General features: G+C 53.6%; 3 protein-coding genes across 8 annotated transcripts; 2 read left to right on the forward strand and 1 right to left on the reverse strand.

Moving 5' to 3' along the window:
* Positions 1–2,286: 2,286 nt before the first annotated feature.
* Positions 2,287–18,837, forward strand: BPI (bactericidal permeability increasing protein). Of its 2 annotated transcripts, XM_038369336.2 has the most exons (15): positions 2,287–2,554; positions 4,137–4,251; positions 5,078–5,206; positions 6,165–6,320; positions 6,930–6,993; positions 9,544–9,607; positions 10,159–10,250; positions 10,816–10,992; positions 11,870–11,929; positions 12,245–12,412; positions 12,900–12,967; positions 13,877–13,919; positions 15,010–15,073; positions 15,608–15,684; positions 17,512–18,837. In XM_038369336.2, exons 1-15 carry the CDS (start codon positions 2,440–2,442, stop codon positions 17,548–17,550), a joined length of 1,431 nt encoding a protein of 476 aa, XP_038225264.1. In that variant the 5' UTR covers positions 2,287–2,439; the 3' UTR covers positions 17,551–18,837. The 2 variants fall into 2 exon arrangements, with proteins under 2 accessions (XP_038225264.1, XP_043351743.1); XM_043495808.1 differs by lacking the exon at positions 6,165–6,320 and having other exon boundaries at positions 2,319–2,554.
* A 2,567-nt stretch (positions 18,838–21,404) lies between these two features.
* On the forward strand, positions 21,405–33,489 carry CDK5RAP1 (CDK5 regulatory subunit associated protein 1). 5 transcript variants are annotated; one of them, XM_038370206.2, is made up of 14 exons: positions 21,405–21,627; positions 22,422–22,706; positions 24,050–24,153; positions 24,686–24,720; positions 26,477–26,577; positions 26,775–26,985; positions 27,718–27,838; positions 28,670–28,900; positions 29,160–29,257; positions 29,977–30,032; positions 30,454–30,584; positions 31,361–31,510; positions 32,174–32,314; positions 32,827–33,489. In XM_038370206.2, exons 2-14 carry the CDS (start codon positions 22,451–22,453, stop codon positions 32,905–32,907), a joined length of 1,716 nt encoding a protein of 571 aa, XP_038226134.1. In that variant the 5' UTR covers positions 21,405–21,627; positions 22,422–22,450; the 3' UTR covers positions 32,908–33,489. The 5 variants fall into 5 exon arrangements, with proteins under 5 accessions (XP_038226134.1, XP_038226133.1, XP_043351731.1 ...); XM_038370205.2 differs by lacking the exon at positions 21,405–21,627 and adding an exon at positions 21,652–21,813; XM_038370204.2 differs by lacking the exon at positions 21,405–21,627 and having other exon boundaries at positions 22,131–22,706.
* An 8,226-nt stretch (positions 33,490–41,715) lies between these two features.
* Positions 41,716–52,019, reverse strand: BPIFA1 (BPI fold containing family A member 1). The gene is made up of 13 exons (XM_043496084.1): positions 51,930–52,019; positions 51,474–51,578; positions 51,318–51,395; positions 50,760–51,122; positions 50,019–50,096; positions 49,485–49,784; positions 48,389–49,367; positions 46,622–46,726; positions 44,784–44,924; positions 44,323–44,407; positions 43,091–43,154; positions 42,636–42,721; positions 41,716–41,742 (listed from the first exon to the last, which is right to left on the reverse strand). Exons 4-13 carry the CDS (start codon positions 50,956–50,958, stop codon positions 41,716–41,718), a joined length of 2,064 nt encoding a protein of 687 aa, XP_043352019.1. The 5' UTR covers positions 50,959–51,122; positions 51,318–51,395; positions 51,474–51,578; positions 51,930–52,019.
* Between the last annotated feature and the right edge of the window lie 17,011 nt (positions 52,020–69,030).

Consider the following 69,030-nt stretch of genomic DNA (forward strand, 5'->3'; position numbering starts at 1 on the left):
TCAGTTTCTCTGGTCACTCGATTACAGACCTAAAAGTCGCAATATTACAACAACAAAACTTCAAAAACAGACTCCAACGAGAGACTGCTGAATTGGAATTAATTTGCAAACTGGATACAATTAACTTAGGCTTGAATAGAGACTGGGAATGGATGAGTCATTACACAAAGTAAAACTATTTCCCCATGTTATTTCTCCCCCCCCACTGTTCCTCAGATGTTCTTGATAACTGTTGGAAATACCCTACCTTGCTTGTGGCACCTTAGAGACTAACAAATTTATTAGAGCATAAGCTTTCGTGAGCTACAGCTCACTTCACCTTGCTTGTCACCATGAAAGGTTTTCCTCTCTCCCCCACTGCTGCTGGTGATGGCTCATCTTAAGTGATCACTCTCCTTACAGTGTGTATGATAAAACCCATTGTTTCATGTTCTCTGTTGTGTATATCAATCTCCCCTCTGTATTTTCCACCAAATGCATCCAATGAAGTGAGCTGTAGCTCACGAAAGCTTATGCTCTAATAAATTTGTTAGTCTCTAAGGTGCTACAAGTACTCCTTTTCTTTGTATGAAGAAAGCAGCTCTGTTTTCACACGGGAGGGGGGGCTCTGAATTAGGAGGGACCTCAGAAGGCAGGAGTGGGGGGAGGAACATCCCCGGGAGCAGAAATGGGAAAGGGGCAGTGCTCTCTGCATTTAGAAAGCAGCCTCCCCGGGAGTGGATAATACACCTCTCCCAGGGCAAGGGCAGGCAGGATGTGGAGCCAGACAGAGGACTCCATCCCTTGGAGGCAGGGAGCAGGAAGTGACATATTTTAATGAGCTCTTGTTACCCAGGCTATTGGCCCATTCCCACGGAACCATTCAGCTTCTCCCGGGACCTCCGCTTGGAAGATTTATGCAGGAAACTTTGGGACAGAAAAGCACAAGGCAGGGCGACACTTGCAGGGACTGCTAGATGCGGGCTCACCGGGCTGGGGCACCCATGCAGCTAGCTCCAGCGCAAGAAGCTAATGCAAGTCTGTGGTGAAGATGGACCTTAACAGCCTGGCTTCAGAATGGCACTGAAGGCCTGGCATCCCGTGCCCCGACCCAGCTTCCTGCACAGATGCGTGCAGTGAATGTGGCTGCTCGCTGGCCTAGCCAGGGTGCAGAGGGGGTAAAAAAGTGACAGACTTAATTCCCTGGACTGGCCCATGCCATCTACCAGTGCTCACTCTGTGCTGACTGGGCCACGTCACAGAACTCTTACTGGCCACTGCTGGTTGGTGAGGCCATTGGCTACTGGGAGCTGGGGCCAGGAGGAGCTTGCTGAGACCGTGAAAAGGAGAAAGCTGCAGGAGGAGAGAAATAATTGGGAAAAGCTGCTCCCAGCCAGGGGACTTGACAAGATGTAAAATGCTCCTCACAAGCGAGAAAATGCTCAGAGAAACCTCTAGTGAAAGAAAAGGAGTACTTGTGGCACCTTAGAGACTAATAAATTTATGACAGGTTTCAGAGTAGCAGCCGTGTTAGTCTGTATTCGCAAAAAGAAAAGGAGTACTTGTGGCATCTTAGAGACTAACAAATTTATTAGAGCATAAGCTTTCGTGAGCTACAGCTCTAATAAATTTGTTAGTCTCTAAGGTGCCACAAGTACTCCTTTTCTTTTAATAAATTTATTTGAGCATAAGCTTTCGGGAGCTACATCTCACTTCATCGGATGCATGTGAAAGCATGTGAAAGCCGCACCTAGCAGGTCCCTCCTGAGATATAAACTCCTCCATCCTGCTCCCTGACCTCTGTCAATGGAACAAAAGTGGAATGGGCAAAATACAGTGCAAGAAAGCAATCAGATCCAAGCCTCGGCTGAATCCCGGAGCCTGCTCCAGGAGCCAGCAAGGAGCTTGTTCTAGTTGCCAGGGCAGTGAGGAGGCATTTGAGGTTGGCATGGCGCTGAAGGCAAAGTCCTTGCCTCTCCTTTCCCCCCCCCCCTCCCCCGACCCACCCTGGTATCCATGGAGACCCTTCCAGCTGCATTCCTGTGGTTTGCAGGGCTGCTGTCAGCGGGTGTCTGTTAGTGGAGCCGGGCGTCACCCCCACTGCAAGAGCCCAGCAGCAGCTCTCAAAGTGAGGAGTGAGCGAGCCCCGGGCCAGGGAGCAGAAAGCACAAGTGCCCCGAGCAGCCCTGTCCCCTTACACCCCAGGGGCTCAGCCACTGCCCCAGCCCCAGCCCCGGAGGCGGAACCTATAGCAGGACATGGCTCAGAATTGTGCAAGTGGGGACGGCCCCCAGAGGAATGTGAAAGCAAGTTCCTGCTTCCTTGGCACCCATTCTCAGTTCCCTTTTCCACCCTGCTATAAACACTCCAGTTATAGCAGCAGGATTGGAGGGTAGCATCGGCCAGCAGCCAGCTCAGCACATCTTGGTGGCTGGACGGTACCTCCGCACTCCTGTAAGGATGGCAACGTGTCACGTGGCCCTGGCAGCCTCGGTGCTGGCCATCTGCATGGTGCTCACCAGGGCTACTAACCCCGGCTTTGTGGCCAGAATCACTGTTAAAGGCTTGGACTACGGTAGGTTCCCAGTCTAATTTGTGTCTGTCTCACACCAAGCCTGGCGAGGGGGGCCAGGTGGGCAGCTACCCAAAATGCATTGTAAGGGGGGTACAATAGGAACCAGTCGGCCAGTGGGATGGACATGACATGAGAACCCAGAAATGCAGGTGCTAGTCACGCCTGTGAGGATGGGTCCCAGGACCGTGTGGAGTAGCCTGTTCCCATTCTGGGGCAGTCTCTGGAATGGGCCTTTTCATGGCAATGTCTCCCTGTGAAGGCGGGGAAGGAACCCTGGCAACCCCATTAGGGCACTCGGAACTTGCATCTCTCCGGGCGTCTTCTCTGTGAGGTGCGTGGTGGTTACATGGGCAGCATCCTCCCTGCGTTCTTTCTGCTTCTGGCGAGAAGTGAGTGCGCTCTGCAACCCGGCTTGGAGGGATCTTTGGGGCTGGGGACCCCTCCCTGTCTCCCTTTGGCCCCCAGCTCTTGCCCCGTGTACTTCCCAACGTGGCAGCGCATGGGGCTGGTTAGCTGGCGAGGTATCTCACTCCTTCAGTGCACGACACCAGCTCCTGAAGAGCAGAGAGACTCACCCAAGTCAATGAGCTTCCAGGCTGAGATGAGTCCGTCACTGAAGTGAAATCACAGAACAAGCTCTTATGCAGCCCTGTTATGGATTGAACGAGATGCAGTTCCTCCCTCCCCACCCCACAAGAGCTATCTGGAGTGCGGGAAGTGCCTTTCGCTCTCAGCTAGAGCCAGGGCTGTCTACACTGCAGTCAGAGGTGTGATTGCAGCTCACACTAGTTTTAGTTTAGGTCACGTGACTAGAAATAGCACACACTGGCACGGAGCCTGGTGCAGGCTGTACAAGCCCACCGGGAAGTTTGGGTACATGCTCATGTTGCTAACCCATGCCAGGGCCATGATGCCGCACCTTCGCTGCTGTTTTTAGCCTCACTAGCTAAATTCAAGCTAGAGCAAGCAGCAGTCCCACCTCCGATTGCAGTGGACACACACCTGTGCTGATCTGAGGAGAACCCTGGGCCCATCCTACCCGGCTCGGCTGTGTCTTGTGCAGTGCCCTGCACTATCAAAGTGAGTGCAGTGTGCGAGCACTCAGATCTGGGGCCTCTTTGACACCAGCGTTCCCCCTGCTTTGCACTGGTGGATGACTGCCCAGAGTACAGGGCCGTAAAGAATGAGGCTCACTAGCATCCATTAGGAGCTGGAATTCATGCACATTTTGACATGCAGCCCACTTCCTGGATTCCCTTCCCCTTGGCAGCCGTGCAACCTGCCCTGTGCCAATTGTCCACCTTGCTGCTGCCTTCCCCCATGGGCCCAGGTTAATCAATGTCACTTAGTGCAGCCCGTAGCTCAGGCTGTAATGTTAGGGTTATTTCTCGCAATCTGAGGCTTCGCACTAATAATCACACATGGGATGGAAACCAGCTCCCTTCACTTACTGAATCAGCAGGTAAGTTACTAACTGGTTTTTCCTTTTAGCACTTTCCTAGTGTGATGGCAAATATGCCAGGGCTGTATCCAGCTGGCTCGCAAAGGGCCAGCCTGTGACGTGCGCTTTGTGTCCCTGCAGCTCGTCAGGAGGGCATCGCTGCCCTGCAGAAGGAATTAGCCAAGCTGAAGCTGCCAGACTTCTCGGGGTCCTTTAAAGTCAAGGTCTTAGGGAAGGTGCACTACACATTCTACAGGTGAGACCTTGAGGCTTCCGTGTGCAGCCGTCCCCCACCCCCAGTACGAGCTCCGAATGCAAGCTGTGGGGCAGAGTCCTTCCCAGGGTGGGGCATGTCTCTGACGACCTTTCGTCTCCCACCAGAGAGCCAGGTGCAAGGGGGGTCCAATAAGGTGGAGCAAGAGCTCCCAATGGAAAGTGAATTGCCGTGGTTCTGCCAAACCTGCTTATCCAAACCTCCCAGCCGGAGCTGGGTAATATGTGACTTGGAGCCGAGGCACTTAAGGTTGGGATGGTGTTTGAGCAAAATCGGACCAATGGGTTCTGCCAAAAAGAAGACCTACCCCCAGCCCAGTTTGTCCCTGTCTGATTCCAGAGCTAGCCCTTCCCCGAGGAGCAGAGCCCACCGACTAGAGCTCCCAACGCTGCTGGGATGACCTCTCCTTTCAGGAGACCACGAATAAGCCCACCCCCACCCCCAGCCCGTCTGACACAGGCAGCTTCCTGTGATGGCAAAAGCACTTTGTGGCTCTCTCCCAGGAGTGAGGTCACCTCGCTACGCTGAGAGAACGGCGGGTGACTGGCAGAGCGTTGTGTTCACAGAAGGGGGCATAGCCCCAGGGGTACAGCCCCTTCTTGTGCCTCAGTTTGTCTGGGAGGGGTCACTTGTAAGGGAGGAAAGGAATTTTTCACCCTGACCTGCTCGGTCCTTGGCCCCGTGCGACCAGCCGTGCTGGTGGCTTTGGGGACACAGAGGCCTGTGCTCAGGGAGTGGCTGTGAGCCACCTGCCGGGTTTCCCGGAGAAGCTCTGGTTTCCTGCCGATAGAATTTCTCTCTCTTGCAGTCTGAACCTCCGCAGTTTCCAGTTGCCAAGTTCGCAGATTGCCCCGATCCCCAACGTGGGCCTGAAGGTCTCCATTGACAAAGCCTTTGCCCAGCTGACGGGGAAGTGGAGGGTGAAGAAGAGATTTCTGTAAGCGCTGTCCAGCTCTGTGCACCCTTTGTGTCCCAAAATGGCCCCGTCTCTTTTATCTCCCATCCCCCACCCCCTACACACACACACACACACACACACACACACACACACACACACACACTTGTTTTTCCTTGTCATTTCCTGCCTCACTAACTTGTTTCCCACGTGTACGGGGCTGATTCTCCTCTCATACTAGTTTTACACCGGTGTTGCCTCATTGACATCAGTGGGGTTACTCCTGATTTACACTAGCGTAAGCGAGAGAAGGATCAGGCCCATCATCCACCCATGGGTGGGGGTCACCCATAGGGCCTGTCTCCCTGGCGTGAGCATTCACAGGGATGATTGGAGGGCAGTACCCAAGCCCAGCTTCTCATTTCCGGAGGGTAGCATTCTTGCAGCCCTGGGCAGGGGGCTGTGTTCTTCTCTGGATCTCCTCCAGAGTCACTTTTACAGCCCTCGTAGGCTCTGGCCTCTGACACAGCCTGGCCTTTGCACTTCAGCCCTGGGTGATCTGTCGAGGGGCTCGGTCGCATGGCTCTGGGGGAAGAGCCATGGGGTTGAGTGTGGAGAGAATTTCTTGCTGTGTTCTCCCCCCTGCCTCTTTAGAAATAGCTAGTAGGTGACATGGGGCAGCCCCGAGCTGATGCTCTGAGCTGGTTAGACGGAAGCACTGGAGAATATCCTGCAGTGAGTCTCCATCCTGGGCATGGAACCAGTGGCCTTATAGGTTATTTTCCACTCTCTAATTCCTGCTATAATGATGGACAAAGGAAACCGCAAGGTGACTGCGTATCCCGAATATTGCTCCAGCCTCAGGGATGTTCCTTGTGAATAATCAGTGCTCCAGGGATTAACATACAAGCCCTTTCCACCAGCATATGGTGTGTGCAGGGGTTTTAGGAGAGCCCCTGGCTGCAAATGCAATCTCTTCTCCTTCTTCCTTTCGCATTAGCAGGGACAGTGGTTCATTTGACCTGAAGATCGAGGGTCTCTCTATCTCTATTGGTCTGAAGCTGGGCAGCGACGCCTCTGGGAGACCCACCATTACTACCTCGGAGTGTGGAACCCACATCTCCAACATTCGGGTGCACATTTCGGGCAGGTTTGGGTATGTAACTGCCCTCAATTGTCATGGCTTGGGGGTCATGTTGATTAGCCCATCTTTTACAAGGGCCTCCAGGGATATAGGTTACCTTCAGACCATCTCTGCTTCGCCCACTGGTCTGTAAGCATCACTGCCAGCCCTTCCAATTCTGCCTTCCTTCACAAAATGCTAGTGGGGTAAATTGAGTCCTAGAGTAATTGGCCCAGAGGCCCTGTAGCTGCACAGAGAGGCTAATTAAGGAAAAACTCTGATACTGCCTAGGAGATTGGTTGGTCAAAGACGAATTTAATAAATAAACATACAGAACCAAATCATGAGCTAATGAATTATCTTGCGCCATCTCTGAATTTGGCCCACGGTGTTGTCCCTTTAGGAGACATGTTTTCAGCCCATCTCTAAATTTGGGTGCACCCATTTTACAAGCTTATCTGCAAATGCAGCCATTGTATTCAAACAAAGCAAAGCAGCCAAACTTTGAATCCAAACCATCCTGGGACAACATGCCCCGCGGTCACACACCTCTCTAGTGTCGCCCCTTTCCAAGGAAAGGCTCCTCCGATATCCTCCCATTGGCAGGAGCATGACTTGATCACACTGTGTTTTTCTCCATAGCTGGCTGTACAATCTCTTTCACAAGAAGATTGAGTCCAGCTTCAGGAGGACCATGGAAGGCAAGGTATGATATGCTAGGAGCACAGAATACCAACTGTTGATAGTGACCCCTCTTCCACTGTCCAGCTCTCCTGCGGCACTGACACGATTTCCAAATGGCCCGTGTCCACACGCTCTTGCTCTCAGGCGAGAGCTCGGGGCGCGGGGGTGTCTTGGAGCTCGAGTTCTTGGGGAGAGGTATATGGTACAGAGATCAGTGCTGCAAAGTATCGTGAAAAAACACATAAACTGCAGTCACCTTGGCAGTGCACAGTTCTTACGGAATTCTAAACTTGCAACGTTTGCCAGTGCCTAATATCATTGGTCTCAATTAACAAAGACTTTTCTTTTCCTGGGGTCTGTTAATTAGATTGCATGCCTCAGCCAAGCTCATATCAAAAGAGAGAGACGACTTAGAGCGAGGCTTTGAACGGCCTGTCACTCGTAGAGATTTTTAGGAGCTTTGGGGTAGAAATTCTCATTGCTGGATTTACAGACATTTACCGGCTTGTTTTAATGGGACACAGTAGCAACGCCCGGGTACCTACAGCACAGTAGAATAGCCTACCCTCAGGAAACCTGCACCAAGACATGGAAACAAGCTGTTAGAAATAATTGCTACATGGCTAACTGGCACGACTTGCTACAGCTCTGGATGTGAACCTCATTCAGGAAGGAGGCAGTTGGAGAACAGTGAAAAGTCCATTTATATAATAGATTTAAAATACTGGACTGATTGTATTGAGCTACTTTTAGTGCCATCTATTGGCTTTTTAAGGGCCATCTGGAAGCTGTTGGAGCAGATGGTCTAGCATTAGAAGCAAAGCCCGGGCCTTTCAGAGAGGTGCTTCTGTTTAAGGCTTTTGTCTCCTGTCTCTCTGGAGGGGACATTGCTGGGGAACATTGGAGACGGGGTGAGAATCTCTCTCAGTAACTCCCTTTCTGTTCCTCTTGCAGCACATCAGGGTCCCCGTCACCACATGCCAGAAACTTCCTGTAGGCAGAGGCCTAGCCCCCCCCTCCCCCCCCGCTCTATAGCACCGGTTCCAATGTTCCCTGGTTAATCCGCTCATTCCTGTCCCAAGGAAGTCACGGAGATGCTTTGTTTCCCCTCCTTAGAACAGGGGGTGCATCCCGTCTCTCACCCTAACTCCCCGCACCCCCCAGCTCCCTGTCTGTCTCAGGGACTTGCCCACACCCTGCAGAGCTGAACCTCCGCTGCTTTACCTTTCTCCCTTTCCCACACGCCGCTGGGCTGGTTCCCCCTTGACACACTGTGCACTAGGAGGGTGTGTGCATGCACAAGGGCTGTTATATGACTCAGCCCACAACAAACCTTTCCCATTTCCCCATCAGTCTCAGGCCAGGTTTTGGTGCTCCAGGGCCCTGCGTGGATGTGTCCTGTCTCTGCACAGCAGGGTGGAAGGAACACACTTTCCCATTCACAAGCTGTACAGCAGAGAGGAGGGAAAAGAACTGGTTTGACAACTAACAGGCGTGAACGTGAGCTGACTGCATGATGGATAACGGGGACCCATGGACTAGAATAGTAACTGGGCAGCTCCTGCCTCCTACCTCTTGAGGGAATTCCCCCCTTGTGCTCAGCTCTTTGTTTTCTGGTTACCATTCCCCTGTCTTCTGAAGCACTGGCTATTGCTCTTGGCCACTGCTGCAGGCCAGAGGCCAGACTGGAAAGACCAATGGTCCGATCCAGTGCGGCAGTTTCTGGGTCCTTACGGGAAACGGGACTGGAGAAGATCTCCGGCAGGTATTCTAGAGCACTGGCAGGGTTATTCCCTGGAGTCATTTCCAACCATGCTGTAAACGCTGGTTCAATCTCCCAGTAACACTGAAGTGGCATTTCTACTGAGCCCCTGGAGCTGGGTGAGGAGAGTCAATAGCGTGCTGTCGCTGAGAGCACAGAGCCGTTTGGGTTTTATCATCACACTCCATCGAGCTATTTCTCTCCCCCTCCCCAGACAAGGCTGAATTAGCCCTTTCTGGTTGCCTGGGTAGACTAAAAACTTGGCTACCCAGCCTGGCTTACCCAGGAGCAGTAAGTTAAAGACACCCCCCGCCCCCCATGTGCTGCCTGGGGCATGAGTGCTGCATTTGGTGAACAGCCAAACTTCCAGTCTGCATGGTGGAGCTTTGGACATAGAGGTCAAGTGGTCAGAGCTCATCCAGAGCAGGTTGGATTCCACGTACATATTCTCCAACATGTCCTGTCTAGGACATAAAACTGGGACTTGGGTCACAAGTGAGACCCTTTTCAAAGGAGCTCAACTCAGCCACTCGGCTGTGCTTGGAGTTGTTTGCAAGAGCAAATATTTGCACACACAGCCCGCCCCCCCCACACACACACACGATGCATGCATGTTGGGCAGTCAGCCAGACCGTTGCCTCATTTGCATGCAGAAATGTCACTTGCACGTGCAAACGGAGGCTTTTGCATAAGTAAAAAAGTTGTGCAACATTGCAGAAACTGAGAGGCGGTTTGAGGACTTGCCACTCGGTGTGTGACTCAGACAGAGCTGCTGGCCAGTCACCAAGGGGTCACCTCTATTTTCCACAGGTCTGCGGAGCAGTGACCAGCTCTGTTACCACCAAGCTGCAGCCCTATCTCCAGACTCTGCCAGGTACAACTCGATGATGGCTTTGGATTTTTACAAGTCTTTCTCCCAGGCCAGGCACATGCCATGGGACACTGTTTTTCGCCCCGCATTTAGCCTCTGGCCCACACTGAGGGCCATGGGGCACCACATCACCCCAAAGGGACCGTGTGAGCTGCTTGGTGGAGGCTGTCCCCCTCTGTACGTAGTCAGCTGCTCTCAGGACGGGAGGGTGCAAAGCCCTGCCTCCTCCCTGCAGCCTCTGGGAAGCATGGCGGGACCAGGCCCAGGGCTCCCCAGGGGTTGGGACTGCAGGTGTCCTTAGCAGAAAGGACCCAGCTTGACTCTCTGGGCTGAGGGCTAGTTCCCAGAGCTGGTAGCTACAGAAAAACCCTGTCTCTTTGCTCTGACCTGAGCTGAGGGAGAATAAACCTGGCTCCCTAACTCCCCATGCCACTGGTAACTCCTCACTGGCTTGCTGCTCTGTGAGTCCCAGCTAGAGAGCGGGAACGGCTCGCCCCCCAGTGATTTCCGCTGGCATCTCAGCCCATCGGGTTTGTGTCTCTCCTGTTCTGTAGTAACAGCAAGGATAGACAAGGTGGCTGGGATTGATTACTCCCTGGCTGCACCTCCTGTGGCAACAGCCCAATCTCTGGACGTGAATCTGAAGGTGAGATGGGAACTGAGGGACACACACAACCCTGGGGGGGGATCTGTGAAGAATATTTGTACGTTCCATTAGCATTTCTGCCTAGCGAGGGTCTGGAGCATCAACTACCAGGTGCCAGAGCATCCTAGGAGCTAGGGGCTGAAACTCAGGACTCATTGATTCTGTTCCCACATCTGCCACTGACTCTCAGTGTGGAATTGTGGTCATTGGCAAGTCACTTAACCTCTCTGTGCTCCAGTGACTTAGCTGCAGCTAAAAATGGGTAAAATGAGTAAAATGCAATCCATCCCTCTCTGGTGTCATGTACAGGGCACTTGAGCTCCTTCCCGTGACAAGCTCCAGGCCATTCCAAAGCATTAGCCTTCTTTATATTGATCCAGTCCCGGGTTATTTTTAGCATGCTCTGGTGCGAGTGCAGGGTGGGAAGAGCGGTGGGTAGACCCGGTTTTTATTCTCTTCCTCTGAACGCTTTGCTCCCAAGCTGGGTCAGTGAAAACCAAGTGAATTCCAGCTCCCCCTGTTCTCCTCTCCCCCAGGCATCACTCTTCCTTTCCTTCCTCATTAGGGTGAATTTTTTTCCCTGGCCCATCGCTCTGCTGTCCCCTTTGTTCCTCCCACACTGGCCTTCCCCGTGGATCATGACCGCATGGTTTACTTCGCAGCCTCCAGTTATTTCTTCAACACAGGTGGCTTTGTGTACCACACGGCTGGGGTCCTGCTCTTTGAGATCACTGATGCCATGGTAAGGGGTTGTGGGACTCAGGAGACCTGGGTTCTATTACCAGCTCAACCACATGCTTCCTTGGGCATGTTGCTGAGTCTCTCCAGCCCGTCTGTGAAATGGTTGAATGACCCTACTGCATGAAGGGAGGGTGAGGTCAATCCATTGAGGACTGCATGGCGCTCAGACACTGGTGGTCAGGGCCATATGAGTACAGGATGGGTAGGGGCAGGGGTGCTGGGGTAAGTGAGTGGGGGATGTTTTCTCTCTCATCGGGCACCATATGTAGTGTTTGCGGTCATCCCCTGACAGGGTAAAAGGCAAGATCTCACGTGGACCCGCCCTTAGAGGCAGATCCCACCTTGCTGCTGGCAGACAAGGGGTTGAGAGCTTGTCTCACCGCTCAGGGAGGGTCCCACAAACCCATGGCAGCTGGGGAAGGAGGTGGGGTGGTTAGTCACAGTTCCTGGGCTAATGGCACCTCTGAGCCCGTCCGCTTTCAGGTCGTGGGCTGTGACCACCCTCAGGATGGACGCAGGGGATTCTTTCACCCTCAGACTGGGCCCTGGGCATCAGCTGTGGTCACCTCTGCAGGTCTTAATCCCAGCATGACAGGCCTATCATGGACATGCCACTCCCAGTAGAGTTAGATCGTACAGGAAAGTCTAATAACCCACTGCAGTTGTAGCGTCACTTTCCCTGACTGACCAGGTCACGTACCAGGTTCATACCGGGCCCGGCTTTACACAGCAGTACGCTTAGGTTATTGAGGATGGCGGAGGTGGGTTTGGTGGCTGGTGGGTTTTTGCCTCCGGCTCTTCCGCTTGTCATTCCATACGGCAGGTCATTGCTCCGGTGAATTGACCCTCAGGCACCATTTGTGTTTCTCCTGATACAGATTCCTAAGGAGTTTAAATTCCATTTGAACACCTCCACTTTTTCAGCCTTCATTCCCCAGGTAAGTGTCCTGCTCCCCTGAGAGAGCGTCGGTGCTGAGCCAGCTACCTGTCTGCCACACACAAACGACTGGGCACTGTGGTTTGCTGGGGTGGCCTCAGGAAAGGGGTGTTTAGGAAAGACATGTTTGGAAATGGTGAGGTGGGCACGCTGCTTGCTGGGACAATGGTCACAGGAAGAACATGATGTGTTGTTAGATTAAAGGCTGCATCCGATTCCATTTCTCAGGGATTTTGCTTTATCACGGTACCGAGCTTGTGCAAATCTGTCGTCACCTTCCCCGGTGCTGACTGGCTCTCCTCTGCTCCGTCCCCAGCTGGAAAAGATGTACCCAGACAAGCTAATGAAGCTCAGGATTAAAACCTCTTCTGCTCCATTCCTGACCATCGCACCTGGGAACTTGTCGCTTACGCCTGTTTTCGATATCCAAGCATACGTTATCCTACCCAACTCCTCCCTTGTCCCCGTCTTCCTCCTCAGCGTGGTATGTCTGGGCATGGCTTATGGAGATTGGCCCTGGGTGGAGAGACCTTAGTGCAGTTGCCCTACTGATGATAGAGGAGGGATCTGGCATATGGACCTGGAATAGCTGCTAGCTCTCCTAAGCGCATATCCCTGTGTCCACCCCCTCTAGCGAGTTGACTCCTGCTGGTATCAGCTGGGACTGGATTTGCCATGAGCTGGGCCCCATCCCTTTGCCAAGTGCAGCAACTCTACTGCATTCCTCCAGCAGGAGAGGAGGGGGACCCCTCTCATAACCTGCCTGTCTGCCTTTCCCAGCACAGCCACTCTGGCCTCCTCCCCAGGCCAGCGTGGCTCCAAGTGCTGTCAGCAAGGTGACAATGCAGGCTGTGCCCAGCCCTTCCCCTGCAGGAGCCAGATCTCTCTCCTGGTTCCCCTATCCCAGGGAAGGGCCTTTGCATTCACAGTGCCAGTCTCACGGGAACTGATGTCACTTCTCCTATTCCTAGACCAGCAGCGTTTCAGCCAAGATTATGGTGACCTCTGCCCGGATAGGTGGGACCCTGGAGCTTGGCAGGTAGGAGCCACAGCGAGGGTCGGGGGTGGGGGTGGGGGTGGGGGGGGGTTCAACCTTTGTCCTTCCCTGCTAAGCCGCTGTCAGGTCATAAGATGCTCGTAAAGGCTTGATAGAGAGCAGGGCATCTCTGAGAGCAGCATGGATCCTGGGGAATGGCGCTGTCAGAGGATACAGCTAAACTTTCTGCAGGGCCCAGGAGGTGTCAGAGTTTCCATTCTGGGGGTGAGGACAGGGAGAGGGTGAGAAGGAGGCTGAGAAGCATCCCAGAGCTGCCAGACTGCCTGCTGGCTAGTGGGCTAGCCGTGGCCATGGCCTTATTGGTGGGGTAAATGCAACCCTTGTGTAAGCTACGTTGGCATCAGGTGAGTTGCACTGGCTTACATCTGAGCTGAATTTGGTCCTGTAATCTGCCGGTGAAGGCCAGGGGTCGCAGAGGGAGGGGGCGTGACGAAGCTGGGGTGAAAGCTGTGGGATTCAAATTCCCAGCTCCCCTGGTATGTGACCTTCACTCCTCCCAGCATGCCTGGGCGTTACAGCACACACAACACTGAGTATCACAGTGCACTGCCAGCCCCGCCGCACCACAGTACCCGAGTATCACCACAGTACTGGAGTATCACTGCCCAGGGCCTGCTCCCGGCCGCACCACAGTACCCCAGTACCACACCCTGCACCCGACCCAGCCATGCCCCTCACTGCCCAGGGCCTGCTCCTGGCCACACTCCAGTGCCTGCTGCTATCACAGAGGGATGGCAATGCTCTGCTTGGCAGCCATTCCACTCTCTTTAAAGGCTGGGCTGGCTGCGGGTGGGGTTCAGACGTGAGCCCCCTCCTGGGGCCGAGCCCTGACAGTAGAGCTCGCTACGCGAGGGCGCAACGGACGTGCCAAGTCTCTGTGTTTTTCTGCAGGCTGCAGCTGTCACTGAAGCACTCAGACGTCGGCCCTTTCTCTGTGAGTTCTCCTTGAAGGGACTTCACACCAGAAGTCACCCAGGCTCTGCTTGGAGGAGCTGCTGGGCTTGATTCACACCTCTTGGTGGGCCCCAAGGGAGGGCTCCCGGGGGAGGGGAGATGGCGCCCCACTACCTCCATTCTGTGGGGGTGCCGCTGACCTAGGGCAGCTGTAAGTTCCAGCCAGGGCTCAAGAGGAGCTGCACCACTGGGGCTCTTCTCATCTCCCAGGACTCTCTGGACTCCATTGTCGCTTCAGAGGTCCCCCTGCCCTGCCCCAGGGAAGTAGGGTGCCAGTGGCTGGTGCATTGCGACTCCCTTCCAGCCACTGGGCGTCACAAGCTGGGCTCGCCAGCAGGAAGACTCTAGCCGGATCTAAAGAGGTGAGGTGATGTCCACCCTACACCCCTCCTCTGTCTGCTGTGTCAGCGCTTCTGGGAAACTTCCACAGGCCCATCCCTTCCTTCTCTCTTGAACACCAGGAATGCGTGCGTGTGTCTACACTGCACACTAAGCCCAGGCTGGGACTCAGGTTTCAGCCCCCCTTCCATCAGCAAGCACTCAGGACCTGGGTCCTAGGACCCTGCTAGGGGACTGGGTCCCCTTCTGGGACCCCTCGGGGGCTCAGGTCAAAGCCCTGTCATTTTGCAATGTGGATGGAGGTCAAGCTGCAGGCCGGAGTCAGATGGTCTGCGTAGTGCACTGTGGATGCATTAGCCCAGCTGGGAGCCCAGGTGCAGTAATTACAAGCCCAGGTTTACAGTGCAGTGTGGTTGCTCAACATAGGCTTGGAAACACTGAGTCCACCAGTCCAGTCAGGCTTAGTGTGCAGTATAGACATGCTGCCTGAAACCCAGAAGCCTGTGCACCCCCACCATGCCTGCCTGTGGGCCCTGGGACGATGCTCCCCTAGCCCAGGGTGTTGAGTCTGTTGGACTCGGTTAGTTTCCAGGACGGCCCCTGTGTTTCGTCTCCTGGGTTCAAGTAGATTCTTACCTGAGTTCCTGGCCCCCTAATGTACAGCCACCCCCTCTCCCAGTGCGTCCTCTGCTGCCAGCTGCAGATGGTTACACTCTTTATTGCATCTCCAGGTGCAACTGCTGCAGGCACTCATGAACTTCTATGGCTCCAGCATCCTGATCCCACACATTAACGGTGAGAGGCTGGCGGGTCCAAGGGTCTGTATCAGACCAGAGCCCTGACACCTTACTTATCAACAGTGGGCAGTGGGCAGAAGCTGCTGTGGGCAGAGGAGACCTAGATCCCGGAGCTTCCACCAGCATCATGGGCTTGCTGCACACACAGGATGGGGGGCTGGATGGAGTCCATCTTGGAGCAGTGACACGCAGAGAAGAGAACACAATGGAAAGAATGTGGACGGTGCACGCCGTAATGCCTTCCAGATCCCGTCTCCCTAACATGCTACTTCTCGTTCTGCAGCTTGCAGGGCCAGAGCACTGGGACTGGCTCCTGTGTGTGTGTGCAGGGGCAGAGCGGCATGCAAGAAGTCTCCCCGCTTAGGCAGCTGCTGGGGGGGGGCTCCCAGCTCCTTCCCCCAGGGAGCAGGGTGCTAACAAGGGGGCAGGGCTGGGTAGGTGTGAGTCGATGGTGCCCGGTTCGCTGCACAATCCCACAGCGACTCTGATTGTTCTGCCCCACCATTGCTCTCATGAGTGTTTTATTTTGCAGCGAGACTCAGGGAGGGCTTCCCTCTCCCACTGCCGGCTCGTGTCCAGCTCTCCAACCTCGTCATACAGCCCCGCCAGGTCAGTGAACACAATCCTCTGTGCTGGGCAAAGGGGCACCTGGGCAATAATCTGGGGCAACAACTAATGTCAACGGCGGGACGGATCAGAGTGAGGAGCAGCCTCCTGAGCAGGGTGTGAGCCATGTCTGGAACAACCATCACTGGATACCTTAGTATAGGGCCAGGGAAGGGCAGGGGAAGGCGAGGTGGCCTAATAAACCCTTTTCATCACTAGTGAAGCGCTTGCGGGGGGCGAATAGGGTGGGAGAGGGAAGGAAGGGGTCTCTGAGCTGACACCCCAGGTTGGTGGAAGCGCTGTGAGGAGGAGCAGTGCCGTTCACAGGCAGGGGAACAGGCAGGAATCACCCTGATTAGTCGGTGCTCGCTGGCAGGGAGAAGCTGGTCTGTACTAAGGGAGGAGAAGTTCCCAGACAGGATAGATCATGAGCCCAAGTGTCGGTGGTCCAGCAACACACAGACTCCATGGGAGCCAAGGTTCTATAAAGCCCTCTGTATACGCGAGGTACATCCCTGGATTTCCTTGGGATTTACTGGGAGTGGGCGGATGGGGGTAGGAAGTGTCTCTCAGGCAAGAACTTAGGAACTGAGCTGGTCTCAGCCCTGAGCGTCAGGGTCCAGATTTTCACAATTGCACAAGTACAGTTGCACACCAATCCCAGAACTGAACGTTCAGAGTCAGCATGCAAATGTACATGTGGTTTTGTGTTTTCTGAAAATCTGGTCTTAAATTTCACACAGCTCTCAACCATAGAATAGAATATCAGGGTTGGAAGGGACCTCGGGAGGTATCTAGTCCAACCCCCTGCTCAAAGCAAGACAAATCCCCAACTAAATCATCCCAGCCAGGGCTTTGTCAAGCCTGACCTTAAAAACGAGACGCTGAAAGAAGTGACTGATACGAAAAGACAACGTTCCTCTTTCCCCTTAGCAGCACCTGGCCTTGTGAATGGATAACAGGCTCCCACCTTTCCTCTTTGCCTGCACCGCACCCATCCTCATGCCCAGGGAGAGGGCTCCAGATTCTCTCCTTCCCCCTGCAATTCACTGCTACCAAGGCTGTTTGTCCAGGAGTAAATAACATGTGATTTGTCTCCAAAGAAATTTATAAAGAGCAGAGATTTGCTGTGATTTTTGGCCCTAAATTCCCACCATCTCCACCACCACTAACACACAGTCTTGCGATGTGCTATGTGTGGGTTTTCTATTGGGATGCATCCTTCCCTGTCCCCACCCCCATGTTAGCAGTGGCTGCATTCTGGTGGCTTTGTATGCACATACAGGGCTCAAGCCAACGCACACTGAAATCAGTGCAAGGAGTCCTGTTAATTTCAACGGGGCTTGGATCGAGCCCAGACCTTGTGAAGTAGTTGGGATCCCTCAGCATGAGAGGAACTAAGAAAATGTAACATGTTAAGGAACTGAGTCCATTGGGTGTTGGCCAGGCACGTTTGTAAAGCCCTTCCAAAGCAAAGCAGCATGAGACTGTCGGTGCCTGTGACTATTGCAGCACGTCCAGCCTAGGGCGAAGGAGTAAAGTGCCAATGACAGAAACAGAGAAACAGCTGCTCACACAATGCTGAATAAATATAAACTTGGGAACAATAGCTGGGGAGAAACATGGATTTCCCTCTGATGTGAAGCCAACTCACACTCTTCATGCCCTGTGGCGTGCACAATACACACATGCTTACCGGCTTGCTGCTCTAATTAGAGTACATATTCCCTGATTAAAGAGAGCCCGGCATTTACCGCCGAATGCAGGTGGGCTCTGCTGTTCTGTGACCAAAGGAAAGGCCAGTGGCTTACATCATGATCTCTCTCCTAGAACTTCCTGCTGTTTGGAGCAGATGTTCGTTACATGTAGAGACGCTGAGGACGAGACGCTGAAAGAAACGACTGATACGAAAAGACAACGTTCCTCTTTCCCCTGAGCAGCACCTGGCCTTGTGAATGGATAACAGGCTCCCACCTTTCCTCTTTGCCTGCACCGCACCCATCCTCATGCCCAGGGAGGGCTCCAGATTCTCGCCTTCCCCCTGCAATTCACTGCTACCAAAGCTGTTTGTCCAGGAGTAAGTAACGTGATTTGTCTCCAAAGAAATTCCTCCCCTGCCTGCTCGCTCTGGATCACTGGGCACTGGATAGACAGAGGAGCAGCATGAGCATTTGAACAAAAAGAAAAACCAAGCCAACGAGCTTCCCTTCCACAGGCTTTGATACTAGGAAACCGTTCTGGTGTGTGCTGCTCTCCAGCACGCAGGAACTGATCCAGCTCCCAGGAAAGATGCCCATTGGCTGCACTGGGAGTTGGCCCATGCCCTGAACCAGTCAATTGATTTATTAACGCACTTGGGGAGAAGTTCTAATCCGCGTTAATGAGCAGCTTAATAATAATCTGCGTGGCAGACTGGTTGTGCCAGGTGGAGTATGGCACAGGGAGACGCTCACAATAGAAGCTGAGAATGGGTGGTCAGAGGGAATGTGTCCATTGATTGTGCAGAGCAATTCACAGTGTTGCAGAAGAGACCAGAAATGAACAAAGGCCAGGGGTGAGGCCTGATAAGCAGGGAGCTGGGAGTCACACGCACCAGACCCTGGCTGTCAGTCGTCATCTGAGCTCTGACCCTAGTTTTGTTAAGTGTTGCGTGCAGCTGAAAATACCCACACACCCTACTGGAACGATAGCATCTAAGCTGGGGGTTCCTCCACCTTTCCCCCAGTAGGCAGACATTGTCTCATGGCCCATTGCCCCTCGCACTCGCAATGCGGAGTCGTCTCTGTGGTAGCTATGGCAATTGCTTTCATGGATAAGTAACACATGGAAGCATTTACTGTATCTGTTGCTGTCTCTTTAATGCAATGTAGCAGCTAGCAATGACGGGGGGGCGGGGGAAGAAGAACCAGCACCATCTGACCTGCCAGCTCGATGCAGATTTTGTAATGATGAGAAAACCCTGGGAAAAGGGAGTATTGGAATTGTGGGTTCCCCAGAACAGGTCTCCCAGCCCCGCATCTCCCCCAGTCCACTTTTCGCTCCGACCAGCTGTAACCTATTTATTCACGGTCCAACGTGCTCCAGTCGAAAGTATGTTAGAAAGAGGAATACACGTTTTATTGTGTTGCTGGAAAATAAAACACTCTGATAAAGGCAGAGGTTGCGGAAGGGTTTTGTCATCTATTTCCGTGGCCCTCAGTAGAATTTTTACTCGGAGGAAGTACCTGACATAACAATAATACTTTACACTTACATGCCTCTCATATACACCACGCCAGCGTTTGCGTGTAACACACTAGCCAACTGGGAAATTTTCCGCTGCCTTCAGTGGGCTTCGCGTTAGATCCCGAATGGCTCTCATCCAAGCATTTGAAAGCTCCATTACACACAGTAATGAAACAGAGCTGACTGAAAACATTCTGTCAAAAAACATTTTTTTCCAATGAAAAACAATGTTTTGATATCCTGGAAATTTGGGGGGGGGAAACTGTGAAATCCAACAAATTTTCTGTTTTCAGTAACGAAAAACCAAGTGCATTTATTAATTCATTTATTGTTTAAAATGAAAATTTTTGATGATCAGGTTTTCAACAAAAACTAAAAAAAATTAAGACTTTTTATCAGAAGAAAAACAACAAAAATCATTTTCTTCAGAATTCGTCAAGGGAGGGGTGAATCATTGTCCAAGCAGCACGACTGATTCAGAAGGTCTGGGGGGTAGGCAGCCACCTTACAGGTGAGTAAACTGAGGCACGGAGAGGTTAAGTCACATGTTCGGTTTTAGAGCAAAGCCAAAAATCAAATGCAGGAGTCCTGACTCTCAGATCCCTTCCCTACCTGCCAGGCGACACACAAATCTGTAGGAAATACTAACCCCATATTCAGTGGATATTTTTTCTTTAGTAGTTTGAATGCAGATTAACCTTCCCACCCACTGCTGAACTCTAATGTTACGTGGGTCGCTCAGACAGTCCCGAGAGTCTCTTGAGTCTGCCTGAGAGTCTCTTGAGGAGGGTAGGGACTAATTTCCCCAGCCCTGTTCTGTAATTCTCAGAGAGGATGGGGTTCAGGGAGCTGTTGGTGTAGGCAATGCTGGAGACCAAGGCCCTGTCTTCCTGCAAAGCAGCCCACACAGACCCCCCACTGCCAGAAGCATGCCGGGGAGGAAGAAGGATGCCCCTGCGGCCAGGCTGGTCCTGCAGGGCTTGAGGGAGGTTTACCTGGCAGGCAGTGATGAAGGTGGGCACGGCCGAGGTGTCAGAGGCATGAAAAAGCTGACAGCAGGACGAGCAGAACTTGCATTGGAACGTCAGGCCCACGTGACAGGCAGTGAGATGGTTTCCAATGCGGCTGTCCAGGCTGCAGCCAGTGCTTAGAGGCAGGTTCCAGAGGCCCAGTTTGCTGGCAGTGGGATTTAGACCATGGGGCCTGGAGGCAGGTGCTGTGGAGCTGAGATGGGTGAGGCGTGGAGGTCTGTGTCTGAATCACGGCAACGGCCCCCGCTGGCCCCACACTCCGATTCTCTGGCCCAGCTGCTGCGTGCTCTGGCGCACACAGACATTTGGAAGCAACGGAGAGTCCATGGGGGCAGGCTCGGCCTTTCTGGGAAAAGGCACCGAGAACACAGGGGCCTGGCACATCAACAAAGGGGAGCTGAGGAGAGTGGGAACTAGCCACAGCAGGAGGCAGGCCGGCCGCTGGTTCTGGTCCCACCTCAGCTTCTGTACTGCCCCAGCCCAGTCCAAGGGGATGGCTGTGAGCAGCAACGTGTGGATGTACAAGAGAGAGACAAAGGCAAAGCTGTGCACTCGGTGGAACGCTCTGCCAAACGGCCACTAGCCTGGGCAGAAAGCTGCGGGGTAGGGGGCAAACACAGCAATTGGCAACTGCCAGGGTCAGGAACCAAATGGTGCCGTCCCCCTGCCCCCGGCTGCTTTCACCTCAACTCCAGTGATCCAGAATAGTCCTGTTTCCAGCCTAGGGAGGTGACTCTCTGGGTACCAAGATGGTGATGCCATGAGCAGAGCCGGTAGGAGAGGGATGGTGGAGCTACAAAGCGGGGAGGTGCCTGGTTCTTAGTTAGAACTGGGATCCCAGGAAGCAGGCGAGGCTAGGGTGACCAAATGTCCCGATTTTCAGGGGGCAGTCCTGATATTTGGGGCTTTTTCTTATATAGGTGCCTATTACTCCCCAACCCGTCCTGATTTTTCACCCTTGCTATCCGGTCACCCTAGGCGAGGCCCGCGTCACTGACAGCCCCCTCCCTTTCAACAGAGCCCCTGGGCCAGTGCTGGCCGATGAGCCTTGAATTAAGGATCATTTTAAAACTCAACAGCGGGAACCCTGCCTGTGCTGAGGGCCCTGGCGTGCTGGGTGCTTGCTCCGCACTCTCTCCTGCTGGGGTGGTTTCTGGGGGTGGATGTTCACTCTGGAGGGCGGTGCTGGGCAGGGGAAGCTCCAGTCTAGGGACCCGGGGGGGGTGCACTTTCTTGTAAGCAAGTGTCACAACTGCCAACCCCAAGAGTTCAAAAATCCTGTGTCAGGCACCCCCAATCAGGAGAGTTTTTTGTTTCTCACAAAGAAAAGGAGGACTTGGGGCACCTTAGAGACTAACCCATTTATTTGAGCACAAGCTTTCGTGAGCTGTAGCTCACGAAAGCTTGTGCTCAAATAAATGGGTTAGTCTCTAAGGTGCCCCAAGTCCTCCTTTCCTTTTTGCGACTACAGACTCACACGGCTGCTCCTCTGACACCATTTTTTGTTCCTGTGAACGACTGACCGGCCGGCGGCACGGGGGGGGCACGGCCCCACGTTGGCCCCGTAACCAGGGGAGCTAGACGCCGGCTGGCTTTGGAGAACCGAGGCCAGGGAAGATCCTGAGCCCGGCGTTGAGAGCCGCCTGCACGAGCGCCGGTTCCAGCCCCCGACAATGTGCTCGGCTCTCAGGTGCCACAAGGAGGCCCCCTCGCCGGGGCTCGGAGGAAGCGCGCAGGCAGGAACTGCGCTCGCCCGGCCGCTTGCACGGGGAGCCCTTTGTGCAGTCGCTGGCCGGGGCCGGGGACGCGCGGGCGGGCGGCCGGGCTGGGCAGCGCCGGGGCCGGCAGCTGGGGCACGGGGCCGCCGCTCGCCCGGGTACAGGCTGCGCCGCCGGGGTGGGGAGCTCGGGGGCCAGCCCGGCGCGGCCCGTGCACCGGGGCGGCGCAGCCCCAATAACCCTGCCGGGGGGTGCCCCCAGGCTCGCTGCAGCCTTCCCGCCCCGGGCGCGGAGGGGGCGTCTCTTGCGCCTCCGCCCTGGGCTCCCGGCCTTGGCTTTGCCGGGGCCCGGCAGCTCGCCCTGGCCCCCGGGCGCCCGCCCCGGGAGAAGAGGCTCCTGCCCTGGGCCAGCTGCCACACGGGACCTGACTTGCAATGAGGCCTCCCCAGCACCCCCCCCCGCCCCCCTTTCAGCCCCCTCTCCCTTTGCACCCCAGCGGGGCGCGGCCCCGCCCCGGGGAACCGCCTCTCTGCATCCCTGGGAAGGATGTCAGGCCCCGATTCTGCAGCGTGCTCCACCTGGGCAGGTGCCAGCGCTGGCCTGCAGCCCCACGGGCGTCCCTAGCCCTTCCGCGCCCAGATGCGGGGGCAGGAGCGTAGCCCCTGTTCTGAAAGCCGCAGGCCGGGGATTGTGCCCAGGTCATCGCAGGTGGCTGTCAGCGAAGTGGGGCTGGCTAGTGAGCGCCCTGTTCTCTGGTCTCTCGCAGGGAGTCTGGTCTCTCGCCCGTCGGCCGCGATGTTCCAGTCCTTAAAACACGTGTTGGGAGCGGCTGGGATGTTCCCCAGGAGGCCGTTGTCCTGGGCCGCGCGTTCCCAGTGCAGAGCTCGCCTGTCCACCCGGGGCTTGGAGGACTTCAGCGCCCGGCTGGCAGCGGGGCCAACGCTGCGGCACTTCTTAAGAAACGCGTCCCCAGCTCAGGAAACTCACCAGGAGCTGGAGGAGCCAGCGCCCTATCTCACCTCCAGCATCCTGGAGGAAGCCAGGAGGAAAGGTCAGTGTTACTGCCCTGTCTGCGCCCCTTCTCGGCCCCACTCACCCCTTTCCTCAGGACTGCCTCACACCTGTTCACTGCACCAGCTTTCTAGTTCTGCCGTGCGCCTGTCCCCACATCCTGGGCGTTGTGACAGGCCGCGGTCGTGCCAGAGTCCAGCCGTCAGTGACCTAGAACTAGGCTGTCATCGGGGGGCTAGCGAATCTCGCCCAGCGACCTGCGAACCAGTGACCGATGGGCTAGTGTAACCAGTCCCAGGGCTAGGCAGCACTGAGACTTGCTGGGAAGTGCCCAGCCAGGGGCTGTTCGTGCTCATTTCTTTTTCTGAAATTAGGAAAATGTAACTGCTCTTTCCCCTGTGTCTTGGGGTGGGGCCGAGGAGCGGGGGATTCTTCACAGTGCCCATCTCTTCCTGTTGGCTGGTCATTACGGTGGTGACCAGGCACCGCACACAGCTCCCGCTAGGAAAGTGGGAGTGTTTGTGCACGTTTCATAGCACGTTCATACTGGGCCCCTATTTGCTACAGAGGGGCATCACCGGTTACCAGAAGACGCCATCCGAAGAGTGTCGCTATTAGGATCCCAACAGTGCCGCGTGGTTAGGGAGCTGCAGAGTCTGGGCCCACGGCATGGGGCTGAGACGCTGTGGGGCCTGAGGCTGCCCAGTGCCAGTGGTGGGGAATCGCTGGCAGCCCTGGCGTGTTATTGGAAGTAGTCAGTGTCAGTGGAAGGAGCAAGCTTGGAGGGTGAGGCAATTCGTGTGCTGCCTGCGTGACTCTGAGCCCAGGTGGGAGAACAGCAGGTTGGCTGTGAGAGGCACAAGACAGAGCCAAATGTGACAGACAGGCTGAGTGATGTGATCCCGTCTCCCTCGAGCATCTGGCCCCAGAAACTGCTACCTCTGTGCAGCCAGCCGCTTTACTCCTGTCGGTCAGGTGGAAGGGGCTCGTGTGTTCAGGGCTGCAGGTCCAGGCCCAGTCCAGGCCCAGTTTGTTACATCCTGGCCTCCTCGCCATTCCAGCAGGATTTCCATCCTCACTAAGCCGCTGTCATTAGGCTGACGTTGGCTCTCTGGGTTCATGCAGCGCGCCTGGGTTAGGGTACAACTTGTCTGAATCTTTCAGCAGACCACTGAGCTGGTTTGCCCAGTGGGTGAGTCTCCAAACGCCCCCTGCAATCAGCAGAGACAGATGCAGCCTTGCTTTGCCTGCTCTGCGGGGTCAGGATTTGGAGAGCTTATCCAGGGGGCTGAATGGCTACAGAAGTTTGGAAAAGGAAACTGGAGATGAACCCTCCCCTATCTGCCCAGTCATGCCCGGGAGCTGTCTTCTGTTTAATTGCAGTGTATCTGGAGACCTATGGCTGCCAAATGAACGTTAATGACACCGAGATTGCCTGGGCCATCCTACAGAAGAGTGGTTACCTGAGGACACACCAGCTGGAGGAGGTATGGCACCGTGCTAGCTATCTTGACACACAGGATCTGCACAAGGACTTGCTGTGGTACTGCACCATGAATCCCTGGGGCCATGTCTCCCAGCATGGGTCGAGAAACACTTTACATGAAGGGTCTGATCCTGCAAGATGCTGAGATACCCTCAGTGGGATCTCCTCTGCAGAGCACCCTGCCAGTTCAAGTGCTAACTCTGTGGGAAGCCCTGCTCGGCAGCGGGAATGGAACGATGTGCTGGGCACAATAATAAAGCTTGATTTGTATTTTTTACTGTTGCGTCTGTCCTGGCTGCGAAGGGGATTGGGCCCAGTGTGAAGCAGGTGGCCGGGCTATAACTCATCCATTCAGTGGAGCACGCTGCCTGTTTTCTGTTATGCTTTTTCTCCGCTCTGTTTCCTGGATCCCTGGGTGGAGTCGTAGCAATCGCTGACCTACCTGGTAGCTGGGATGCTGGCGGTGCCTGGGTTCCAGCTTGTGTGGAGACCTGATCTTTCTTCTCTCATTTCTTCCGTCTTCTCCACTGTAGGCGGACGTGATTCTGCTGGTCACCTGCTCTGTCAGGTAAGAAACTTCGCTTTCTTAGAAAGGGTTATTTGGAAATCGTGGAGAGTGAACGTCCCCGAGTGTCAGAGATCAGAGCCGGGAGCTTGGAGACCTGGAACTGCCCAGTAGACACCTAAAGAGCTGGACTGACCTTATTATGGTGCTAGCCTTGCGGCACGTCAGCATTTCACATCGTGGTCACCCTGGTCTCTGCTGTCACGCAGGCCCGAAGTGAACATGAAATGGCAGGAGAGAGATCACTTGATCATTGCCTGTTAGGTTCGCTCCCTCTGGGGCACCTGGCATTGGCCACTGCAGGCAGACATGATACTGGGCTGGGTGGACCCTTGGTCTGACCCAGTCTGGCCGCTCTTATGTTCTTAACGTAACGGGTGTTCCTGTGACGGCTGCCATCCTGGCTGACACGCTGGCGACTGAACCAAGGAGCTCCCGAGCTAGAAGTCGAGTTGCTACAGTCTGAGCTAAAGAGAGAAGGTTCTGTAGGTGGGACCTGGGACAGCTCTTTTCCTCTGCCACTCAGTAATGAGAGGGCCCCACAACGCACACTCACCAGTGGGAGACACTTAAAGCAGCCTTCTACAGAAGGAACCCACTTTTTTTTACTACTTAATCTGCATCTGTTTTTGCTTCTCTGCTTCTCGCCTCTTTTCTACATCTCCTCCTCTCCTAATAATAGCACATGGGATGTAATTCAGTGCTTGTGGTAAAATTGCATGCGGTTTCTGAATGCATCGCAGAATGCTCATTGTCAGCTGGGATGCAGTTTGTGTCACCAGTAAAGTCCGATTCTTCCTCTGAAAGACCTCAGTCTCGCTGATTAAGAAGAATTTCCGCAGTGTCACTGCGGCCTACTGGTGATACCTGTGCAAGCAAACAAAACAGCACTTGGTGATGCGGTGCCGAAATAATGCAATCTGTGTGCTGTAAACAGTGCGCACCCTATGCAACGGGCCCAGGCCATGGTACACTGTAACTACAGATATCCTCCTTAATTTTCATGGGGTCAAGATGGGGAAAAATTGGAAAGGGTTCTGGAAAGAACAACAAGAACAGTCTGAGGTCTGGAAAACGGGCCTTCTAATGAGTGATTTAAGAAGCTCAGTCTATTTATTGTACCCAAGAGAGGGTACGGGGTGGTTTCATCGTGGTATGTCCCATGTAACCCGCATGGAGAAGCGGTTTCTGATAGCAGATGGCTCTCTAATCTAGCAAAACAAAACCTCATGAGTTTCAATGGTAGGAAGATGAAGCTGGACACATTCGGCCTAGAGATATGGTGCAGGCTTTTACCAGGGGTGCGGGATTAACCATCAGAACAACTGACCTGGGTGTGTGCTGGGGTCTCGGTCTCTTCCATGCTCTAAATCAGGACTGGATATTTGCCCAATAGATCTGTTCTAGCTCAGCGCATGCTGCAGGCTGGATGCCAAGGGCACAGGTGAGGTTCTCTGGCCCATGTGACAGGCCAGCTAATCAAAAGGGTCCCTCTGGCCTAATCTAGGGCTGAGGGGTTTGATTACAGTGGATGAGGTTCAGGGCCCAGGCTGCGGAGATGGGGGCTGGGCTCTTTCCCTGGCCGTGTCACACATGTGGGTGTGTCACTCGGCAGCCAGGTGCCTTGTCTGTGAAAGGAGGCTGATAACCTTCCCTGCCTCTAGTTCCCAGTGTTCAACCAGTGCCTGGGGCCGTTGGCTGGACGGGGCATAGGAAGAGCCGTAGGCGTCACTGACTGCCGTTTCTCATGGCTCCCTAGGGAGAAGGCTGAGCAGGTGATCTGGAACCGCCTGCGGCACCTCACGGCTCTGAAATCCAAGCGGCTGCGGTCCCAGGCACCTCTCCGCATCGGGATTCTAGGTACGTGGCCATATGTACAGCGTTCCCGCGTGGCCATGGCAAGGGGTGGGTGGAGGTTACATCCACTGTCGAGGGGATGAAAAGCTACATCCCAGGACACTGGCTTCATGGGGGCACTGAGCCTTCTCTGACGGGGAAGAATCGGCTGTTGGGGAGGGGTGAGGGGCCTCTTGACACTGACCGTTCTCTGGCCGCAGGCTGCATGGCCGAGAGGCTGAGGGAGGAGATCCTGCACAGGGAGAAGCTGGTGGATATCGTGGCAGGCCCTGATGCTTACCGTGACCTGCCCCGGCTGCTGGCTGTGGCCGAATCGGGCCAGCAGGCTGCCAACGTCCTGCTCTCCTTAGATGAGACGTATGCAGATGTCCTGCCTGTCCAGACCAGCCCGGATGCCACCTCTGCGTTTGTGTAAGAGCCGAGGAGCCTCTCTCTCCCATCTGCCCTGCTCTGCAGGGCTCTGATTTCGGAGGATCGTGGGGAAATAGACGTGAGAGCTGGCAGAGACTTGCCAGCTAGTGTCTGTACCGTGCTCGTCCCCGGCGACGTGGATCCAGGCCATCACCCAGCTGATGCAAGCCTGTCGCCTGTTATACATTCGCTCCTGCTTTATCCCCAGTGATCGGACTCCCACCCGCCCTGGCGAGGCTGCCCGACTGTCAGGCTGACTGTCAGGGAGTTTTTCCAAATAGCCGGCCTTGGTTTCCCTTCCAATGCTTCGTCCCACTACCCCAGCACCACTCCAGGCGATTCCCCTGCCTCTGATATTTGCACTTCTCCCAGGTGGGCGGCTGCCTCACCCTCCCTGCCCAATGCTGGGCACCCAAGTTGTGCATATTTTATCCTGCCTTGTACATTGCTCCTTCCAGGGCAGCACCCCCGGCCCTCCGTTGCTTTTCTTCCCTTTGGTGTGTTCCTTTCAATACGGAGCCGCCCAGCTGTGAAGCCACATCCTAGGTGTGGATGTGCCATAGGGGTACAGACAGGGGTCGTTACCACCCTGCCCTGGGAGGGAGGAAGAAGTGGGCACCTTCCACGTGGGGCAGGTTCGCCCAGAGGCAGTGGGTCCGTGTGGTGAGCGTGCTCAGCCAGTGGCTTTCCTAGCGTGACCAGCACCCGTTCTTTGGCGTGTCCCCTCCGCAGATCGATCATGCGCGGCTGTGACAACATGTGCAGCTACTGCATCGTCCCCTTCACCCGCGGCCGCGAGAGGAGCCGGCCCATGGCCTCCATATTGCGGGAAGTGCAGATGCTGTCTGATCAGGTGCGCTGTCCTTTGCACCCCGCCTGGCCCAGCCCTGGGGCAGTGGGAGCTCTTGGGTCAGGCTGCTTGGCAGCGCTGATCTTTGCGCCAGCAGCCCCAAGCGCCGCACTGAGCCAAGCCCCCGGACGCGTGTGGTGATCAGCCCCGCCCGGGGATCAGTGGGGAGTGCTCGCTGGGGCTGATTCTTTAGATAAACATAGAACCATGGCTCTCCCTATGGGACAGCCCAGATGGGAGTGACTGAAGGCTGTTCCCTGTCCAACCCCATTCCCCCCTACAGGGCGGGGCCCTTGGGCCCGGGCAATGAGAGGGGGGCTGGCTGCAGAGCAGAGAATCTGTGACCAGCTGGCTCGGGGAATTGTGCTGTGATGGGGTATGGAGACAGTCACCTCTTCAAATCCAGCCCAGGCCGGTGGTGCCCCCGAATCCTTCCCATCTATTCGATGGCCCGTGGGAGCAGGTTTGATGGTCCCAGGCTTGTTCCGGGTGCAGAGGTGTCCAAGTCACAAAACCTCCCTCCCGGTCTGTGCTCCTGTAGGCTGGACAGTCTCGGCCGCGAGGCCAATGCTTGATGAGGCCGTAGAGAGGGAGCTGCCCCTGGGCCCTCGAGGGCATCACACCGGCAGGGCGGTAAGCTTGTCCTGCTGCTCCCAGGGCTCTGGCGGGTCTGTGCGTGAAGTGCAGGCGTCGGCCCCCACCCCTTCCCACCAGTGCACCGAACCTGCCCCCTTGGTGATGGCTTTGCAAAGCCAGGGTTTTTCCGGAGGCTTGTCTTGGTTTGCTGGCTAGGCTTATATTTCCCTTTGTGACTTGTCTTGTCCGGCTCCACAGGGGGTGAAAGAAGTGACTCTGCTGGGTCAAAACGTCAATAGCTTCCGAGACACCTCCGAGGTCCAGTTCCGCTCGGCAGCCGCGCCTGGTCTGAGCCGCGGCTTTAGCACCATCTACAAGGCTAAAGAGGGGGGCTTGCGCTTCACACATCTGCTGGATCAGGCCTCCAGAGTCGACCCGGAAATGCGGATCCGCTTCACCTCCCCGCACCCCAAGGACTTTCCTGATGAGGTGCGTGTGAAGGGACTGCCCGGATCCCTCCCTGTGGAGCACACAGCTGCGGGATTTCACCTCCTGGCCATGGGAGCTGCAACTCCCCTCAAAGGGAGCCAGGCTGAGATCATTCCCAGCGGCTGATGCCGAGCGGGAGCTGTGTCTTTGCAATTGCTGTTTGCTCCCCTTCGCTTAGGGAGGTTGTTCCCTTTATCTGGGCCAGAGCAGTGCGCAGCTGGGCAGCTTTGTGACCGCCCGTCCGCTCTCCTCTCGGCAGGTCCTGCAGCTCATCCAGGAGAGGCGCAACATCTGCAAACAGCTCCACCTCCCGGCCCAGAGCGGGAGCTCACGAATCCTGGAGGCCATGAGGCGAGGGTGAGTCTGACTGAGGGGACGTGTTCCCCTCCTGGCTGCTCTGCAGCCTGCCCCTCGGCTCGGAGATGGGGGAGCGGGAGCCTTCTGGAGCCGCTGTCTCTGCCAGACAGGGAGCTCGAGAAAGCTGCATGCTCTTCAGACATGGCTGTTTGCGTGTGTAATGACTCTGCATTGGCCAGGCTGGCGTGGGATGGCAGCAAAGGCTAGTTCAGAGGCCGGGGGGAACATTTTGCCTGTCAGTTTAACACCCCCCCCCCCGACGTTTTGGTGGGGGGGGATTCTGGCAGCGCCTTTCCAGCTCTGTCTGAGTCTCAGTCCTGACGAGGCGATCATGCCTTGCAGTCACGCTCAGCGCGCCTCTCCAAGCAGTGTTCACTTCCGTCGGCCAAATTTCGTTCCATGCGCTTTTGGTTCTGCCTCAGCACCTCCCCTTGCGGTGTTTGCAAAGGCAGGTGCCCCCCTCTGTGTGGCCCCCAAGCGATTGCAGGGCTGTGGTAGTGTCGCCTTGAGCTTTGTCATGGCCTGTCGCCCACCTGGCCCAGTGCGGCAGGGAGGGAAATGAGGAGACGCACTTACCCACTCCCCTCCTCTTGAGCTTCGGGTCCAGCCAGAGGAATCCCCGGGTTTGGGGGAGACCCTGCAGTTGCTGCTTTTGTTTCCTGTCTCCCTGATGACATCAGAGCTTCATAACCAACCCGTCCTTGTGCATTTCCTGACAGCTACACGAGAGAAGCGTATTTAGAGCTCGTACAGCATGTGCGGGATTCCATACCAGGTAGGGGTTTCCTTTCGCCTGGACCTGACCTCTCTGTGGCTCAGTTCCCCTGTTAGAATCCCTCGCTCATCCTCACACGTACACACACGCACGGGCAGCGATGCTGGGACTGGCTAGATCAGGGTTTGGGCTTTGCATCTGAAGGGGCCCACGGGAAGAACCAGGATGTTCCTCCAAATGAAATGAGATCAGCGGGGTGGCCTGCCCGACCCTCACCCTCTGCTCATAGCAATGACTGTGCACCCAAAGCCAGCCCCTGGCCTTGCTCTGTCCTTATGCATGCTGGGAAAGGGTCCTGTCAGGGAGGGCTAATGGAGAATAAAGCTGCTCACAGCTGCCCTGGGTATTCCCCTCTTGTCTGTGCTTTGTGGGGCGAAGGGTCCGCTCCCTGGCTGTGTAACTGTTTGCCTTTCGGTGCCAGGAGTGAGTCTGAGCAGTGATTTCATCGCTGGCTTTTGCGGAGAGACCGAGGGCGATCACCAGCAGACGGTGTCCTTGCTCAGGCAAGTCCGCTACAACGTGGGTTTCCTCTTTGCCTACAGCATGAGGCAGGTGAGTGCGGGGCCTGGGGGAGAAGCCTCCGTTGTCCCTCGCGTGGTCACCGTGGTCCGTGTCAGCTCTTGCCTGTTTCCCCCTCCCTCCCCCCAAGCGAATGCCAGTGACGGTGTTACTGAGCCCCAGTCTCTTGGACAGCACCGTGCACGTGAATGGCTTGTGTTCAGTCGCACTGTCAGCATCTGTGGAGCTGTGCTGCCCAAGTGAGGATGTTCCCAGCCCAGGGGTTTATGGCCGTGGAGCATGAGCTGATACAGTCCAGCTCAGCAAAGCAGCTCGTGGGGCAGCCTTTCCCGGCAACAATTCGTGCCCTTGCTCAGCGCTGTCCACGTGCGAAACGCCATGTGAGCATCCAGGCTGCCAGCTGGGGGAGCTGGTTTCTCAGCACAGTTTGCACCCCAGTATGAAGTGTGGCCCCCGAGCTGAGCCTCGGGGGCTGATCGCAGCACATTTGGCTTTGCTGGAGGGGAATTTTGCAGATGCAGTGCGTAGCCAGGTATCAGCCCGCTGCAGGTGGAACCGGTCGGCTTTTGGCAGAAGAGGCAGGAGGTCTCTTGGCGGCTGTGCCAGGTGGTGGGAAAGAAGGCGGGAGGTTGGCAGTGGCTGAAGGAGACAAAGGAAGATAAAGATCCTCCTTGGGGTGGGAGTTAACTGGCCACCTGTACAAAGTTTGTCCTCATTTGAGTGGTATCCGAGCCCCGCTGGCTCAGACAGGACAGGGCTCCTACCCCTGGCGACCTGGCCAAGAAAGGGCTTTTAATCTGTTGTTTCAGAAAACCCGGGCCTATCACCGGCTGCAGGACGACGTGCCGGTGGAGGTGAAGCGTAGGCGGCTGGAGGAACTCATCTCCGTCTTCCGGGCAGAGGCCACCAGGGCGAACGGGGCCATGGTGGGCCGCTCGCAGCTCGTGCTGGTGGAGGGGGTGAGTGGAACTTTAACACCACGCTGGGTCTGCTTCCCACCCCCGGCCCAAGAGGCTCTGAAGCCATTCGACCTCCCCAGCACATAGGCCCTCGAGTCCAGGGCCAGTGATACGTACCTAAAGAAGTGCCTTGCTCTTCAGAAGGGCAGAGCAAAGTACTTAGAAGCACCCCTTAAAAATCAGGTCACTTTTCTGTAGTTCTGCATAACTCCATGCACTTGGTTTGGAAAATCTTGGCTTTGGGGAGGTCGTGAAATAGGAGTTTTGGCAGGCTGCAGAAGAATTCTTTCAGGGTGTGGCTGCAGGGGATGCTTGTCAGATGACAAGAGCCCAGACCGGAGGAGTTGGTATAATATGTCTGTCCGTTGGATGCGTTACAGACAGATGTGAAGACAGGGTCCCTGCCTTGAAGAGTTGACAGTCCTGCTGGGGGTGGGGTTTAGACATGTCTCAAGTTGGGCACCCACAATTAGTGGAGGCTTTTTGGCTGCCTTGTCCTCGGTGTCCCTCACCCAGCACAGCTGCTGCAGCAAGAGCTCTTTGCTTAACGACACGGAAGGTGTATTTTAATACTGGACGCAGCGCTCAACCCCCTGGGCAGTAGAGTCCAGCCGTGAGTCGAGGTTGATGCTGTGCAGATAACGCTCCCTGTCCCCCTCCCAGCCCAGCAAGCGCTCTGCCGTCCAGCTGTGCGGCAGGAACGACGGAAACATCAGAGTGGTCTTCCCCGACACGGAGATGGAGGACGGCACTGGCTCAGGGGCTCTGGTCAGAGCCCAGCCAGGGGACTATGTGCTCGTGAAGGTGAGGCTCGTGTGGCTCTCGTTTCCAGGAGGGAGCCAGTGTTCAGGGGGGTGGTTTTCAAAGGGCTGGGGCCAGCTCTCCCTTTTTGCATGTGCTTTTTTGTGCTTGCAAACCAATAGTGAGCACAAATCTGAACAGACGAGCTGCACTGGTGCCTGCCTGCCTGGTGCTGGGGGGTGCTAAGAGTTCCCTCTCCCAGGGATTCTGGCATGGCTGGGAGCGCCCGCCACTGCGAGTGCTGCTACCCGGCTCCCTGTGGTGCCTTGTGGGGTGAGGCTGGGAGTTCACACGCCGCCCTTGCACTGTTCATTCCTGCCAGCTCCGGGGCTGGGACTCCAGCAGGCATCCTCCTTCAGCATTCCCTGTCATAAATCTGTCTCAGACCAGCAGAGCTGGGCCGTTGCCCTGCCCCACACAGCCAGCTCTCCTGACCTGCTCCCTACTGCAAGGGGGGGCCGTCCCTCCCCTGCTCCTAGCTCGTCTAATGACCATCCCATGGCGCTGCCTTTCAGATTACCTCCGCCAGCTCCCAGACGCTGAAGGGAGTTCTGCTTCGCCGCACCACCCTCAGAGAATCGGCAGTGCACCGCTGACGCCGCACAAGGGACAAGCAACTCTTCCCCGGGGAGGAACGGGGAGCGCTGGCCAGATGGGGGTGGAGATGGGCGTGGTGTTTACTTCCAGAGATGCCCTCTCAGCTGGAGCCGTGCAAACTCCTGAGCAAAAGGCGATGGACACATGTGCACGCGCCGGCCCTGGGCAGAGCTGCTTGGAGTCCTTCGAAAATCGCCACAGCCAGGAAGTGTTTTGTTCCTGCTTTTCATTTGCTATCTTGGCTGCGCGTCCCTGGGCTTGGAGGCAGCTCACACACCCCACCCCACTCCACCATACCATCCTACTGGGCAATTTCACGGGGGTGTGGCGGCAGCCAGAGCTGCTTAACTGGGAGATTATTCCCAGCAATCTGTGCCCAAGGAATTGTTAACGTCCATCAGAATCCCAGATTGACTTGGGAATTCCTCACTGGTTATCCGCTGGTTTGTGGGACAGAGCAGGGTTCTGAAATCAAATAGATACCTGTACCTTTTAGGTGGGGCTGAGCTAATTTCTGCAGTGGGTCACAGGACATAATGACCAGAAATGGGAGGACATTGATAAAAGATTCACACCTCCTATGAAATGTGTTGTGTTTTTAATTCTGTGGCAAGCTAAAAACTATAGCGAACGTTGTATGGAAAATTCAACAGCTCATCTCCTTGTAAAGTAGGAAGGAATCGACCCTGTAACTGGGCCCCACCTGAGAGCCCCAAGCTGGGCTGCAGGGAATTCAGAGCCCCGTGTCCCTGAGCTGGACCCTGCACTGTGCAGGAGTGTGGAATCACGTTGACAGGGTGGTGGAAGGGTGAGCGAGGGGCAGAGTCTCCACCGCTTTACTTGGCATGGGGCTAGGTCTGTGGTGGAGCCCAGGGCCTGACCCACAGATGCTGCCAGCGGAGGACGTGGGAATAATCTTCCTTCTCCCTCCAAGTAATTGAGAAGCAAATCACAGAGGGGGATGTCCCAGAATCCGTCCCTGCTTCCTGCCCCCACGTTCTCTCTGCAGAAAGGGGCGGCCGTGCCACAGCTTCCAAACTTGTGGGAAGCAGCAGCAGTTTTCTTTCGGGGTTTTCAGGATTCTTTGCTCGCTGCATCAGCGATAGGCAGCATGTTGTTTCTAAACAAATACCCCCCTCTGTCAACGAACCAAAACATGCTATTTGCCTCATTTCCTCAGTGAAAAAGGAGGCAGACGGGCTGCCCTGAGAATTGGGAATTTCTCAGCACCAAGATACAAAGGCGCAGTCTCTTCCGTTGCATCTGGTGCCGACTTTTTCTCTCGTGTGCACTGCAATGTGGCAGAAGAGAAAGTGACTGGGGCAGTGCAAACAGCAACACAGCATTGTGCTTCCCCACCCTTCGAACAACCCGCTAGGGCTGCTCGTCAGGGGAGGGGATTGAACCCTCCTACCCATGCAGGCTCTGGCCTTTCCCTCGGAGCGGAAGCACCTGCTGCCAGGGCACGGAGCACGCCCGCCAGGAAGGGGCTGGCTCCCCGCCACGCTGGACGCTGAGGTTCTTTCGTGAAAAGGGGGCGAGCTGGGCTTATATCGTTTCTCCGCCCGCAGACGCTCAGAGGAGCCGGTTCAGGGCCCAGCTTGGGTGCTTAGTGTTAAAGGCCTGGTGAATGACCTTTGGGGCTTTAAAGCATTTAGGAGGCTACCACGGTGACCTCGGCAGCGGAGTCAGGCAGCACAGCCCAGAGCAGCTGTTTCACCAGGGCGGTTTGGGGTGTGACGGGAGCTCGGTATTCCTGGGAGCGGGTTTGCACGTTTCCTTCAACGCCCCGTCCCTGTCCCGGGTCACCGCCCAACAGCGCGAGCAGGCCCTCGGCTGCCGTCCCAGGGCACCAGGCTCCCCCAGAGACTGAGCCTGGCAAACGACTGATCTCAGGGCTCGCAACAGCCGCGGGCATCGGGACCCGGCTGCCGGCGTCGGTGGAGCTTTGAGCACCGGGGTGGCGATCGCGGTGGCGGGGCTCAGCGCCTCCAGCAGGTGTATTGCAGGGGCCGCCTCAGACGCACAGAGCAGAACCAGAGCGGGGCGGGCGGGTGCAGCCGGGCGGGGACAAGGCGGGGCAGGGGCAGCGGGGAGCTGGAGCCGGCCCGGGCGCGGTGACGTTTGGAGCCGGCGGTTCACCCGCGTCCCTGCAGGGGGCGCTGGGGCTTTGCTGGGCGCCGGCCGGGAAGTGGTGAAATTCCTCCTCCGGCCGCCGGGGGCGCTGCCACGTGGGCTGCCGCCGGGCCCTGGGCGCGAGCCCTGGTGCTGCTGCGGCTCCCCGGGGCTCCCGCTGCTGCCTGGTGGGTCCCCGGCTGCTCCGAGCCGCTCTCCCCGTGAGCACCCAGCACCCTGCCCGCAGCCAGCCCCCGCCTCCAGCCACCCCTGCACCCCCTGCCCTGCCTCCAGCCACCCCTGCACCCCCTGCCCTCAGCCACCCGCTGCCCTGCCCGCAGCCAGCCACCCCCTGCACCCCCTGCCTGCAGCCAGCCCCCGCCTCCAGCCACCCCTGCACCCCCTGCCCACAGCCAGCCCCTGCCTCCAGGCACCCCCTGCCCCTGCCGCACATACCCCCTGCCTGCGGCCAGCCCCTGCCTCCAGCCCCCCCCCGCACCCCCTGGCTCCAGCCAGCCCCTATCTCCTGCCACCCCCGCACCCCCTGCCCGCAGCCAGCCCCTGCCTCCAGCCACCCCCTGCACCCCCTGCCCCTGCCGCACATACCCCCTGCCCGCAGCCAGCCCCCGCCTCCAGCCACCCCTGCACCCCCTGCCCTCAGCCACCCGCTGCCCTGCCCGCAGCCAGCCACCCCCTGCACCCCCTGCCTGCAGCCAGCCCCCGCCTCCAGCCACCCCTGCACCCCCTGCCCACAGCCAGCCCCTGCCTCCAGGCACCCCCTGCCCCTGCCGCACATACCCCCTGCCTGCGGCCAGCCCCTGCCTCCAGCCCCCCCCCGCACCCCCTGGCTCCAGCCAGCCCCTATCTCCTGCCACCCCCGCACCCCCTGCCCGCAGCCAGCCCCTGCCTCCAGCCACCCCCTGCACCCCCTGCCCCTGCCGCACATACCCCCTGCCCGCAGCCAGCCCCCGCCTCCAGCCACCCCTGCACCCCCTGCCCTGCCTCCAGCCAGCCACCCCCTGAACCCCCTGCCCTGCCTCCAGCCACCCGCTGCCCTGCCCACAGCCAGCCACCCCCTGACCCCCCTGCCTCCAGCCACCCCCGCACCCCCTGCCCACAGCCAGCCCCTGCCTCCAGCCACCCCCGCACCCCCTGCCCACAGCCAGCCCCCGCCTCCAGCCACCCCTGCACCCCCTGCCCTGCCTCCAGCCAGCCACCCCCTGCCCTGCCTCCAGGCACCCCCTGCCCCTGCCGCACATACCCCCTGCCTGCAGCCAGCCCCTGCCTCCAGCCCCCCCCCGCACCCCCTGGCTCCAGCCAGCCCCTATCTCCTGCCATCCCCGCACCCCCTGCCCACAGCCAGCCCCTACCTCCAGCCCCCCCCCCCCCCCGCACCCCCTGGCTCCAGCCAGCCCCTACCTCCAGCCCCCCCCCCGCACCCCCTGCCCACAGCCAGCCCCTGCCTCCAGCCACCCCCTGCACCCCCTGCCCCTGCCGCACATACCCCCTGCCTGCAGCCAGCCCCTGCCTCCAGCCCCCCCCGCAACCCCTGGCTCCAGCCAGCCCCTGTCTCCAGCCACCCCCGCATCTTCTGCCCGCAGCCAGCCTGTCTCCAGCCACCCCCTGCCCTCTATCCAGCCACCCCCACACCCCCTGTCCTGCCCACAGCCAGCCCCTGCCTCCAGCCATCCCCGCGCCCTCTGCCTGCAGCCTGTCCCTACCGCACCCCCCTGCCCTGCCTGCACCAGCCCCTGCCTCCAGCCACCCCCGCAGCCCCTGCCCACAGCCAGCCCCTGCCCTGCCCACAGCCAGCCCCTGCACCCCTGCCTCCAGCTAGCCCTGCCCCATGCCCCTGTCTGCAGCTGGCCCCACGTCCACTGGTGCCCTGCAGTTCCCAGGGCAGTAATCCTGCACACCTGCTTCAATGAGGGGGGGCAGGGAGCAACTGGGACCCACACATGTGCACACCCTAGGGTGACCAGACAGCAAGTGTGAAAAATCAGGACAGGGGGTAATAGGAGCCTATATAAGAAAAAGACCCCAAAATCGGGACTGTCCCTATAAAATCGGGACATCTGGTCACCCTAGCACACCCCCCAGGGAGTGGCAGGGACCCACACATGTGAAACAGAGCTCATTTTTAGTTCAGGTCCATCTTTTTAAAAAACAACTTTAGGCAGGGTTAACATACATCCGTATTTTTGCCGGACAGGTCAGGCTTTTTGGTTCTTAAATCACCGTCCGGGAGGAATTTTTAAATTTAAAAATTCCTCCCGGGAAAATACAGACATATGGTAACCCCGTTGGTACAAAAAATGCATACTGGGGCACATCCCTTGAATCAGAACTTTTTATAGGAAACCAGTTGTTAAGATTTTTGGCAGCTCATCACTGGATAGAGGACAAGACCCCTGCCCCCGTACTCACAACAAGGGACAGCGAAGATACTTGTCTCTTCAGCCAGTGGTAACTTCTGACATATCTGAACTGGAGGTAGGACAAGCCGTAATCAGCATCATCTGAAGCAAGGGAGGTTCAGGTTAGATGTTAGGAGAAACTTTCTAACTTCGAGGGCAGTTAAACTCTGGAATTGGCTTCCAAGAGAGGTGGTGGAATCCCGTCATTGAAGGTTTTTAAGAACAGGTTGGACAAACACCTGTCAGGGATGGTCTAGGTCAGCAGTTCTCAACCAGTGGTCCGGCTGATGCCCAGAATCCAATCGCCAGCGTGCCCCCCGGAGTTGAAGCTGTGATCCCCAGACCCCGTGTGTGGCTGAAGCCTGGAGCCCATGGGCAGAGTTGAGGGGCACGGGGCTGTTGCCCCCCCCAAATTGCAATGCAAAAGCAGGATAGTACTGGGGACAGCTCTGGGGCTGGCAGCCCTCTGAGAACAGGGACCACAGAGGAGCCTTCTGGGCACACAGCCCCCAGCTCCCCCTGCCTGCACCCTGAGCTACACTCCCTGCCAGCACACAGCCCCGAGCTACCCCCTGCCAGCACACAGCCCCCAGCTACTCCCTGCCTGCACCCTGAGCCACACTCCCTGCCAGCACACAGCCCCGAGCTACCCCCTGCCAGCACACAGCCCCCAGCTACTCCCTGCCTGCACCCTGAGCTACCCCTGTCTGCACACAGTCTCTAGCTACCCCCTGCCTGCATTCTGAGCTATTTCTGTCTGTACATAGCCCCTAGCTGCACTCTGAGCTACCCCCCTGCCAGCACACCTAGCCACCCCCTGCCCTCACAGAGCCCCTAGCCACCCCCTCCCTGCACCCTGGGCTATCCCCGTCTGCACACAGCCTCTAGCTACCCCCCCCCCCCACCTGCACACAGCCACCCCCTGAGCTCCTCCCTGGGAGTAGCACTGAGGGCAACTCCACTCCCTGTCCCACCCCCTCGGCTCCGGGGCTGGCAGAGCCCACTGAGAACAGGGACCACAGAGGAGCCCTCCGGACACACAGCCCCTCGCTATACCCTCCTTGCACCCTGAGGTGCCCTCCTGCCCGTGCACAGTCCTTAGTTACCTCCTCCCTGAGCTATCCCTCGCCTTGCACCCTGTGATGCTCCCTGTCCACACACAGCCCCTAGCTACAGCCTGCTTGCACCCTGAGCTTCCGTGTGGTGGTGGGGGGAGCTCAGGGAGCTGGTATCGAGGAAAGGTGCAGGGAGGGGGTAGCTAGGCGATGTGTAGGGGCAGGGGAGTAGCTCAGGGTGCAGGGAGGAGGTAGCTAAGGGGGTGGGGGGCACCCTGAGCTGTTTTCCAAACTTTTGCACTTAGGCTTTCTCCCCCCACATCCAACTGTGTGTTATATTTTTTGGTTGGACCCCCCCCCAACAACCCAGCTTGTCTGGGTGTCACGCTGCGGTGGGTCGGGGATGGATGTTGTGCGCCCTTCCCAGACCTCACCGTGCAGAGCTGGGGCACGCCCAGGGGTGAAGGTGAGTCAGTAGGGGCTGGTATGGCGTACCAGTAACAACCTGCCCCGGCCCACCCGTCGGCCCACCCGTTGGCGGCCCTGCCGGGAGGGACCCTACCAGCCGATGGGGTAGGGATGGGGGGGCCAGCAACGTTAAAGCGCTGCTGTGGCAAAGGACCCTGCAGTGCTTTAACATTCCTGCCCCTTTTGCCCCCCTTGGCCGCCGACAGGCCTGGGGCGGGGGCAAAGGGAGCAGCTGTCCTGAGGCCGGCGATTTAGAAGGGCCCGGGGCTCCGGATGCCGCTGCCAGTACAACAGCGGTGTCCGGGGCCACGGGCCCTTTAAATCAACAGGAGCCCCGGGCGGCACGGGCCACACGGCATGTAAGGGCAGGCTGGGGGATGCTGACCCCCCCAGCCCCACCCCTTCCACCCAAGGGCCTCCTCCCGCCCCGTACTGGTAAGTGTCCTCAGTTACTTTCAACTCTGGGCATGCCCAGCTGTTTCCTGCCCCCCCCCATAGAAGTCATACTACACCACTGTGCGAGAGGTGCCAAAGCTGCAAAGTCCTGAATGAATGCAGATGCAAATGTTTCTGAACGTTTAAGGCGTTCCAGAGCCCATGTTTCAGTTACGCTCACGTATAGAGAAAAAGGCAGAGGTGGAACTGAGCTCTGAACACAGGTCTGAACAGGGGAGTTAGGATCTGGAATTTTGATTCAGGCCCTAATAAGAAGACTCTAGGAATTTGGGACACATTGGAAAGGTAAGTACACCAGTGGAGAGGGAATAGATTCTTTATTGAAGGAGAAATACTGTATCGTCATCCATGATATGACAATTTACCATTCAGGTTAGAAGCAATGCTGTAATTTTATATAGACAATTCATAGGATCAAACACCAGAATAGAATTCATGATCACATTTAGCATACATTTCCAAAGATTCAAAAGATAAAGAAGCATGTTTGTTTTCAAGAAATACCCTTAAGGGTTCATAACAGCAGAACATTTTGGAAGCGTGAAAGGCTTAAGTTGATGTTAAGGCAACAGGACAAACACAGCTCAGCAGTCTCCAGATGTGGTGGTCCTGGTACTGAGGCTCAGCCTTGGGGGACAGGCAGCAGGGCAGCATTCTGCAGAACAAGGAACAATCACAATCACTTCGCATGCCAGAGACATTTGGAGCTTCTTGACAATGGCACCTTTATGATACCCAGCATCCTGGGTGATGGCGCAAGTCAGAAATGGGTGTTTGTAATTTTTGTTTTCATTATGAAAAAGTACAAAAAGGGCGCAAGTGATAATGTTTCAGATAAAAATTCAAACACCTCCCAGGGGAAAGGAAATCAATCGTTGCTTGGCCAGAGCTACTGCCTTCTGCAATTGGCAATGGGACTCCTTGATCTAGCCTAGCTGAAATGAACAAATACGGGTTTTCTTTCTGCCCCAGCTGAAGAAAGCTGGCTGTTTTGTTTCATGTGCCTAATAGATCTTTTCCTCCGCTGACTGGAAATTGGAAGGGAACCATTATTAAAGGGTTGCACGCAATCAGACATGTCCATTCCCATTGGGCAGATTTTCCAGCACAGGGACAGACAGAAGACAAGGCTTCCAGGACAACAAAGTGACTGGCAGCAGCCGAGCCACTATATCCGTATACTGCTGTGTGTTTATTTCAGTCCTTGGTTGTGTCCTTAATGGTGTCAAATTGAACCTGCAAATATCTTTATACAGATTGTGAAAGCACATTTAACGCTGGTATGGTTGCTAGGCTGTGTGTGTCTGCACTGCAGGAGAATTAGCCATCGAATAAATAATAAACTCAGGGAGCTCTGAGTTGTATAGTTGTGCTAGACCAACACACTATGTTACACTATATTATACCAATACCAATGGCCACGGATTCTTGCAGTTATCTTTTAGCAGCTGTACTTTGCTCAGGAAACCTACCATTTCATCCTGCAGATGTTCATCCTGCAACAGCTCGAAGCAACCCTGTAAGCAAATCTACACTAGATCCTGCTTAAGTGTTCCCATCCCACTACATAACACAGGTTAGATTTCAACTGATCAGACATGGTTCTCCAGCTGCTTTGGTTTCTAGGAGTACCATCTGTCAACAGCAGCTCTGAAAGGTTTTCTGTGTTTCCATAGTAGGGAACTGAAAAGTTGAAGCAGTTACACTGTGGGGAAAGCCTGTCACCAGAGATGAGAGAGCGTGGCATACAAATTAAATTCACTAACCTCAGTGGTATTTTCAGGAAGCAGAGGCAGTATTTGTTCAATAAGACTGCGACCCTGTGAAATAAAAAAGACCTTGTGGTGAAAAGCTAGCGTTCTGTATAGCTTTCTGGGCAGGACCCTGCACCACGCCCTTGGACACACCTCCCTGACCTGGTCTCTGTGCAGGTGAACTGGACTGCAAGCTGGCCCTGTACCAAGTCACTGCCTCCATAGCACCAATTCATGGCCATCAGCACCCATGCCTCAGCTTCCCTCTCCTCAGGGTTCCTCACTGAAGTCTCAAAGGCTTTCTCGTTGCCAATGACCCGCTTGCTTAGTCTGGTTCACTGAATGGTTCCAAAATAAAGTCCTCGATGTCCAGAGCAAAAGTAAGTTCATCCTACTGCACGCTTCAGCCAGCCACTCCCAGCCCTGCCTACCTGGAGTCTTTGCTCCCCTGGTGTCTCACGGTACCCTGTGGGCCCCTTCTAACAGCCTGCAGCCCCCCAACCAGCCTTCCTGTCTGGAGTCTATCCCCAGGCCTGACTGGGTCACATGACTTTCTTCTGTTTCCCCACCTGGGGAGAAGCATTGGTTGCGTCACAGGTGGGGCTGATCCAGAGCCCCTGTTAAAGGGCCAGTGATCCTGTAATGGGCCTTACACCTGTATCCCTGCCTGGCGTAAGAAACGGAACCCAGCCCTAAAAGTGGAGGCACAAGGCAGGTCTTCTCAACCCAGTGAGGTTACAGAAAGGGCCAGTGAGGCTCCTACAGTGAATTGCACACAGGGAAGGGGTCACTGCATGCTCAAGCGTCTCCAGAGAGGAGTGCACGATAGCAGGGACACTCTGGCCACGCGCTTCCCCGCCGGGTTCATGTGAGCAATTGTCATGGGGCTCAGCGGTTCTACCTGGGCTTCAAGACAGAGTCGCCCTGGGGACCGAGCCAATGCCCAGACACCGGTGGAAAAACTCAGTGTGCCTTGGACCAAGTCCTCAGTCTTTAGAAAGTGACGCACTGAGCGCAACAGGAGCCGAGGAGACGCTACTTGTTCCTGGGACTTCTCTGCCTCCAAGCCACAGGGAATAAGGCAGCACCTCCAAGACACAGAAGACTCTCTTGGGTCAGGAAACATCCTCGTGTGTCTGCATCGGAGCAAACACAGGCTATTCCTAGCCCAGCCTCTCTGGAACAGCAAATCCATTGACAGGGTAGCTGGGAGTCTCCAGACGCTCAGTCTCCAGTCCCTAGCATAGGGGCCAGATCCTCCACTGCTGTAGCTCTGTTGACTTCAGTGGAGCTGAGCAAATTGACAAGAGCTCTGGATCTGCCCCTCTGTAATGAGCTGATTCCTTCTGTGCCAGGAAGTCCTGTGCGAGTCCAACAGACCTCTCACTAGGAGCTCAAAGCCTGAGCCCTGCAGCAAGAGGTGCCCCCCACATCTTTGCCTAGGCAAGGTGGAAGCACTTACTGTCAATTCTAGCACAATGATGTTGGGATTAAACGACATTTTAAAGATGGAAGATGGGCTGTTCCCTCCAGGAGGTGACATCACAACTGCAGAGACCAAAGAGCACATGAGAAATGAATGTGGCCAAGAGGCCTGGCAGCAACTGACCTCTCGGAGGCATAAAGAAATGAAAGTCCTAGTGCAGGTTAGCAGATTGGTTTGGACTTCAGCAGTGAATTGAGACAGGGAGATAAGGAACTATTACCCCCTTCAGAGCCTGCCCCCAAACATCTGATCCACTGAAGAATTTTGCTCTTCAGGCCCTGTTACTGTTTCCCCCAGGAGTAGGTGACTATAAATATCTCTGGGGTACCAGTGTTGGGGTAATACTTTATTGCCCAAGTGGTGAGGGATGGGGGGGGGCAGGATCTGGGCCCTGAAAAGAAAGAGGGAGAAGTAGCAAAGAAGGAACTTACGTCTTGCTATGCTTAAGGATGTTCCATACAAGCTGGACACAACAGCATTTATCACTGGGCACAACTGTAACACAAAGTAACACAAGTGTAGCCACCACTAATCAGTCATGGTGCCCAGCAGTGAGGACATGACACTGGGGCGGTTTAGTAAAGTTGCCATTGTTTTTATCATTGAGATGTTTAATCAAGGGACTGATTAAACAAAAGGAATACAACTCGGAGTATGCACTGCTTCCGAAGCCTCAGGTAACTCGGTTTAAAGGGCAGTGGCCCAGGCAGGCAGTTTGGAGAGCCTCTGTGTCTATATTTCCCAACGTGTTTTCACTGGCACCGTCATAACCGAAGCTTTCTTAAGTTAAGTCTGGGAAGGTGCCAATCAGCTCCTTCACAACTGGCTTTTTCTTAATAAATTTGTGACCCTGACGATGTTCATGGGGTGCAATTTAGGGCACAAGCTGGCCCGGGCCCGGGGAGGGGCAGGATGACCTAGGAAGCTGATATGGGGCATCCCAGCAGGCTGACCAGCTCTGACTTCAAACCATGAAATCAGACTGAGCCTCTTCGCAGTGCGCCCCTCCTGTAGGTTGCAGTCATTGACCTGATGTTCCCATCTCCACAGCAGCTCTGCTCTTCTGGTGCTTTGGGGGTTCTGCTGCATTTCCTCCTGGGAATCCCCTCCCACCCTGGGACTTGCTTAGGTTTTTCCGCCAGTGAGGTGCTATTAGGGTCCAGTTGCGGCTGCCTCCGGGTCAAACCCTGCACACAACTGCTGCAAAAGGTGCAAGCAGCCATTGTTCAGGATTTAAGATAAGGATTGTGCCTAGTCACAAACACTCCAACACAGTTCACACGTGACCCTGACATCATGCATGTGCAGTCGGGCACTCATGCTGGGATGGGTACGTTTACACTCTGGAGAACTGCTGACATCGTGTGAGATCAACTGCTCCCATGAGACTTCATGTCAAACTAGTGGAAATCTCATGAGCTTTGCTGATATTACAATAGTTCTGCCATCTTGAATGGTCAAAACCTCAGCACAGATCAGTTGTTCTTAAGAGATTCAGAGAAAAATACTTAACACCTGAAAAGAAACTTTTGATTCCCTGCCAGCTCTCTCTGGGCAGTCAGTGACAGCTGGAACTAACTGAAAGGCTAGTCATCCATCAATGCATTTTTAAGAGGTGTCCTTATTCAGCTCAACCCAGAGCAGAAACTCTTTTTAGACTCACAGTCTTTTGCAGGATCTGAGGCAGGGTTCTGTCCAGTACACACGTTACAAGGGTCAGGATTTCATTCTCCAGTGGCAGGGAAGATCTGCGTAGGTTAAACATTCAATGGTTAATAGCGGCAGCTTGCTTATCAGTGGAGTTAGGAGTCACAATACAGGAGAGATGTGTTCATCCTAAAGCAATGAGCAGCATCAAGTCTGTAAGGCATTCCCATGGGCCCACAATTGAGACTCCCCTTCATTCCACGCGCACACCGGAGTGAAAGGCTGACTGTCTCCGTAGTTCACGATGCAGCTGAATATTGACTAGAAATCAAACCCTCCTTAAGTGTAAGAACCTTTGGTCATGCAATATTTCAGGGTCAGATGTTGCAAGCGGGATGGGTGCCCTGCAGCACACACTATACCCCAGTTGTTTACTGAGCAATGCTGCTGGAGTCCAGACAAGTAGCTGTTACTTACGCTTCCAGAACTTTGATGTCCATGTAACCAAAAGGGGTTTTGCACTCCTCAAGGACGAGGCTGGTATTTCCCCTTCTGATTGCAATGGTGATGTTCTTGAGCACTTCAACTTCAATTATTTCACCTAAGAGGTCAAGGGGACTAAAGAAACATGCTCGGGTTAAACTAATCCCTAACTCATGCCCTTCATACAGTCTTGCAATCCGATTCTTCCAAAGAGAGACTGTTGGGTCATGGCCCAGAAACAGCACAAGCACGTGCTGAAAACTGGCTGTCACTGACCCCACAAAGGGTTTTTATATGTTTGTCACAACATTCAAAGTGTGAATCCAAACAAAAATGCATGTGCTTCCCTACCTGCCATGTGTTGGCTTTCACATGGCCCACAAGCTGCCTTTCCTATGCAGCACTGGAAATTGTACCTCACAGGTCAGGACAACACTGCAAAAATAAACCCACAGCAGCAAGCCTGAGAGCTCCTCGGGTCAGCTGACTTGGGCTTGCACTACAGGACTAAAAATAGCAGCTTGCAGACATTCCCACTTGGGAACTTGGAACCCTGGCTCTGAAACCCCCAGTGATGGGGGTGGGTCTCAGAGCCCAGATCCAGCCCAAGCCTGACAGCCCACATTGTTATTTTTAGCCCCATAGTGTGAGCCCGAGTCACTTGCCCCTGGCTCTGAGACTTGCTATCCTGGGTCTTTTTTTTTTTTTCTTCTCAGTGTAGCCATATCCCAAGTGCCCCGTAACCACTGAAAGGTCCCCATAAAAAGTACAGTTCAGCAAAGCTCCTCTAAGAACAATGATGGGCAAAGCAACTAGATAATTTAATGGGCACTAAATGTGGAGTGCCATACAACAACCCATAACTGAGGGGCAGGTGCCCTCACAACCTGCCCCTCCAGCTGCAGATGCAATGCCTCACAAAGAGTGCTGGGAGTGAAAGTGCCTCATGGTCTGTAGTCTCATGCCAGACATACAGCATCAAAAGGAATCCAGGGCCCAACACCCATGACCTGTTTGCATAGAGCCAAACGCCATGGTCTGAGAGCAGGAGAGGTCAGCAGCTCTGGCACTTGCCATCCCTAGACATTTGCTAGGCAGCGCCCTACTGGGAGAATACATCACCCTGGGCAACTTCATTAGCAACCAGGTGCCCCAGGCCAAATTTCTTTACTGGGGGAAACCCTATTCACCCACCTGGAGTCATCACAACCTGGGGCTCTTTAAGAAGCAACTATCAATGACCTAGTTTTTCCCTCTCTGCTAGTTGAGATGAGTCCCAGAAATGCCATCCATGAATATACAGAACCAAGTCCTCAGCTGGGGTAAAGCAGCCTGTCTCCATTGCTCCTGTATTTTAAGAAATTGCTCCCTTAAACTACTGGACAGTTCAGATTTCTGGTGCAGCAGCAGCATTCCCAGCAGCCTTTGGTGAAGAAGGAAATGGCTCGGAAAAGAATGGCAAACCCATGGCTACCTCCTTGCAAGAAACTAAAAGGGTCTGTATGAAAACCATTTGCTCTCTCTCTGCATTGATGTCTTTACTCCATCTTTGGCATGGAAGACTATGTGCCTGGAACACCTCTTCCTAAAGTAGTGGACATTTTATGCCAAATTCTTGGTGGTGTAAACTGGAACATCTTGATTGGTTTCAGTGGAGCTGCACCAATTAACATCAATGAAGAATTTGGCCCTTTCCCTCAAATATCAATTGGTACCTATAAAATAAAGTAGATGCAACTTTGCTTAAGAGCATAGATCTATAGAGCAACCTGCTCCATTCTGGAGTCTTTCTGCTAATGAACAACAAAAGAAAATGCCAGATAGTTACTGACCTCTTAACTGCAATGTGTAGTTTCAATTTTAAGGTAATTTCCAATACACTGTTAGATAAGACGTCCACTGTTACGTTAGGGGCAGTGACTTCCTCGATTCTAAGCCTGCAAAAGAAACCAGAGCTAGTGGGAAGAAATGCTTGGACCAGCAGGGTGAGCAACTGAGATATTTCAAACCCTCAAATCCCTTTTCTGCCCCTCCCCCCTTTTTTTTAGTGAAAAATGTCCTTTTCAGTGTGTTGGGGCAGTGTGTGCTAATGGGTAGAGCAAGGGACCAAAGCTCAGGATTTCGGGATTCTGTCACATACATTGTGGGGGACCTTGCGCGTATCACCTCCTAGCTGTACAAAACAGGGACAATGGCTCTTATCTTCACAGTGAGACCTAAGTAAAGTTTATAAAGCACAAAGTGGCCCCCTGATGAACAGCAACATCGGTGTATAAGAACCACTGAGCCTGATTCCTCTGTCACTCACACTGAGGAGAATCCAGAGGTGGGATGCCACGAAATGCAGTGGATTTACACTAGTGTAAAAGTGATGTAAGTGAGGGCAGAGTCCAGCCCTATGGATTTATACAGGTGCAAGCCAAGTGAAAGTGAGAGGCGAATCAGGCATGCAGTTCCTTAGTGAACTGTAATTCTATGGCAAGTGTCGGTGTGCATTAGAACCACTCTGCCATGTGTCCCATGCCCTATACTGCTACAAGCTAATGAAGCTCCTGTGACTGGGTCCTGTATTTCTGGAGCAGGAGGATCTGGGCTGCAGCCTCACCATTCCCAAGATGTTTTGTGCAGCCGCAGTGAGCAGCATAGTGGCTACTGTGGCTTGAGAGGCCTCATAATTGTTCCAGTAGGACAGAATCTCTAATCCACACTAACTGTTAAACCACAGCTCTCACACTGACCCCTCCCTGCACCTTGACACAGCCTGCGTGGCTCTGTCCTGCTGGCTTCCTAGAATCATAGAAACCTTGGTCTGGAAGGGACCTTAGTAGGTCATCTAAGCTGGTGCCCTGCACTGAGGCACACTAAGTATTATCTAGAGGCTTCAATCTAGACCATCCCTGACAGGTGCTCTTAAAAACCTCCAGTAACAGAGATTCCACAACCTCCCTAAGTAATTTGTTCCTTTGCTTAACCACCCTGACAGTTGGGAAGTTTTTCCTAGTGTCCAACCTAAACTGCCCTCACTGCCATATAAGCCCATTGCTTCTTGTCCTGTCCTCAGTGGATTAGGAGAACAATTTATCACCCTCCTCTTCATAACAACCTTAGCGGTACTTGAATCCTGTTGTCTTATGTCCCCTCAGTCTTCTCTTTCCAGACTACACAATTGTTCCAATCGTCCCTCATAGGTCATGTTTTCTAGGCCTTTAATCATTTTTGTTCCTCTCCTCTGGACTTTCTCCAATTTGTCCACTTCTGTCCTGAAGTGTGGTGCCCAAAGCTGGGCACAGAGCCCTGGCTGAGGCTGTATCAGCGCGGAGTAGAGCAGAAGAATTACTTCTTGGTCTTGCTTACAACACTCCTGCTAAAACAGCCCAGAACCATGTTTGCTTTTTTTTGCAGCAGAGTAACCTTAGTGACACATGTTTAGGTTGTGATCCACTATCACCCCAGATTATTCTCTTCGGGACTCCTGCCTAGGCAGTCCTTGCCCATGCTGTACTTGTGCCATTTATTGTTCCTTCCTAAGTGGAGTATTTTGCATTTGCCCTCATTGAATTTCATCCTATTTATTTTTCATCATTTGGGATTCAACTTACCACACTACTTTGGTTAGCTCAGCGCCCAGCGGGCCTGCACTGCCGATCTCTCGCCTGGGAATTGGTCCCATGACAGGTAGATCTCCAGCAGGTGGGACAGCTCTCTGATGTCTCCTGAGAAGCGAATCTCCAAAGCCAGGCAGATCTCCCACAGACAAACCTCCACCGACAGGGAGGCCTGCTGTCACACTGAGCATCTCTCCCTCTAGAGTGACATCTGTTCCCGCATCGAGCAGATCTCCACCTACAGAGGCCCCTGATCTCTCTCCCAACACCCTCTCTCCACTTATAGGGACACCTTCATCTATAGGAACATCGGCTACTGCATGGACTGTATCTCCACCTATGGAGACATCTGCTCCCCCATCCAGCGTACCTTCACCTATAGAGACATCTACTCCCCCACTGTGAGGACCGCCACATATAGGGACACTTGCTCCCCCACTGAGTGTATCCCCAACCATAGGGACACCTGCTACCCCACTGAGTGTGTCTCCACCTATAGGGACACCTGCTACCCCACTGAGTGTTTCCACAACCGTAGGGACATCTGTTACCTCACTGAGTGTGTCTCCACCTATAGGGACATCTACTCCACCATCAAGTATATCTCCTCCTAGAGGGATACCTGCTACCCCACTGAGTGTGTCTCCACCTATAGGGAGACGTGCTACCCCACTGAGTGTGTCTCCACCTATAGGGACACCTGCTACCCCACTGAGTGTTTCCACAACTGTAGGGACATCTGCTACCCCACTGAGTGTGTCTCCACCTATAGGGACACTTACTCCACCATGAACTATATCTCTTCCTATAGGGACACCTGCTACCCCACTGAGTGTTTCCACAACTGTAGGGACATCTGCTACCACACTGAGTGTGTCTCCACCTATAGGCAGATGTGCTACCCCACTGAGTGTATCCCCAACCTTAGGGACACCTGCTATGCCACTGACTGTGTCTCCACCTATAGGGACACCTGCTACCCCACTGAGCGTGTCTCCATGTATAGGAAGACCTGCTACCCCACTGAGTGTGCCTTCACCTATAGGGAGACCTACTACCCCACTGAGTGTATCCCCAACCGGCGGGAGACCTGCTACCCCACTGAGTGTATCCCCAACCTTAGGGACACCTGCTACGCCACTGAGTGTGTCTCCACCTATAGGGACACCTGCTACCCCACTGAGTGTTTCCACAACTGTAGGGACACCTGCTACCCCACTGAGTGTTTCCACAACTGTAGGGACATCTGCTACCCCACTGAGTGTGTCTCCACCTATAGGGACACTTACTCCACCATCAACTATATCTCCTCCTATAGGGACACCTGCTACCCCACTGAGTGTTTCCACAACTGTAGGGACATCTGCTACCCCACTGAGTGTGTCTCCACCTATAGGGACACCTGCTACCCCACTGAGTGTTTCCACAACCATAGGGACATCTGCTACCCCACTGAGTGTGTCTCCAGCTTTAGGGACACCTACTCCACCATCAAGTATATCTCCTCCTAGAGGGACACCTGCTACCCCACTGAGTGTATCTCCTACCGCAGGGGCACCTGCTACCCCACTGATTGTGTCTCCACGTATAGGGAGACCTGCTACCCTACTGAATGTATCTCCACCTATAGGGATGCCTACTCCTGCACTGAGTGGATCTCCACCTAAGGGGACACCTACTGCCCCTCCGAGTACATCTCCACCTTTAGGGACACGTACTCCAATATTGAGTATATCTCCACCTGTAGGGACATCTGCTACCCCACTGAGTGTCTCTCCACCTAGAGGGACACCTGCTACCCCACTGAGTGTGTCTCCACCTATAGGGACACCTACTCTGCCATCAAGTATCTCTCCTCCTATAGGGACACCTGCTACCCCACTGAGTGTTTCCCCACCTAGAGGGACACCTGCTACCCCACTGAGTGTGTCTCCACCTTTAGGAATGCCTACTCCCCCACTGAGTCTGTCTCCACCTAAGGGGACAACTACTGCCTTTCTGGGTACATCTCCACCTATAGGGACATCTACTCCAATATTGAGTACATCTCCACCTGTAGGGAAACCTGCTACCCCACTGAGTGTCTCTCCACCTATAGGGACACCTACTCTGCCATCAAGTATATCTCCATCTATAGGGACACCTGCTACCCCACTGAGAGGACCCCGAACCATAGGGACACCTGCTACCCCACTGAGTGTATCCCCAACCACAGGAACACCTGCTACCCCACTGAGTGTGTCTCCATGTATAGGAAGACCTGCTACCCCACTGAGTGTGTCTTCACCTATAGGGAGATCTACTACCCCACTGAGTGTATCCCCAACCGGCGGGAGACCTGCTACCCCACTGAGTGTGTCTCCACCTATAGGGACACCTGCTACCCCACTGAGTGTTTCCACAACCGTAGGGACATCTGCTACCCCACTGAGTGTGTCTCCAGCTATAGGGACACCTACTCCACCATCAAGTATATCTCCTCCTAGAGGGACACCTGCTACCCCACTGAGTGTGTCTCCACCTTTAGGGAGACCTGCTACCCCACTGAGTGTATCCCCAACCATAGGGACACCTGCTACCCCACTAAGTGTTTCTCCACCTATAGGAACACCTACTCCACCATCAAGTATATCTCCTCCTATAGGGACACCTGCTACCCCACTGAGTGTATCCCCAACTACAGGGACACCTGCTATCCCACTGAGTGTGTCTCCACTTATAGGGACACCTGCTACCCCACTGAGTGTTTCCACAACTGTAGGGACATCTGCTACCCCACTGAGTGTGTCTCCACCTATAGGGACACTTACTCCACCATCAGGTATATCTCCTCCTAGAGAGACACCTGCAACCCCACTGAGTGTGTCTCCACCTTTAGGGAGACCTGCTACCCCATTGAGTGTATCCCCAACCTTAGGGACACCTGCTACGCCACTGAGTGTGTCTCCACCTATAGGGACACCTACTCCACCATCAAGTATATCTCCTCCTAGAGGGACACCTGCTACCCCACTGAGTGTATCTCCTACTGCAGGGGCACCTGCTACCCCACTGATTGTGTCTCCACGTATAGGGAGACCTGCTACCCTACTGAGTGTATCTCCACCTATAGGGATGCCTACTCCTGCACTGAGTGGATCTCCACCTAAGGGGACACCTACTGCCTCTCCGAGTACATCTCCACCTTTAGGGACACGTACTCCAATATTGAGTATATCTCCACCTGTAGGGACATCTGCTACCCCACTGAGTGTCTCTCCACCTAGAGGGACACCTGCTACCCCACTGAGTGTGTCTCCACCTATAGGGACACCTACTCTGCCATCAAGTATCTCTCCTCCTATAGGGACACCTGCTACCCCACTGAGTGTTTCCCCACCTAGAGGGACACCTGCTACCCCACTGAGTGTGTCTCCACCTTTAGGAATGCCTACTCCCCCACTGAGTCTGTCTCCACCTAAGGGGACAACTACTGCCTTTCTGGGTACATCTCCACCTATAGGGACATCTACTCCAATATTGAGTACATCTCCACCTGTAGGGACACCTGCTACCCCACTGAGTGTCTCTCCACCTATAGGGACACCTACTCTGCCATCAAGTATATCTCCATCTATAGGGACACCTGCTACCCCACTGAGAGGACCCCGAACCATAGGGACACCTGCTACCCCACTGAGTGTCTCTCCACCTATAGGGACACCTACTCTGCCTTCAAGTATATCTCCATCTATAGGGACACCTGCTACCCCACTGAGAGGACCCCGAACCATAGGGACACCTGCTACCCCACTGAGTGTCTCTCCACCTATAGAGAGACCTGCTACCCCACTGAGTGCATCCCCTACTGTAGGGACACCTCCTACCCCACTTAGTATGTCTCTACCTTTAGTGATGCCTATTCCCCCACTGAGTGGATCTCCACTTAAGGGGACACCTCCGAGTACATCTCCACCTATAGGGACACCTACTCCAATATTGAGTATATCTCCACCTGTAGGGACACCTGCTACCCCATTAAATGTTTCTCCACCTACAGGGACACCTGTTCCCCCTCCTAAGGCACCTTGATGTGTAGATACACCTGCACCCCCACCAAGCAACCGCTTACCGCCACTTATTGGGACACCTCTTCCTCCACTTAGCAGACCCCCTCCTACCGCACCAAGGGTATTCCCAGTTAAAGGTAATCTCATTCCCCTGCCTCCCCCAAGTAGCCATCTGATCAAAGGGAGACGTGCTCCCTGTCCTCTTGAGCCAAGCAGACTCTCATGGACAGGCTGTCCTGCTCTCCTACCTTGCATCCTGAGTAAAGGTCTGGCCTCTCCAACCCCCCGCCCACCAAAGGAAGGCACCACTCCAGCCCCGTGTGCATTGGACCGACGCCCAGCTCCCTGCCCACCTAACAGCCTGCCCACTGCAGACAGCAGGCTGCCGAGGAATGATGGTTGGCTTGCTGCGATGGGTGTGGCTCCAGCGCCTGGCAGCTGCCCTCCAGAGTCACTACGGAGATGCTCATCAGCCAGACTTTGCCCATGGAGCATGTGGGACACGAAGTCTAGAAAGTCTGAAAAGATTGCCAGTCATGTCACTGATGGCCCTGGTGAGCCCTGGGCAGGGAGGAACAGGGCTGTACATGTTAGTATGGCCCATTGGGCCCCCCATCAGGCACTCCTGCAGAACTGCCCACATGGCAGCTATGTCATCTCGCAGGGGGCCCGCCTTTCAGAGGGGCTCAGCACCCACCTCTCCTGCTGAGCAGGTTCCCAGCATCCCTGAAAATCAGGCCCCAACTACTCAGTTGTGTTGGCACCATCAAATAATGGAACACAGATTTCCAAGCCAGAAGGGCCCTGGGCCCATCATGCTCATATAGCTGATCTGCTACATAACATGATACGCTGAATTATACCAAATAATTCCTGCATCAAGCCTAGAACCTTGAATGGCTGCTGGAAAGAGAGACACTAAGTAGGAGCCCAAAAGGTGTCCTCTGATCACTGTGACCTCAGAAGACAGCTCATCTCCACCCCATCCCACAGATGGCTTGTTTCAGTACTAGAGGAAAGGCTCGCCGAGCTAGCAGGTTTCATGTCAGGCAGGGTGGGGAACGAATGGGATATTTTCAACTCACCTTTCTCAGAAGCCTTCTGCCTGATTATCAGCTGCAGCTTGTAGCCCTGCGCACCTTGCGGGAGGGTCAGCAGAGCACAGAAGAGGAGAATGCTGCAGGCCTTTAACATCTTCGCCCCACTGCTGGTCAGAGCGTTTCTAGTCAATGCTCCTGCATGGGATCGAGTGGGAAGCGGACAGGTACCACTGTGAGAACGCAGAAAACCCAGTGAGACAGAAGACGATGTGCCATATACTTTATAGAAAGGGAAGGAGTTAGGTGCATACTCTAGATATGATGGGGTCGATCCTAGTCTTCCACCTTCCCCCTCTCCCCGCATTGCTTTGTGCTGCTCTAGCAGTGCAAAGCAGCTACACAGCTGGCTGGGGAGTCCCCTGACATAGAAGAATTCCCAGGTGGTGCAGAGACAGCACCAGCCGTCTCTAGGCCACCCACATCCTGGCATAGGGGCGTGGCCTAACTGACAGAAGCACAGCTGAAAGAAGAAAAGGAGGACTTGTGGCACCTTAGAGACTAAAATTTATCTGAGCACAAGCTTTCGTGAGCTACAGCTCACTTCATCGGATGCATTCAGTGGAAAATACAGTGTGTTCCAGCAATCTCCAGCTGTCAGAATGGCCCCTTAGGAGCTATTGCAATGGGAGCAACTTAGAGCAACCCCGAGCTACAGATTATATCCAATTGTTCCTCCTTTAAAGCCTTCTGTGCAGCCCAGACTTGTATATGGCAGCTCTAATGTAGCACTCCTTAAGATTCTCAATGAAATGGCGACAGTCCTCTCTCACTCCCGGAAATCCCAGCCACAAATAATTAAATGGAACAACATAACTAGGACTCTGGGACAAAAAACATTCATGCTGCTGGCACAAATTTCAGTCTGTATTTCTCTCCCTCTTTGAGAGGGATGCTGGCACGGTGCGAAAGGATCATTTAGGGTAAGGGAGAATTCTATCAAAGGAGGAAAGAAATCCAACGATGGGACTTGTCATATGCCAACACTACATGTCCAATTTAGGCAAATGCCCAGCACACAGTATGTCACAAGCTACCCTTCTTTGTTTGGATGCAGGGTGGGGCCATTTGCAGGTGATTTGTTAGAGAGGAGATGCTTCACTTAGAGAGGTCTGTTATTCATGGGCTATTGAAATCAGATCTGTAATTCTGGAGGGCCAGAATGGTTGCAGCGCTGAAGCATCTTTAGAAGTGTGAATTATTTTAAGTACATTCACACATTAATCTTTTGGTCTCAGGGGGGGAGAGTTAGGAGCCTCTTCTCAAACCGAGTGTTTGTTTGGGGCTGTAGGTTAGAACATGGGAGAGAAGAGGATGAAATAACAATTAGACTCGTTTTTCATTTAATAACCTAGGAGGAGGCAGACTAACTGGATCTCCTGGAACTAAGTGAAGCATTTGAATTCTTGTTTGGAAAGATATGGCATTACGGGCGTGATTGAAACCCCCTGGAAGTCCGAGGAGAGAACTGACTTCAATGGCTTCTGGATCAGGCCCTAAACATGTAAGTGAACAGACTGATCCTAAGTGGGACTAGGATCTCCCTCCTGTCTCCTGCTCCAGAGCCCACTCCCCTTCTCTTTGCCTGCCTTTGCAGTAGGAGATACATCATCAAATCCTTCCTCTTTGATGAATTTCTCTTACCTTATCCAGTGAGCCGTCTTCGGTAGCCATTCAGTAACTTCTCGTCCCTCTGTGGCTGCTGACACGGAGCGGGCAGCCCTTATATAACAAAACCCTGCTCAAGAATGAGGAAAATCAGAGGAGTCATAAAAGCCAAGGATTTCATGCATTTAATTGTCTCATTATGACATTTATTGTGTGCCAAGGTAAATCACTGCTAATTGTCATATCACTCGGGGACCCCGTTTTTTGCTTGCGTTGGTACAAACTGGATAAAAATGGGCTGTGCGTGTCGAATTAAAATGTAAAGTTCAAGTCCATGCTGTTACTCAAGACTTTTGGATTTACATAAATGAAAGTGCTGAAAACCTACAGCGGTCAAGTTGCAGGATTCCTGTTCAGACCAGTTGCTATCTGGCAGAAGGATGACTCCACTGATCTCCCCATAGTCAGATGTTCCCATGAGACAGGCATCGCAGCAAGGAGACTCAGGACAGGCCTACTCTTCAAACGTTGCATCAGCACAACTGCACAGATGCAGCTGCGCTGCTGTAGCGCTTTAATGAAGACGCTCTAAGCAGAGGAGAGAGCGCGTCTCATGTTGCCGTACTTAATCCATCACACGAGAGGTGGGAGAAGCCCTCGCGTCCACACAGCACTATCTACGCTGGCGTTTAGATTGGGATAACTCCATCACTCAAGGGTGTTCTACCGAAATACTTCTGTAGTGTAGACCAGGGCTCTGTGCTGGATTCTTATGTAGCCTCCACTCGGTGCTCGCTGCAAAGTATGGGCTACGTTTTCTGAAAATATTCATAGAGCCATAGAATTTAAAGCCAGAAGGGACCATTAGCTCATCTAGTCTGACCTCGTGCATATTGCAAGTGACAGAATGTTGCCCACTTACCCCTGCATTGAGCCCAATTAGCCTATAGCTGCCAGCCTGGCAGGGGTGGAAATCGGCATGCACAAAACATAATTGTTTTTCACTTGTAAAGTCGGTGGTTGCACACACAAACATGCAGTTAGACTTGTAATTACCCACATTTGCACACACAAATGCCAGCTTTTACAAGTTTAAACAGATGCTGCTGTAAATATTACAGAGAGCCTTTTAGAGCTCCTTTGAAAATGTGGCCTTCTCTGTATACCTGTTAATACTGGCTCCACACGTTATTGCAAAAAATCCCACCTCTTTCAAAGAACCCCTGCGCCGTGCATTCTTCTCCATCTACGAGGAGGGCAAAGACAGAGTTTTCCTTCCAAAGCTTTCTCTTCCCGCTGGCACAATATATAGATCGAGATTCCATGTAGCTTTGGGCCTGCACTCCCCAGTCATGTGTGAACGTTCTTTTGCACACACCCAGGACCTTGTGCCCCATTGTTCTCTCCCTTGCTGAAGAGGGCAGAGCCCCGGCCACAGAGGTGGGTCAGGCCGGGGTGCTCACTGAGCTAGTCTGAGCCCAGGCAAACTATCGATTTAATGGCAAGTCATCAGCCAGCTAATCTCCCAAAACAGCCAGCTGGGTGAGTGTGGGTACGTCTAAACAGGGATAAAAAACCGCTGGGTCAGCTGATTTGGGCTTCAGCGCTGAAAAATTGTTGTGTAGATATTTGGCCTTGGGCTAGAGCCTGAGCTCTGGGGCTGTGTGAGGGTGGAGGGCAGAAAGAAGACTTAGCAGCAGCACATACGCTATCTCCCATAAGGAGCAGGCATGATTTTTAAACAGACTAAGATGCATCGGCCCACACATTTCCTCATGCGTGCGTGGAATCAGCCGCACCAAACATGCTGTAACGTGGCAGGGCAGGGCACTTACACGGGCTCTGCTGTTCTCTCTGGGAGAGAACTGGTCTTGCTGCCCCTGACTGGGTGGAGAGTCCAGCTGAGCCCTGGTCTCCGGTCGCCAGGATGCAGACAGACACGAATGAAAAACTCGACTAAGAAGAAATTTGCTCAGAAAGCGGCTGAGTTTGGAGAAGAAGCAACGTTTGTGTGCAGCTTGTGATGCTTCGAAGTCGGTCAGCTGACCTAGGCCCCTCCAAAGCTCAGCTGTGGGCAGTGGGACTTGTGTGCACGTTCACCTCCGGTTCGTGTTCAGGTCCGTTGCACATACAGACTGGTCAGGGAATTCCTTGGCTTGGGGATGTGGCAACCACCAATAGAAACAGGAATTGGGCTTGAAGTAAAAACACAAAATGGAACAAAATAAGACAAAAGACACAGTTAATTATACAAGAATTCGTGTCCTCTAAAGCATCAGTACAGTAAGAAAAGTGTGGAGAGCGAGATGCTCTTTGGAAGGCTCACACTTTTCTAGCTCCCCTAGGGCTACGTGCCGAAATGAGTTAGCCACCAGAACAGGCTCACAAGCTACTAAAACTCAACTGCAGTTGAACCTTACCTGCAGGTTGGACTGAGACAGAGAGAGAAAAAGAAGACGTTTGAGTTGAGAGTTCATCTCCTCTCCCCCAGCTCCCCTATTTGGGGTGATATGATAACGGTCACTTCTTGGCATTGCTTTTGATGTTTGAAAGCCCCTGGCTAGGTGCTTAGACCTTTCAGTTTCTTTGTCCTTCTTGTGCCACACAATTCTTATCACTTCTACAGAGCATCACTCAGGAAGAAAAGCAAAGAAACTCCTTTAGTTCCTATTAGATCCCCAGCTCCTTGGGGCTCCCGCTGTACAATCCCTCTTGCCGTGGGAAGGAACAAGGAATAGCTGTTCACAGCTGTACTGAAATGTACTGATAAGCACAGGCCTCTGCTCACTAGCGATAGGCATCCTTCAGTCTCGAGTCCCCATGGGTACGCGCCCAGGAGAGGAAACGAATTCACTCCGCTGGTTTTATGTCAGCTGCAGCGATGGCTGAAGACACCCACTCAAGAGAGACAATCTCTGCCACATCTGTCATATTTAAAGGCAATGTTTCGACCCTTTGGGCTCTGCCTTCTGTGAGCAATTTCTCCTCTGCTAAGCTGGACGGCTTCCTGGTAACTCTGAGGTCTAAGGTACAATTTAACCTTGAGGAGCTCCACGTTCACAATGTTAACCCTGCAGAGAAAACAGAGGCAATAAAACTCTGCCAGTGGCCACAGCAACTAAGAGAACAACCCAAATTCTCTAGGACCCCAACCCCCACTTCTTTGGTTCCTTAAAAAGCTACTGAAAGTGAAGTACAAAGACATCTTTCTAGTGGCAGGAGCTCTGGGCATTTGAAAGAGCCCTCTTCCCTTATCCGCTGTCCCATCCAAAAGGCACACATCTACGGGGAGCCCCTCAGAAGCTCCACACAAAGATTCCAGGCTGAGATACCCAATTGCATTCTGGGTTTCTGACTTTCCCCTTTAAAGATCTTCTCTCTCCCCCCATGAATCAGGACTGGCCTTCAACCAACAGCTGAATGGTGTCATTAAACCTGAAATTCTGCTCTCTCAGCAGCCTCCATAGGGTGTTTGGGAGTCCTGCATTCTCCAGCCAGCAGCCACCTCCCGTGGCCATTTTAGTGCTCACTGTCCCATTGGTCTGCCCCCCATTCTCCCTATCTCCATGCAGCAGACTCACAGCAGTCTCACTACAGTTAGGGCCTTGTGAGACCAGGGACGATGGGGTGGGGGTCGGGGTGTCAAGATTCTAACCAACAACCATCTTCCAATCTATAACGAAAACCTTCCTTGCTGATTGACTGCTCCCTTTCAATACACGTCTTCCTGCTTTATTGCTTTGCTCACCCGAGGATGGGTTCCACCAGGCGCTCAAGCAAGTCTCCTACAACGGGCAGTGTGACTCCCAGTACACAAACCTCCATTGGTTTGCTGTCACTTCTTATCAGACCCTGGAGGGGCTGTCCTCGGAGTTTTTTCATTATTACCATTAAGCTGCCCTGAATATACTGAAAACATTTCCAGGAGGCCAGACTGTATGTTTCTAACATGACATGTATCTTTGTCACTGTCTGCAGTAATACACATACAAATAGCATCCTGGTAATCAACAATTTTATTTACAGAGCATTTTAAGGCAAATAAAGATTCAGTGTAAAATTCAGCAGTCATAGCCTCCAAATAACCTTAAGAATGCAGAGTGCTACACTTCAGAATTACTACAGCTCAAGTGCAAACTTGAGTCCTGGCCCTGGGATCGGGTCCCTGCAGGCAGATCTAGACCCCTGCACCATTGACTTCAATAAAGTTCCTATGGGCATATTTAGGCACCTAGGTAAATTATCTGATTTTCAAAAATGCTGAGAATCCAGCAGCTGCCACTAATGTCAGTGGACCTGCTCCTGGAAGTAAGCACTGTGGATTGATTGCATGGTCCAATCCTGAATGGTGATGAGGGCCATTCACCCCCACTGACTTCAGTGATTTCAGCATCTTACAAGTTCATTATTCGGTCCCTTTTTGTTTCTTTTTCTTGCCTAGATTATTTCTCCAGGGAGCTCAGTGGAAGCTAGGTTGAAGCCCTGTAGCACAGAGACAGGCATTCAAGGGTATAACACCATTCTGCTAGAAGCCCAAATGAGACATGACACACATTGTTCCCAAAAAAGAAAAGGAGTACTTGTGGCACCTTAGAGACTAACAAATAAGGTGCCACAAGTACTCCTTTTCTTTTTTGCGAATACTGACTAACACGGCTGCTACTCTAGAACATTGTTCTCAGAATGTCTGGGTTTATGCTCAAGATGGCCTGAGGGTTCACATTTCCTTCGAGGGGGTCAGCAGAGCACAAGAGGGGCAAGGCCCCAGAACATAACCGTGTCCAGGTCCGATGCCTGCTGAGAACGTTGCCAGTCAGCACATGTCACAGGAACGACCAACGGAGCTGGATTAATACACAGGCCCAAATTCAGGGGGCTGGGAGCAAAATGGGGTTTGCAGGTTTTTACCAATGTGGATTTGCCATGACAAGGGTCGGCCAGGCCGAATCTGAGCGGTGCTGAAACTGTGTGGGCCAGATCGCAATGCCCCTCGCTCAAGTGAGAGAAGTTCTTTCAGTTCCTGTGCAAATCCGCCCCAGGGATGAGGGGGCAGAGACAGTCTTCACTCACAACCGAGCCTCGTGCTGCCATTCCCAGCAGAGCCCAGGAGAGAGGAGGGCAGCGGGTAAAGAAACACTTTCCTTCCCCAGCGGCCGTAAGTGGGCAGGCTGGGATGGGAATTTACTGCAGTGGCATGTACGGGAGGGAACATTACGGACATGTATTTTTCCCCTGCTTTCCACTTATCAGCTGTGTGTTGTTATTCATACTAGCACGTAGGGGCCCAGAAGCGTATGTTTGCCAGGGGCCTAGTGAGCATTAATCCAGCCCTGGACACCAATAGCCTCTGAGGGAAATGCAGAAAAGGAGCGCGGAGAAGGTAGCCAAACAGCACAGAAATGCAGAGCTCAATCCCTGCAGAGATTTAGCTGAAAATTTACAGCCCCGACTGCCCCAGTTCTCAAGCCCGGCTAAGCTGTGCTCAGCACAGGAAGGAGAGAATAAAGGTGACTCTAGTTCTCCCATTCTGAGGCTGGCAAGGGGACAGTTTCACACCTGGGGAAAATTACAGCAACCTTAGGGATGTTTTAACTTCTGCCTGCTGCTAGGGCTGCCAACTTTCTAATCCCACTAAACCAAACTCTCTTGCCCCACACCTTCTCCGAGGCCCCACCCCCACTCACTCGCTCATTTGTACCTGGCTGGGCAGGGGGGTTGGGGTACAGGAGCAGGTGAGGCCAGAAATGAGGGGTTCAGGGTGTGGGAGGGGGCTCTGGGCTGGGGCACAAGGTTGGCATGCAGGCTCTGGGCTGGGGCTGGGGCTGAGGAGTTTGGGGTGTAGGGAGGGGCTCCAGGGTGGGGCAGGAGGTTGGGATGTGGAGTACAGGCTCCGGGAAGGAGTTTGGCTCTGGAAGGGGGATCCAGGTTGGGGCAGGGGGTTGGGGCACAGGAGGGGGTGTGGGGTGTGGGCTCCAGGTGACGCTTACCTTCAGGGGCTCCCCAGAAGCAGTGACGTCCCTCAGCTCCTAGGTGTCGGGGTGGCCAGGCGGCTCTCTGTGCTGCACGCTGCCTCCATGCACAGACACTGTCCCCAGAGCTCCCACTAGCTGCGGTTCCCAGCCAATGGGAGCTATGGAGCCAGCACTCAGGGTGGGGGCAGTGCACAGAGCCCCCCCAGCCATGCCTGCGCCTCGGAGCCAGAGGGACATTTCCCCACTTCCTGCCAGTCCCGGTCAGCTGTGCTGCCTGGAGCTGCCAGGGTCGCTTTTCGACTGGGTGTACCGGTCACAAACCAAACACCTGGAAGCCCGAGCTGCTGCCCGTCGCCCCAAGGGGCCAGTCCCACAGCCAGGAATAGCCAGAGAGCTGAGACGCTAGGGCCATGCCCTGTATGCCGAAGACAGTGTGCGTAGGGAGGTCGACACAGAACGGCTGTACCAGCTGTACGCACCCAGGGATTCTCCCTACATGGGAAGGCCCCTGTGCAGCTTTACAACCCCTTCATGCCACCAGGAACCAGGCCCGCTATTTTTAAACTTTGCTCAACAATGTTGCTGAGCAGAACAGAAAAGCTGCCTTTGGGCCTTTCTTACTCAGACTCTGCTGGGCCTGCCAACCCAGAAGCCAAGTAGAGCTAGCTGGGAGGAAGACATCTGTCCACGAGGAACTAGACGCCAGATGTTACCTCCACAGAGACCACTGAAGAGCCATCGGCTGGCAAAGCCATTAGTTCTTATCAGCCTGGAGCGAATGCAAAGTAGTGACTGGAAGAAGACAGATTCTCTACCCCGGCACCAGTTTCCTGAGCTGTCCAGATCCCTGACCCCCCCCCCCCCCCCGTATGGCTAAGTTATTTATAATGTCAGGATATTGATGGAATGATAATTTAGGAATCGTACAAATCCAAACCAACAGAACCTACAATCAAAATCAGTTAAATGTCAGTGGGGTCTGTTAGTGAGACAAGGTGGGGGAGGTAATCGCTCTTATTGGAGCGAGAGACAAGCTTCCGAGCCATGCAGAGCTCTTCCTCAGGTCTGGGGAGGGTGCTCTGAGTCTGTTGTAATAATTGCGTCCACACATTGATCCGAATTGTGAGCTCAACTGTAAAAAGCAAGTAGATGTTCATAAAATGCCACAAGAACAACAAATGTGAGGGGGGAAAGTACAAAAGGGAGACAAAACAACTGAATTCATCCAAACAAAAAAGCCTTCTGATATAACTCAAGAACTGTGCTAAAATCATGCTGGGCAAGCAAGCGATATTACGAACCAAAAATGAATAAACCAACATTGGTATGACAAATATTCAGGCTAACTGTGAACAAAATAACAAGGTGACTGCTATTCCAACCATCAGTCCCTTCAGAAAGAGATTTTGGGGGGAATGAACTACCACAGCAAGCTTCACCATCACGGCTGCAGCCATCTCCTGGGACCCTGGGCCTTCGTCATCCTACGCCCGAAAAGTGCCGTGACCAGACCGGGCCAGAGAGAGAGGGAGACAAACAGGCAGAGCAGTTGCCATCTGGCAGAAAGCTGAGTTAGGAAAATATTGCATAAGCCAGCACAGTAATTGAAATATTAGTTCGGGGGGGGGGCCCTGTTCTGCAGCTTTCAATCTCTGGCTAGCCCCGTAGTCTCGTTCTGAGAGACCATGCAGCCACAGAATACAGATGTAATTCTAGCGACTTCTGTGCACACACTGGATGCTCTATGAGGGGCAGCAGACTGCTTTTATCTCCATTTCACAGAGCTCAGCTGCAGTGGCAAGATTCCGGATTGATTCAGGTTTGATACTCCATGGTGGCAGGAGGAAAGCAGCCCTAGTGGTGTGAAGAGTGGAGGAAGCGGGAGTCGTGGCTGTGAACAGCCTACAAGTTAAAACGGGTTACTCAAAGATAACCCTGCCCAGCCTCAGTTCCCAGCACTAGCCGCTAATAGCAAAGAGGGATAAAATGTAGCTGATAGGAGACAGTTTAGCAGGTATTTAAAACATTGTATGTATTATTTTTCTGTATAAATTAAATTCATTCAATTAACTGGAATATTTGTATGAGAAAATTCATTGGTAATTTTAGCAACTTTACCATTTTGCTGGCACAGTAATCTCAGGGCAGGTCTTGGGCCAAAGGGCTTCCAGCCAGGCAGGGCTGTGTTTGCAATGCACATACAGTGTGGTCTTAAAGCCTGTCCTTAACTTGCCCACTTGAATGCCTAGGTGCAAACTGGGGGAAATTTGCAGTCAGAACCTTACTTATATAACTGTCCTTAATATGAGGCTTATATAATTGCCTTTGGGATCTTGTCAAAAACCTTCTCAGAACCCTCGGAGTCTACCTGCTCCTTCCGTCCTGTCAGTCCCATCACCAGCACTTCCTCAAAGAGTGTAATTAGCCTGGTATTTCTTGGCCTCTCATCACAGCAGCAGGATAATGTTTCTTTGCTAAACAATTCACTTTTTGTCAATAAAAAGATAAATGGATTTGCTAAGCACCGTGAAGTTTATAACACCGTGTCTGTCTGTCTGTCTTTGAGTAGCCCAACTAATGCATAATCTTTTGTCATCACTGACTTAGTAAGATTAATCACTGATACCACAAACTTTTCTCAGTACTGGTGCAAATATCACTAGTTTCCCTGTTCCCTCCCTTAATTAGTAGCAGTGGTGGGAGTGGGGGTAGCAAGTTGAGGGTTGGCTTGGAGTTAGCATTTGCCCAGAATCTAAGTAATTTGTGGCTGCTCTTGCAAGACAGAAATAAAATATCCCTGCTCGGGGGAAGACAATTGACAGGGAATTGAAGGGTGTTCCCTTTGTGACAGTAATTAGTCCAGTTGGGTGGAAGCCATTAAAATCTTGACAGTCACCATCCAAGTGTAGAAGAATATCATATGGGCTTGTCTACACAGTGTGTTAGTGCATACCAGGCTGGGGCTGTAAATTCTAGCACACACCAGTATGTCATACAGTACCTGGCTGTGTGGACCCTGCTGGCATGCATTAAAAGTTCTCCTGGGTACACTTACATACTATTGTTTGAGACAGGATTGAGTACTATGCCAAATAGTGAAAAGCTAGGGCATCAACTGGCCCCCAGTGTTGCTCTGGCATGTATCCAGCAAGTCTGTCTGCCAGGACACAGGGAAAGACATGGGTGGTGGAAAGTATGGAGCCCTGGGAGCATGCTCCTTTCGACTGAAGAACATCAAAATGTGATGGATGTTTCATGGTTACCAGTGTGTCCCAGGTGCCTGTGGAATTCATAAATGTGAGGGAAATTAAATGTATCGTTATGTTTGAGACGCCAAGGGTGTTCGCGATGTGATAAGTGTCGTCTGCCCAGCAAGCCACTGTGATTTTTTACAGGTATTTTCAGACAAACGTTGCAGTAACACTCACTTGGTACAGTGGGATTTTTGCCTGAGCAAGGACTGCACAATTTGTTCCATCAAATGTGTCTCATTGTCTCTGCCCATCATAAAGCCCAGAGCTAAGTTGACCTGCTGCGTTGTCTCACAGAAGAGTCAGCTGAGGAACAGCAGGAATGTAGCCCAGTGATTTAAGGGTGGAATTCCTAGAGGGAAGAAGCCACTGAACCATGTGGACAAATGTGCTTGGGAGGGACGTGAATGCAAAAACGCTACAGCTCCTATGGTGTCACTGACTAAGTATTCTGCCCCCATATGGCAGGACTGGTAGGGGGTGGGCATGGGAAGAGGTGAGCAAGGGATCCACAGGCATCCAGGCTATTATTCCCCATAGATCCTGCCCAGATTGTTGTTAGAATTCCCCTCCACATGCCTCTGCATTTCCCCTCCCTACACACGACCAGTAGCCATGTAGCCATTGACTGATGGCCCCTGCCTGTGCTCAGTGACTGTGGAAGAGGCGCTATTCTCCATGGCTTTCCCGTGGCGAGCCTGCTCAGAGGAAGTACATCACGGAGCAGGGCTCCCCGGCCGTTCTGGCCCTGCCTGCTTTTCCCCATGCAGCTCACAAGCTGCACAGGGACAGACATTTCGTGGCTGGGATAGCACTAAGGCTTTTGAGCCAGGGAGTAGGTATCAGTCACAGGGGTGACTATTGCAGTTCTGCAGCATCAGGGTGAGGGGCATGAGGCGCTGGGGACCCTGAGCAGCATCCCCTGCATGCCATGGAGCCCTGCAGCCTCCAGTGTGGGATGGCCTTGGGGAGGAATGGGAACAGGGCTGGTGAATCTGTGACCCCGAGTAAGAAAATGGGGGGGTTCAAGTGACACAGAGTCTACTGCAGACTGTCATTATGGTCACAGAGCAGCCCTGCTACATACCCCCACCTCCCATCATGCACTGAGATTTGGCTACTGAGGCTTGACACAGGGGGAAGATTTGCCCAGAATGGAAACCAGGGGCAGAATAAATCTGCATAAATGCAAATCAGGGAAATAGTTAATCCTCCTCATCTGCTACATTTCCCCAGCTACTTTAAATTGAGAAAACCCCCGATTCCTTCAGAGCGAGTTGGGACTTAGTCTCCGGTCTGTGATCTCCCACCTCTCAGGCAGACTCATCTCTTAAACATTCTTGGTGCTGCCGGATTATTTCGGTAGCTTCTAGGAGAGATTAATAACGAAACCCTTGCAAATGCTAAAATCCTTTGGCCATTTGGAAAAGAAAATGACACCACACACTGAATGCAGATGAAGATGAATCTTTCAGTGTGCAGAGGAACAGAGGAAATGTGAAACAACCCTACCCACAATGCAATGCTCTTCCAAAGCCTGTTGAAATTAACAAACCAGGATAACATGGACTCTGATCATTTCAAAGCATAAATGTTTGTGAACGAACTAGCTATATATTTGGATTGTTTTGGATGCTTGCTTTTTTTTTAAATGTCAAATCACCAGAAATAATACCATTTGCTTTGCAGACGGTCAACAGATCTAAGTGCCGAAGGAAAGGGAAGAAGTTCAGGTTTCTGCAGTCTTGCTTCTCACTCTCTTTCTTTAGTGGGGGGGGGGGGGTCAGCAAAGGTCTCGTCTAAGAGCTGGATTTTCTGCAGCAGGAGGAGGTCCCGTCCAAATGGAACACTTAGGCCTGATCCTGCAGCCCCAACTCAATGGGAGTTTTTCATGAAGAATGTAGGACATAGGACTGGAAAAGACCTCCTGAGCCATTGAGTCCACCCCCCAGCTGCTGCAGGTAACCCCGCCAGATCATTCCGTTCATAGTTAGGCTGTTATCAATGAGGACAGGCTTCAGGATCGGACCCACATCCTCCCTCCAGAATTACTGGCTTAAAGAACATCACAGCCAGGACATCATATGGATGCAATGGGAACAAGAAAGAAATATCATAAGCACTTGCTTCCTGAACAAGAGGTTAGATTCTTAGCTCCTGTATAGAGGTGTGAGCACTAGCAACATCAAGGTTTACCAGAGTAGCCTGAGGGGGACACTTGATTTTTGCGGTGCTGAAATTTAAAATAAAAGTTATAATTTCCATCTTTTCCTAGCTGATTCAGCCCTTTTCCCTTTTTTTTCCCCATAGTGTCTCCCCTCCCCCCCACCCCCTTGAAGAGCAGTGGGAACCGCCTGTTCCATTTCCATGTAGGCATTAATATTTCTGCCAGTTCTAGGCCACTGCACTAGAATTTCCCTCTCGTGTTTGCAAGATGCACATTCCTTCAGTTCTGAGCTTGTCCTGTGTTCACTGCTAAATGGAGCGTTGTTGCAGATTCTGTGACCCTTTCCTGGGGCTTTGCTTTAGGCCATTTCATGGGCTAGCTGGATGAGATTCCTTGACCCTACATGCAACTATAACTTGGTGCCTTCCAGTGCACTGAATTGTGCCTCCAACTGGCCTGGGGAAGCCGAGACTTCCAAATGCATAATACTCTGCATTCCTATGGGGCTGTATCTTCATAAATGATCTGGAGGATGGCATGGATTGCACCCTCAGCAAGTTTGCAGATGGCACTAAACTGGAAGGAGAGGTAGATACGGTGGAGGGTAGGGATAGGATACAGAGGGACCTAGACAAATTAGAGGATTGGGCCAAAAGAAATCTGATGAGGTTCAACAAGGACAAGTGCAGAGTCCTGCACTTAGGACAGAAGAATCCCATGCACGGCTACAGACTAGGGACCGAATGGCTAGGCAGCAGTCCTGCAGAAAAGGACCTAGGGGTTACAGTGGATGAGAAGCTGGATATGAATCAACAGTGTGCCCTTGTTGCCAAGAAGGCCAATGGCATTTTGGGCTGTATAAGTAGGGGCATTGCCAGCAGATTGAGGGACATGATCGTTCCCCTCTATTCGACATTGGTGAGGCCTCATCTGGAGTACTGTGTCCAGTTTTGGGCCCCACACTATAAGAAGGATGTGGAAAAATTGGAAAGAGTCCAGCGGAGGGCAACAAAAATTATTAGGGGACTGGAACACATGACTTATGAGGAGAGACTGAGGGAACTGGGATTGTTTAGTCTGCAGAAGAGAAGAATGAGGGGGGATTTGATAGCTGCTTTCAACTACCTGAAAGGGGGTTCCAGAGAGGATGGATCTAGACTGTTCTCAGTGGTAGCAGATGACAGAACAAGGAGCAATGGTCTCAAGTGGCAGTGGGGGAGGTTCAGGCTGGATATTAGAAAAAACTTTTTCACTAAGAGGGTGGTGAAACTCTGGAATGCATTACCTAGGGAGGTGGTGGAATCTCCTTCCTTAGAAGTTTTTAAGGTCAAGCTTGACAAAGCCCTGACTGGGATGATTTAGTTAGGCATTGGTCCTGCTTTGAGCAGGGGGTTGGACTAGATGACCTCCTGAGGTCCCTTCCAACCCTGATATTCTATGATTCTATGAAATCCTGGCTGTATTGAAGTCAAAGGGAGTTTTGCTATTGACTTCAACAGAGCCAAGATTTCACCCTACAAACTGAAGGTGCAGCACTCAAAAAGCATGATCATAACAGCTACACACAACTCATAGTCTACTCTAAAAATCAGTGTTTGTTTCTGTATGCCAATCCATCAGTTTCCCAAGTGCTGTTCAAATGATGTTTTTCAGGCAGAAATCAATAAAGTAATAGGATTCAGGGCTGTAAGTCTATGGTAACAGGCAGGCACATTATGGTTCCCTTCTTCTATGAGAACAGGATTCTTGTGTCTCAATAGCCTGTCACTCACAAAAACGAACAGATGGATCAGGGAATAGGAGACCTCATGCCTGTGATCCGAAATAAAGCAGGCACAGTAGATCCCATTTTAAGCTTATAAACCGTGAGTGTGTTTTAATTTGATAAAAGCTGAAAATTTCTCCATTAAAAGACTGGAAATACTGTGATGCAATTAACTTCAGAAGCATCCCCGCTGAACACACTGGGCCTCGTTCACCACAGCATCGCTTTGAACACTCCACTGGAGTCTGAAGAGTCACATCGGTGTGATACCGGAGCAAAGTGGCCGTGACTTAGGCCCACTGTATTTTTTTTAAGGAGGTGGAAATGCTTGACTTATAATGGGCCTAACTCTGCTCCCTGTGGCGTCATTTAGAGCTATGCAAAGCGGGTGTATAACAGCAGACGGCACCAGCCCAGAGCAGTTACATGGTACATCCACGCTGACCAGTGTAAGGCAGGGGAAAAGTCTGATCCTGCACCGAGGGAGGTTCGTGGCAAACTTCCATTGGCCCTCCTGGGAGAAGGAGTTATCACTCATCCCTGTCATTAACTATGTATTCATTAAATATATGTTAATATTTACTCCATTTAATTTCAAAACAGGCCAGATCCCCAGCTGCCATGAACTGGCATGGTATCATGGGGCTGTGACAATTCATATCAACTGAGGATCTGGCCTAGCATCTGTAATGGCTGCCGTCACTATCACATCTGCCCTTGGACACTG

Source organism: Dermochelys coriacea, chromosome 13 (assembly GCF_009764565.3).
Source record: "Dermochelys coriacea isolate rDerCor1 chromosome 13, rDerCor1.pri.v4, whole genome shotgun sequence".
NCBI lineage: Eukaryota > Metazoa > Chordata > Testudines > Dermochelyidae > Dermochelys > Dermochelys coriacea.

Coding starts and splice junctions, on each gene's coding strand:
- BPI (XM_038369336.2), top strand. CDS start 2,440: ATGGCAACGTGTCACGTGGCCCTGGCAGCCTCGGTGCTGGCCATCTGC. Junction 4,252..5,077: donor GTGCACTACACATTCTACAG/GTGAGACCTTGA, acceptor TCTCTCTTGCAG/TCTGAACCTCCGCAGTTTCC. Junction 10,993..11,869: donor TTGAGATCACTGATGCCATG/GTAAGGGGTTGT, acceptor CTCCTGATACAG/ATTCCTAAGGAGTTTAAATT.
- CDK5RAP1 (XM_038370204.2), top strand. CDS start 22,295: ATGCGGGGGCAGGAGCGTAGCCCCTGTTCTGAAAGCCGCAGGCCGGGG. Junction 28,901..29,159: donor CCAAGGACTTTCCTGATGAG/GTGCGTGTGAAG, acceptor TCCTCTCGGCAG/GTCCTGCAGCTCATCCAGGA. Junction 30,585..31,360: donor TTGCCTACAGCATGAGGCAG/GTGAGTGCGGGG, acceptor CTGTTGTTTCAG/AAAACCCGGGCCTATCACCG.
- BPIFA1 (XM_043496084.1), bottom strand. CDS start 50,958: ATGGTTGGGGATACACTCAGTGGGGTAGCAGGTCTCCCTAAAGGTGGA. Junction 44,925..46,621: donor CTACACATTGCAGTTAAGAG/GTCAGTAACTAT, acceptor ATGTTTCTTTAG/TCCCCTTGACCTCTTAGGTG. Junction 42,722..43,090: donor ATCCTTAAGCATAGCAAGAC/GTAAGTTCCTTC, acceptor TGGTCTCTGCAG/TTGTGATGTCACCTCCTGGA.